We start from the raw sequence: 60,948 nt of genomic DNA on the forward strand, positions 1-60,948 counted from the left end.
TGTTGTTTACAATAATTTTGTCCACGCCAAAACGTTTTCTCAACAATAAGTTGGGGAATTTCCTTCAACTTGTTCCAGTGTTCCATGTTAGGCAACCCTTCACCTACTTGTTAGCCTAATTTATGGACACCTCGTTTTTTCCCAGTTTTTGTTTTCTGGGCTGAATATCACAATGTTATCATTGTTCACATGATTTTGCATAAGGTTTTAATAGTGTAACTGTACCAGTAAGCTACTTGGTGAATTTAAAGTTCATCAATGCTGATGTTTGGCAAGACTAATTGATGATATCTGGAGACAAGGTAAATGTGCGCAATTTTAGGGCATAATAGTAGCCATTTTGGATCGTTACTATGTCCTCATAATTATTCAGTCACTTATATGCTTTGGAAAATGTTATTTAAGTAAAGATATGTAAGTAGAATCCCAATAAGACACTTTTCAAAAAATAAAAAAAATTAAAATATACCCAAATATGGGAATAAATATATTACACGACAGGGATTAACGATTTATGCAAATTAGGCACCCTTCCCAAAGGAATTTCAGGTGTCACCCCTTCTAAATATCTTCTCTAGGTCTATAAGAATCTATCTGCCAAGTTTGGTGCTTTGGACCAGTCGGTCACGATCTTGACGAAAATTAGGTCTAAGCCACCTGACTATAAGTAACCTCATCGATTCTGTCAACATTGATTACAATGATGATTATTCTTTAATCTCGTTTGATTTTGAGAGTTTGTACACAAAGATCACACCCAAAGACATTGTTGACACCTTGTTCGAAATTTTCACTGCATGTGAAATTCCTTATGAACACTACCATTATTGGTTAAAATTATACAAATTCACATGTAAATATAGTAATTTTTCAGTTGGTAAATGGTTGTTTGTCCAAAACGACGGAGTTCCCATGGGCAGCTATCATTCTGCTCAAATTGCCAATCTTGTTTTAGTTTACAGAGAGCACCTGTTTTTCCAAAAACACCCAAATCAACACATGCTCCTTTTTGTCCGATACATTAATGATGGGCTCATCATTCACCACAGCGACAGCCAATCAGACCACACATTAATAATCAATCAATTAGCTTCCCTGTACCCGAAATCAATACCCATCAATTTCACAGTAAACACAAAAACAGTTTACTTCTTGGATTTGCAACTCTCAATCAACCATTACACACTACTTCACAGTAAAATTCACTTCAGAATCTGTCAAAAACCATTCCAAAAATTCACCTACATAAATTTCACATCAAACCACTATCGAGATTATTTTTCCAGTGTGATCAAGGGTGAATGCAACCGTTACCGAACCCATTCAGCAGATTTACAAGAATATAATCATATGATTAAGTTGTTCACCTCAAGACTAATTAAATGTCGGTTTTTCAAATCATTCATCAACAAACATAAAACCGAGTTTTCCTACACAAAGGCAACCAAATTACATGCCTTCCAAATTTCCCCTAATGATGTTTTCTGTAAAGTTAAGTTTAATAAAACTAGTAATAATGTAGTACTCTCCCGTAAGATTAGCCACAAGTACCAAGTTCTGATTAATCGCAAATTCAAGATTCACATTTCAATCACTAATCAAAAAAATCTCAAGCAACTGTTCTGTACAAGCCGTAAACTCCACCGCAAAATTTCTCACTTTGTTCCTTGAAATTATTTTGTACAGTAATAGTTACATTATTCCTATTGTTTTAAATCACTCACCCAAGCCAGTCTAAGTAATGTTATCCTTATTACCCAAGTCAGTCTAAGTAATGTTTTCCTAATCATAACTATATTTGTTTAAATCCAATTCCATGAATCCGATATGCTTAAGAGATTTATCCAAGTGAAAGCGACCCCAGTAAAAAGTCCTTCCACAGTAAAAAAAAAAAAAAAAAAATCCAGCCTTATGACCATATGCCAACAATAGATATCCAAAATCCAATCAGGGTTACGCCGCAATAGAAATCCTTTCAAAGAAGAAACTCCAACTTTTGATTCCTACAGTTCCTTTTATATTAAAAAAGGACTAGCAGTAAATCCGTACACTGCGACTCCGCGATTTTTTAAAGGATGTCCTTCCAAGAAAAAAAGTCACTTGCCCAAGTCTATTCCAAAAGTTGTCCGCTCTTCTAAAAAAAGTGACACTCCGTAATGGTCCGTGCTTGCACTTGATAGATCCTAGTTCGTACGTGATGTACACCGTCTAAAGGCTGTTCATGCCGGTACCAGATCCTCCCTCAGCATACATGGTCCGTGCTCAGTTAAACGTCATCTGTATAACGATACGGCTTTATGGAACATCACATCACAGAACACTGCAAGTGAAAAATGAATATAGATGATTACTTTGATTTTAATTAGGACCTGGGAGGCCTGTTTTGACTGAATTTACACCCTTGTAAATTGTAACAACGCCCATTATAGGAGGCCTGTTTTTAACTGTTTTTTCACTTTAGAAATTGTAACAATGCCCATTATATTTCCTGATAAGTAAGGAAGAATATTTATAGGACATTAAAAACCAGAAACAAAAAAGAAGAAACTTAAACAGCATTTTTGACCATTTTTCCCCCCCTGTTTTCCCTAGTAAATGTACCCTAAAATTCCAAGTGCTATTTTTCACTTGGACCGCTTTCTTTTCTAAATATAAACAAATTCTTGTCAAATTCTTGCCGAGGAAGACAAAGACTGAATCTCAAACCGGTCGCTTTCCTCATTTTGGCATGTCTTTCTTTTAACGGTTTAAATCTCTTTCATTCCACGTCAATAGATTGTAACGTTTGGCATATCGTGAGGTATGTCTTAGGCTGAGTAAGACCTTATGTCTACTCTTAAATAAACATATTGCACTGGAGTAAACAAACCAAACATGATTTAAAGTAGTACATGTACATGTATAAGTAGCATTTGGTCAACATCAAAACAAGGAAGCTATTAAATTGTTGAGAGTGTAGCTTCCATTTGAACGTTAAAGAATTGCTTGATTATCAGCTTATACCAGACACTCTTTTTCTCCAGCATGTTTCGAATTTGTATTGAGTCAATCTCCAAAGTTGTTTTCCAGCTTTATTACAGTCTAGGGTGTAATTTGTCAAAACAATGCCCATATACTTTAACCAGTTTGCCTATTTTGTTTTAGATGTGCAGGATCTCAAGGAAATGATGATGCTACACTAGCTCCCCTGGCCCAACAGGACAAATCCCAAATGCAGAAAGGTAGCTACAATTTCATGCTACGTATTAAAGTTGTTGTCTTTGCTCTGACTGAATATGTCAATTTAGTGGATTTTCTCCAATAAACAATTCATAGAATACTTGTCTGCAACAAACAAATCTTAACTACACATGCAGTACTTTCTGTTTATTGCTACCTGCTGTTGATTGGTGTTAGCTGCATAATGATACATGTATGACCACAATTGGTGAGAAAGGCTATTGGGACAGCAATAGCAGGCATAATTTGACGGTGACCAGCATCTACGCAATAGCAAATTACTCCGGGAAGTAAACATAAATGCTTTGGATAGAGGAATTTATTGAAGAATATGATGGTAGGTCAAAGTAGAATTTCAGTCAACCATGTACACATAATTTATGAGCTTTTATTCCAATGAATTTTAAGGTTTACACCCCCTCATTTAAAATTGTTTTCCCCATTTTGAAATAAAAAAAGTTCAATTATATTTAGAATATTTCCTGTAACTAACTTATTTCTTGTAACTCACATTAAATTGTATCTTTCTAAATAGAAGTTGATATGGCTGAAACAATGTTTTGCTGTCTGTAGTTTATGATTTGTTGATTTTTATTGACAAAAATCTTTTAAAAAGAGTTGGATTGTAAATATATGTTAATGTAACTGGAGAGTCAAGTGCATTTTCAAAGTATTCTCTCACAAAGTATGAAATGTTTCTCAGTCCTAGATTTATGCATGCATTGTCAACATTTTTAAATTAACCTTTGAGATATACCAAAGTCAGTTCTAGCGCTCCACCCGGTAAACAGCTAGCCTTAAGACTTAAAGACTACTCATGTAGACTTGTTAGTATACGGTCAATTCTGGAAAATATAGGAGTTCTTTTCTATCGTTATAAAGAGGGTGAGTGTGCTTCAACATGTTGTAAATCGTAAATAAACTACAAATAGGCATGGTCAAATAGGCCCCTGAAGTCTCAATGTGAATATCAACATTTGACAAAGTTAGGCTAGCTGTCACATGTTCTAAGTATGGCCCTTGAAGTGCAGTACATTTTGTAAATTGGTCATATCTTAGATATATGCATGGGCTATGAGTATGATTGTAATCGGGCATAAACCATGCAGGCCTAAACTTTTTTTTACACTTTAGTTCTCGTATTATAAATTCTCTCTTGGTAGTTTTTAATCTATGATTCTATATATCTTGTTGTAATGTTTATTGGGTTTTTTTCCAGCCAGTCAGGCAGTGCAGTGAAGAAGTGTAAAATAAAGTATTTAAATAAATAGAGGAAGAAAAAAAAACTATTTCAACTTTCATACTTAGCTTGTTTCTCGGACAGCAATAAAACCATGCATAGTGAAACAAATTACCCCGAACAATCGGACTAACATCAAATGTCGAACTCTCCATCGTAAAATGCTGATTAAAAGCAAGGTCTGACAATTGTGGAATTATCTCAACAAAACTTTCTACACGAAGATTGTTCGCCCCACACGGCCTCCCGCAGGTTTCACACTCCAAATCATCTTTTCCAGTAAGGCAAACTGCAAGCAAAGGCAACTTCTGAATAAGATTTCCATTAATCTGATATAGGCCTAAATGTATTCCTGAGGACGAATCAGAGGGTTCTGACAGAAATTCTTGTATTATTTGTGCAGCCGCAAAGCAAACGGTACCGCTGTCACTGGGTGCCGCCATTTCGACAACGGAATTTATGTGATTTCGCTCACAATCCGTTCCACTTCGACTGGCGCCAACGGAAATCGACACGTGAACGTTCGCGCGAGCGTTCGCGTGAGCGGAACGCAGCCGAGACATGACGAATAAGACACGCCGCGTCACACTATATATTGCAACTGCGACGAGACAACAACACGCATTTCTTCTTGTAAGTTCTAATAAAGGTGTTTCGCAAAAGGGCCGGGCTACACGCCAAAAAGATGCAACGGCAGAGAAGAGAGAGACAGGGTCGAAAGGAAAGCAAAGGCCGAATAAGGCAGAGGCGAGCAGAAAGCAAGAGAAAAGAGAGGCAGCGAGGAGCGTCAAGCAAGAGAAGAAAGATGTCGTCGCACTCGTCCCGAGCTCAAGGGGCTTTTGGTTTCGATGGATTCACCGAGGCCATTGTCGTCAACCTACGAGCCCCTAAGCCCCACCCCCTCTATGAGGAAATGGCTTGTAGATGATTTCGAGCAGGCGACTGCCGAAATATTGAATGGCATGAAGGAAGAAGACAAGACGTCAAATATCACACCAGCGGAGTGATGACTGCTTCCAATCCGCGGCCCTATTCAGTGCCTTTAAACCCAGATCCTCGCGCAGCGAGACGGAAAGAACCCAAGTCCACAGCTGGAGGTGAAGTGGCATGGATTAGGCAGCAGTCGTTGACGACAAGAACGACAAAGTCTCGGCATGACCAACTGCAAGAAATCGACTTCGGAGTCACAGTGAGGCAAGTGACAGAGACAGCCATTTTTCCAGATGGCCGGAGATACGAGGTAAAGTACACTGAATATAACCTGCCTTCACATACGAATAGAGGCCCACACGCGTGGACAACGTCATCCGGTAGTCTGTAAAGCTCCCTATAACTCAGGAGAGTTATACTTCTTAGGTGAAGGGGGTGTTATTAGTTTAACACCAGTGAGGGTTTAAGCTCCTGCTCCTGCCCCAGCCAGGTGTAGCGGGGGTGTACCTGCATCGCCGAACCCTTTGGGTTTCATCGACTGAGGAGCAATCTGAAGTCAGCCAGCACACCTTGTCGCTTAGGGTGTAAAATACAATTCCGGTTCTACCCAGTATACTAATGCAGCTGTGCAGATCGACACGTCGACACCATCATCATGAAGCTTGCCTCAACTATTTCAGTCAATCGAGTTACCCCGCACAATATCATCAAGTGTTCATCGATGGGGCTATCTAGCCCGGCTATCCAGTGTACCAGGGTCAGCCAACCTCAGCTTTAGAGTTCATCGATGGAGCTATCTTATTTAGCCGGCACCAGGGTCAGCCAACCTCAGAGGTTCCCGAGTGATTCCCGAGAAAATTTAGTAAGATACAAGTTGGTACAAAAACAAACACAGTGAAAAATGGGTCTTGAAATACAAATTAGGGGAATTTAAAAATAATAGAAGCGGCCCGCAGCTTTGGGACGCGATGCGTTTGAAGCGCATGTCTCTTTAACATTGTATGTAGCGCCCTCAAAGGTCTAGGCGCAAAAAGCGGTGCCCTATAGTTTGGCTTGTGTACCAGTTCAGTGTACACGGCTCGAGCTCTGTTGTAGTACTGCGGTAAGAAATTTTGCCGTTTTGTTTGAAGTTGAAAAAGTAACGTCAACGGAAACTGTGTCTATTCAGTATGGTAGACACAAGAACAGTTCGTTTTTGAAGAAGACATATATATTTGATGTATGTAGGACAAAGATTAATATTTGTGCGAAATTAGTAAATTGTTGTGGACGTTAATTATAAATGTACATAGTTCAATAATGACTGTCATGCTAGTTGTACAGACTGCAGAAATTAGACGATGTTTGAAAACTGTGCTGCCGAATTGAACGTCAATGTTTGTTTGTTTTCAAAATGAAGAGATTAAGTTATTTTGATTAAGTAAACGTTTTGTTGAGGATATTTAGAGTTACTGACCATTTCTAGTTTATTGTTGAGAATATTTGTTGCGGAACACATTGTTTTATTTTTTATTGTTGAGGATATTTAAAGTTGCTGACCATTTCTAGTTTTATTTATTAATGTTAAAGATATTTATTCCGGACCACATTGTTTAAAGGGAAAATACAACATTTACAAACATCAAAAAATAAAACTACCAAATCATTTTGAAATACCTTGCTGGACTGTTAGTGTAAAGCATCATGTAGAATCATGGCACTTGGTATACTGTCATTTTCAAGAAAAGTGGTATTTTTGTATTAATTTCCAACGCTGATCGGCCGATGAGCGTTGGAAAAAAAACTGGCTTTTTTCAAATACTGGCCCCAATTGACCATCGCACTTGTTTGCAATCGATTACAAACCTATGAACGGGTACGAGCCAGCTAGACTGGTTCCCTGACCCTACAATTCCCCAATGTATGTAAACTGCTGTTTCTTCTTATATGGAGTCAGGCAACCAGACTCAGGAAAACAATTGTTTTTCTTGGTTTTTATATCATTTTCGAACCCAAAACCTTAAAAAAGTCAGTGTAAGTATATTTGCTATGTATTTCAAACCCCCCAATTCCATCCATTTCTGAAAATTACAGCAAAAACAAATGATGTATATTCCCTTTAATTTTTTATTGATGAGGATATTTAGTGTTGCAGACTATTCTAATTTAAAGTGCCAAAACCTTTTAAGCCTTTAGTTTGACATAAGATACCAAACATGAGCCTTTTATTGAGGACATTGTATTGTCTGGTGCAGTCAAGTCATAGGTAGTTTAAATACACGTGCATTTTCGTTAAATGCGAGGAGGAGCTGTGGAGTGCTGTGGCCTCGTGGTTAAGGGCACTTATTCGTTGTCTGTGGATAAAGCTGCAGGTTGTGGGCTCGAGTCCTGGCATGATCATAGTGCGAGTGCCCTTTGGAAAGGCACTTTGTCACTCATTGCTTCTCTTCACCCAGGAGTAAATGAGTACCTGTGAGGGAAGAGATGGTTAATGTGTTTGAATTCGCTTCCTTGCGCCTAACAGGCTGCATTGAGCTGTATACTCTCCAGGGAGCTGAGATGGTATTTGGAATGCTTCATGTGCCCAATGAGCAGGGATAATAATGATGTAGCGCCTTGAGCACCAGTCCTGGTGGATACGTGCGCTTTATAAATATCCACTATTATTATTATTATTAACGTTTATTCGATTCATTCGTAGTTAAATGCGAGGGCGCATTCGTGTTTTTAGTTGGGGAGAATAAAGCGAAAATGCAAGACATGATTGATTTCCAGTAAGCACACTTTATTCTTGACTCTGATAAAATACAGGCTCCTTTCAAAAACTTAATTGATAGCACTTACAGAAGATAAGATGATAAGTTTAAGTTAACAACTTGTATTTCAATGAGAAGAATTAATGCCAATACAGTTGACTATGTATTTATAATTGGGCCTATGATAAACTAATGGTAGAATAACTGTGAAATGAATGACTTATACAAGTTTAATTCGTATAAGCTTTCTAGGTCAAGACGCTATGATTATTATGAATAAGATCAATATTTGGCGCGGTGGTTTATGACCGATAAGAGCATTGCACATAATGAAAAGTTGATATAGGCAAACGGACATAAGCTCAAATACGCAGGGTGCTGCATACACACACTGCAGAACACACGTTACACAATAGGCATGTGCATTTATATACAGTGTATACAATACGCACGCGCGCATGTGTGGGTGGCTAAACTGTTGGCTAGCCATGGGCTTGCTAATCAAAACACTGACGGGCTATATATTTTTTTCAAGCAAAAATGGTCGTCGGAATTTATTGTCCAATTAGCATGTTTTTTATATCAGCATTTAGAGAATTTTATCAACTTTAGGAATGTCGTCACCCCAAGGTTGTTGAGCTTTTTGTTTTGACGCTGTGGTAAAAAACACAAGGACATGCGTGCTAAAAAAATCTGGTTTACGCTTCGTGGATGTGCACTATTGAATAGGAGCACAAAGCGTGGATGTGTCTTTTCAAACTAAAATGGTCGTTATGTGCCAAGCATTGTCATTGACAAATTTCATCCCTATAGAAAGCTGAAGATGTCTTCCTTCATGTTCTGATCACCCCAGATTTGTACGATGCCCACTTTTAAAGATATGCCAGTTTTGGTGTCTCAACAAAGCACGCGCACACATACTGAGCGTGTACACGCAGTGTTGCGATGAGCAAATGTCCAAAACTTTTCATTATAGAGACATTTTGTTATGATGCGCTAGCTCCTCGCTTTATGTACGCGCCCAAACGCTATAAAAGACGCCCTAAGTCAGGGCTCGGTGTTCAGATCGTGACTGGTTCTGGCCCGGTGTAGTCCAGGCAAAAACAAAAAAAATCATTTTTTGAGGGAATCTCAAAACAAATTGCAACATAATTTTTCAACACAGTGCATTTCTATAAGGTCCCTAAAATGACATACTAAAAGTCCAGAAAAATCCAAGTGGTGGAAATATGCCTAATCTGCATAAATCAAAAATGGCCGAAAATGTTAGGACTTTCCCATTGATTTGGTCATATTTCTCATACTCAGTAGCTTTTTGAGGTACTTAAAACGACAATTTTAGTCCGTTTACATTGGTTTCATCATTATTATAGTCTAAGGTAACTTTCAAGATCCTCACGTTCCCAAATTGCCGTATGCCATATAATAACTTGCATGAATGCCTTATATTAATTTGCATAAATTAAATTTAAAATTATTGTTGCCATGTGTGGACATGTCAGAATTGAATATTTCCTGATAATCCAAGTTCAGTTATGAATACAAAAATATCACACCACTGTGCATTTCTATAAGGCCCCCCCCCAAAAAAAGTCCGGAAAAAATCCAAGTGGTGAAAATATACCTAATTTGCATAAATTCGAAATGGCCAATGGCCACTTAAAACATGATTTTCATTGATTTTGCCATAACTCTCTTCCTACATTGCTTTTTGGGGAACTTTAAACAAAAATTTGTCCTTTTACATTTATTTCAACATTAAGCTACTCCTGGGTGCCTTTCGAGATCCATACGTTTCCAAATTTGCCAAATGCTGTATAAATAATTTGCATAATTTCAAATAAAGTAAAAAAAAATTACAATTATGACAAAATTCCAACCAGGCCATGACAAATGGGTCATGGAGAGGACTTTTCCACAGGTTTTGCACATTTATTAAGTCTGATCTGTATATTGAAGAAGAGGCAAAAGATACATATTCAGTAATCTTCATCCAAGAACAGCATGACAAAGTTAAATACTATTTCTAAACAATTAAAAGAGGATCAAGTAGCAAGTTAATTACATAAAACACAATTATAGTTCAAGTTACAATTATTCAAGTGGTTCTCGCTAAATCACTTAACATCCGTTTTGAGTATGCAACTCAAAAATACACGCTACGGAATAGTAAATGAAATGAAACTGTAGCTTAACTTCTTTTATTATCATATATGAATACAAGTAAACTGTGAAGGGAGAAAACAATTGTATTTTTTCCTGAAAATCTAGGTTCAGTTAGGAACACAAAAATATCACACAGATCCAGATTGGCCACCTATTATCCATATTGGTTTGCATGCAGTGTTTGATTGTCTGATTGTTGTCATCTACATCACTGTAACACAGAATGAACACTTATGTGGCAGACTTATCTTCAGCAGCATTCAGATCAATGTCTGGTGGTGGCGAGTTGGCACAACTAGTACGTGCCACGGCTTTCAGTGCAAGCAGTCGAACAAGGGAGACCATACTTTCGGCAGGTGCAGTTTCTATTCGCACAGTCTTTCTTACACCAACATCTGATGACCTCAAGTAGTGATGGTGGTGCCGGCAGTTTTTCCGTTTGTATGGGAAGTTATATGCTATCAATGACCTGCCAACCCAAATCTTCTGAAGGCAAATTGCTTGCCAACCCTTTCCACTTTAATATTTGGTAGCAGACAAGCAAACTGTAGAACTTTGTAGCTGCTGAGGCTGCTGGCAATGTCTGAGCTTGTACATGTAAATGCGAAGTGCCAATTGATACTTTCATACAAAGTCTTCTGTACCTCTGAGAACCTCGACCCACCGTCATTACCATTGTACAGACAGACCAGTGCCTTCTCTCCAGCTCTGATTGAAAAAATCCTCTTACAGATCTGATCCTGTTTAACCAAAAGCTTTAGCTAGTTTACGGAAGCTGTCATTCCCTATGATTTTCTGGAGTGCTACACCCTTACCAAGTCCAGATACACGAGATGTGATGTCGCAGCCAAGAAAAGCATGGACAAAGAGAATGTTGTCACACACGATGCTTTCTAGAGTCATCTTCAACCAAATCGATGGGAAAAGTCATGCAGACCGATATAGGTAAGAAGATATTGGACCGTGGCTGGAAGGAAAGTAGAGGACTATTCATTCAAAAGAGCTGACCAAGCCGTGACACTTGGCTCATGAACTTGAATACAGATCAGAAACGAATCTGTACCGGTAGACCCACAACTACTTTTTCAACGACGGGTAGCTGTCAGCAGGGAACGCACCGATGATCTATCGTCAGTCTTCAGCTATGAGATGTGCAGTCACTTATCTTCACTGGTAAAGTCATCATGTCTTGCCCTACAAGCCAACAAATCAGCCCTAGCAGATGCACTATAGAAGGTATTAAAGCATGAGCAGCCACAGCCCAGCGGCAATGTGCACTATATTTTTGATAGTGGTGCACATCTTCACTGTCTATATGCCAGCTCTATGTTTGTTACATTACTCGCAGATTTTGGATATCCAACTGTAGGTTTTGATGGTTATAAAGATAGTTCACTACCAAAGATGCCACACATCTTAGGCGATCAGGAGCTTGTAATTGTCCAAGCCTGACAGCTAACTTTGCATAGGGTGACATGATTGTCAAATCCAGGAAAGAGGAATTCCTTGCAAACGAAGTTAACAAACAACGAGAACCATTATCTTAGTTGAGAAATTTTTCGCACATGGTGTTTCCGCAAACCATGGGGAATGACAGCTTCTGTAAACAAGCTAAGGTTTTTGGTTCAACAGGATCAGATCTGAAACAAGACATTATCAATCAGAGCTGGAGAGAAGGCACTGGTCTGTCTGTACAATGGTAATACAACGGAGGGTCTAGATTCTCTGAGGTACAGAAAATTTTGTGTGAAGCTATCAACTAGCGCTTCAGCATTTAGAGGCTCAAACATTGCCACCAACCTCAGCATCTACAAAGTTCTTAAGTTTGGCAAAGTGGATAGGGTTGGCAAACAAGTTGCCTCCAGCATTGATGGCAAAATCTTTCCATACAAACGGACAAACCGCCAGCACCGCCATCACTACTTGAGGTCATCAGATGTGGGTGCAAGAAAGACTTGTGCGAATAGAAACTGCACCTGCCGAAAGTATGGCCTCCCTTGTTCAACTGCTTTTCCTCAGTCTCAACACGGGTCCTAATTGTGTTGCAACTTCAACTTTACTTTACTTTTTTTGAATTTATGCAAATTACTATAAGGCATTTATGCAAATTATTTTACCGCATTTGGCAAATTTGGGAAGCAAAGGGATCTCAAAAGGTACCCAGGACTAGAATAATGATAAAATCAATGTAAAAGAACAAATTGTTGTTTAATGTACCCCAACATGTAATGTGGGACGAGAGTTATGGCCAAATCAGTATGAAAATCATATAATTAGTGGCCATTTTGAATTTATGCAAATTAGGAATATTTCCACCACTTTGATTTTTCCCCCTTTTTTGGGACCATAAAGAGATGCTCTGTGTTGTGATATTTATGTATACATAACTGAACTAGAAGTTATTAGGAAATATTCAATTGTGCCATGTCCACACATAACAGCCATAATTTTAACTTTAATTTATGCAAAATAATATACGGCATTTATGCAAAATAATATACGGTATTTGGCAATTTTGGGAAACATACAAATCTTAAAAGGTACCCAGGACTAGACTAATGATGAAATCAATGTTAAAAGGACAAATTAGTGTTTAAAGTACCCCAAAAAGCAATGTAGGACGAGAGTTATGGCAAAATCAATATGAAAATCATATAATTAGTGGCCATTTTGAATCTATGCAAATTAAGCATATTTCCTACACTTGGTTTCTTTTTTTTAACTTTTTTTGTGACCATATAAAGATTCTCTGTGGTGTGATATTTATGTATACATAACTGAACTTGAATAACGGAAAATTGTATTGTGATGTCCACAGATGACAGCCATAATTTTAACTTTAATATATGCAAATTAATATAGGCATTAATGCAAATTATTATACCGCATTTGGAAAATTTGGGAAACATAGGGATCTTGAAATTTAACCGAGGACTAGAATAATGATGAAATCAATGTAAAATGACTAACATTGTTGTTATAAGTTTCTCAAGAAGCTATCTAGTGTGAGAAATATGGCCAAATCACATGTGAAATTCTTAAAATATGCGGCCATTTTGGATTTATGCAAATTAGGCATATTTCCACCACTTGGATTTGTTTTACTTTTAATATGTCATTTTAGGGACCTTATAGAAAAGCACTGTGGTGAAAAAATTCTGTTGCAATTTGTGAGGTCAAACCATTGATCTCCATATACACAAACTGGATAGGACATCGCGCAGTGTTTATGCACGAATGCGCGGCCGAACAATGGCGGCGCGTTTACTGTCAGACGGGTAAACGCGCATTGTGCTTTCACTTTGTTTTCTTTGAAAACGGATTATCGAGTGAAAATTTTGCTTACAGGAGGGACTTCAAGTGCTTCTCTAAAACAAATCTTTAAAAAAAAACCGAACGATGAAGAGTTACCCTCAATCACTTCAGACAGCTTTTCCACACTTTCTTCATATACACTTTCTTATTATGCATTTTCGAAATTCAAGAACCCCCCAATCCCTCCTCCTCCCAAAAATGATTGTAAGTAAATTGCCAATTTATTTTTGGCACATTGATCATTAGAGCACACTGAATTACTCATTTAATGAAATGATTAGGTCTATTGTATTAATAATTTGCTGAAATGACATCATATTTTTTAACTGAACATTCACACGAGAAATTGTATAAAGATTCATTCAAATTATTGATATATTTATTGAAAACCCGAACATACACCAATTAGAATCTAAAAGGTAAGAAAAAAACCTTAATTTTACAAAGTAATCAGTTAAAACTTCTTCCCGTCCCTAGATTGATCAGGGAATGATATCGTTCACCTCTTGTGATATTTTGTGAAAGGAGATGAATCACAAAGCAAAATTCAATTTTTGTCAAAGAATAATTTAAGCTACGCACGGTCGTGTTTTATTATTAAATGTTTAGCTATACTTCTGAAAATAAATATAATTACTTGTAAGTGTAATGGGAATCGTTTTTGTGAGCGAATATGACGGTACATTAATGGCTATAGCTAATAATCTTATATAAAGGTGCATACAATATAATTTCAAACTGTAAAAGTACTCATTGCTTTCTTCACCATAAAAAACTGTCAATAATGTGTCGGTCATCTTGGGAGCTCACAAAAACACTTGCGTTGAACCCCACAGCTTCTTTCCAAAAAAAAAAATCAATCAATCTTAACAGGTCCACATAAAGAATTGATTAAGTCAAACTCTCAGATGCCTATCACATCGCATGTTCCATTCAGTGGATGATACAGTTGATTCCATCCCTCTGCGAAGTTCTCAATTTTCGTCCGTCTTGGATATCGTCCTGCAGCTGGTGGTTTTTGCTATGGCTTTGCTGAAGTTTTTTGTTTGATATGAAGGTCAATCGGCCGGTTGTACAGTAATTTAGCATAAACCATCTCCTCGGTTTCTCTTTATAAAGAAAAAGAATAGAAACATTTCGGTAGGCGTTTAAGGCAGACATAATTCAATCAGATTTTGCATATAAAAGTTATACAATTTATTCGAATAAACTATTTTAAACAAGTCAACTTTTGTTCATTGCCATTGCCGGGTCAGACATGCACGTTTAGGCCTATGTCTTTTAAAGAAAAATGATGCCGACAAGCACGGCAGGCCTAGATCGCATGGAATTTGAACATAATACCTCGCTACAGCCACCACACAGGCCTCCATCCCCTCAAACAGCGACATTAACGATATTATAATTTGCCTTGTCGTTCCCATGTTCATATTCGTCCATGCCATGTTGTATAGGCCTCGTTAAAAAAACAACTTACTTGCTAATAATTGTCCTATTCTTCAACGCTCCTCATTTTGTAATCCTCCGTTCGAAAGTTTACACAATTCGAATGCGAATTTGTGTTCTTTACCCTTTTCAAAAAACGCGCGCGCGGACGCACGTTCGTATGCGATGTCCTATCCAGTCTGTGTATATGGAGATGAATGGGTCAAACCTTATAGTGCCTGTACTAGTGAGGAAATTCACCCAGAATAAGGAGCGCGTCGTACTCAACGTTCAATTGCAATGCACATTGGCGCTCCGCCTCATCGTTATCCACATAGACATTAGGTTATACGCATCGGGCACGGTGTGTGCCAACAGTATTGGAAGACAATAAAACTGTTATTATTATTTGAAGAACAACACCATCCCTCTTGTCAGAATTCTTGTGCAGTCTTTATAGTCATTTAGTACTTAAACTGGTAATTTTGCGCCCGTTACAATAATGGGACTCCAGACCAATGGGAATTTGGACTACAAGGTTGTCCCTTTCTTATTTATACTCTCGAGGTGTACACGGTGGTGTGTTCCACTGAATCAAATGTTAGACTTAAGTCTTATCTCGTCTGGGGCCTCAGGTTTGAGATCAATAAAAAAAGGTAGCCGTAGGGAGGGGATTTGGCATCGCGGTAAGCTTCCATAATGTATTTGGCACGGGTAGGGTACACTTCACGAAAGGACGGGCATATCAACATTTACATTTTTTTCTATCGATTATCCTTTAAAAAAAATGGTACTTGAGCATTCTGACAAGTTTCAGTAAGCAAAACACCATTTATTCCTAATGACGTCAGGGGCAGGAATCGCGATAATTGCATTTTGCGATTTCACGAAGAGACGCGAACATGCCTGGCCCCGTTTATTGCCCAGAAAGGTGGTAAAAGTAGGTCAACGGAGATTTTTTTTTTCACGAAGGGATTTTCAACTGTGCGCGTGATCGAACACGCGCCCCCTTCCTATGGGAAAACCCACATTAAACAAAAAGGGCGGAAAGATGGATCAGTTACATTTTCGTTTTCACGAATGGATGGACATCTTTACTAATTAATTTTGGCTAATAAACCACCGTATTGATTGTAAATACTGGGTTTTAAATAAAAAAAAGTACCTGTCAAAGAATAATGTCATGTTTTCCTAATTCGTCACCGACACCACGAAGTAACACTCTACCAAAATCCAAAAAACTGAAAATCGAAAAAATATGGTTTAATACGGTAGTATTAAACCTTTTTTTTCGATTTTCAGTTTTTTTGATTTTTAAACATTATTCATCAAGGCCTACCATTGCACGAAGTTTCAAAGCCTCAAGAGCTTTACTTTAATAATGGCAACTTTTGCGCAAAAGTGACACTTTTCGTTTTCACTAAGTAACACTCGAGTTCCATTTTCCATTGCAATGCATGTCGCGCACTCTGATCATAAGCGAGCAAAAACGTTTTCACAAAGTAACACTCTTCTTGTAATAAGTTGATTGAGCGCGCGCGCGCTGACCTGAATATGCACTTTCCTCGTGTTGTATACATTGAAGAGCGTTACTTCGTGAATACGAAAATCTACAGTTCCGCATCTTTTTCGGTTTCACGAACTATTACACTCATTTTTTTCTCTTATCTCTTGTTTATTTAATACACAAACGGGTAAAAAAACAGCAGATTTGATCAATTCAATTCAGCAAGTGTCCACCACAAGAAACCCAACTGAAAATATTCTGTCGTTTTGACGCAAAGTTTTGTTTTAGAAGGCGTTCTACTTTAGTTGCCGTTTTCTCCGATTGCTCGTCTTTACTGGTATATAGATTGGTGTTACGTCGTGTTGTTGGTGACGAATTGCATAAAGTTGTTGCAAAGTTGTAGTTTTGCTCTTTTAAAAACGGAGAAACATCTCTAGCGATTATCTTGAAATCGGTTTTTCTTTCAAAAATCCACATGCCTGCCCCTTCGTGAAACCAATGACGATTTGTTTGCAAACGCAAGGGAAAGCTCGCAATTTCTTTTTTATTTTGATATATTATTTGGTTTTTTATTGTAATAGTAGCAAGCCAATATTCAGAGCCATTATGTTAAACCATTATAAACACAGCAATGTCAATTTCAGACAGAGGGAAATTGTTAATGAGATACACATCGAGTCACTATACACAGAAAGGAAAACTATGGAAAGTAGTAAAGCGTGACAATATTTGCATACTTTAATTGTGCGGAAATTTGAAGTGTTATCTATACCTGCAGATTACAACAAAAGCATTGGGTATGGGTGCTATGAGTAAATGTAAGAGCTTCTCTCGAAGAACATCTTGACCTGGCCATTGACAACATCTGGGGTTTGGCCAGTTTTAAGTCTGGCCAACGCATTAGGAAGCCGTAAAACCAGTGGTCGCTGAGTGGTTTGTCAATAATCTTTGCAGTGCAACACGAAACTGCAAACTGTCCTACAGTATACCGAATTTTGGCTTTTGTATAGCCATATCCAATGTACTTCACATGATCAACAAGTTCTTGTTCTTGTTTGGTCGGGAACATTCTGTTGGGACCCGGTTGCGCATCTTCAACGGCTACGTTTCCTCTTGTTCTATCCCGGAAGGTTGACTCGGGTATACCATACCGCCTACACGTTTTATACACTGACATTCCTCCTTGTGTTGCACAGAATGCACTGACCAAGCTGACTGGATTATACTGCTGTCTAGTAGAGTTTTGTAAGTTCGGCTGATTGCAGAATAGTTGCTGCATTGCTTTTGCAGATTTGAAATCCTAAATAAAAAGGAAAGATAAGAAAAGTCTAGTCCAATTTGAAATGGTAGGGCGATAGTAGAGTCTTAGATACGTACGTGGCCGTATATGGTTACCATTAACGTGTTTTGACCATTTTCACTCGTACCCCAATCAAAATCGTCAGATTTTACCACAAAACAGTCTTCAAACTGCATTATGAGCCCCTGTAGGCTTCATTGGGAATACGAAATACAAAAAGTGATGGTTAGGTTTACATACCTTCGAGAAGAAAAGAGAAATTTCACCTTCACTTCGGAAACCGAGCCTCACCAAGCTGTCGTGACGGTAAAACCCATCTGGAATGTTGTTGTTGTTGTTGTTGTAGAACATTGATGTTGATTCAAATTGTGAGGTCAAACTAATGACGCACGACGCGCCGGCCAAGCGCACGCCCGCATTCACAGTCAGGCATATCGTGTGTGCACGTGTACAACGTTGACTGTTTCCTGAACGGCGCAGCCTGCACATATCGCATAACCGTGTATGCGATATGTGCAGGCTGCGCATGTGTAGTTAGGGGCGATTGTGTAGTTAGGGGCCTCACTTTAACGTTGGTCCAATTCAAGTCAGTGGTGTTTTTTTACCATTTTAAAATGACTTTATCAATGTCTACTATTCAACTCTACGATACACGTTTTAGAACTTTTAAAAGCGTTATAGAAAATTGATTTGTCCACATGTTTTGGAAACTGTATATAGGAACAAGACCCAGCACCAGCAGCAGCCCAAGACAGACTCGGCAAACAAAGAGACCTACGTGTAGTGTCCATACAAAACATTCCAAGAAAAGTTTTCCAACGGATGATGAAAGTTTCGTAATGGTAATAATGCGTGGACATGGTGGACAGGAGAATGCATGAGAACGGAGCCAAGTGTTCCACCCACCTGTATGCATCTGGCAAGCGATCATTGTGCCAAACAACCATGTTCATCTGCCAAACAAAACAACAGATATGTCGTTCAGAAGAAAGTTAAAGAAGTTAAAGCTTAAAACCATGGCGGATAGGAACAAATCTGTAATGGTAACAACTGGGAAGAACAAGGTCATCCAATACATGGAACAAGGAAATGTAGCATTCAAGCTTCTTGTAAAGTCTCAGTCAGAGGGTATAGTATAGGCTGTTATGTACTTTTGCAATTTTTTGCTAAAGAAGGAATATTTGTCATACTTAGATAGAGTTTACCTTCCTAAGCCAAAAATCCACTGGTAACATTTTTTTCCATCTACCATGTGGCGGCCATCTTGGATTTTGAAATGGCCGCCATTTCGGACCTAATGTGTAGCTTAACTTCTGACCTGATTGTCACATGAAGTCCATTTTGGTGGCAACCCTATGTTTTTGATACCAAGGAACCCAAGTAAGGTGTTGTTGAAGGGGTACTCCCAATGGATGGCAGCCATCTTGGATATTTCAAAATGGCCGCCATTTAGTACCTAATTTGTATCATAACTTCGGACCTGATTGTCATATGAAGTCCATTTTGGTGGCAAACCCTATATTTTTGATACCAAGGAACTCAAGTGACATGCACTGTAACGTGCTCAATTGTCCGCCGCATTTTCCCGGAGAATCCAGCACGCCGGAGAAGTGAGAACGTGACAACGGGTGCTAGCCGCCCAGCATACTTCGCGCATGTACTCCGTCGTGGCGGTCACGTGAATGTTGGCATATATTTTTCATCGGGTAATGTTGACACATATTTTTGGACGAAATGTTGACACGTATTTTAGGTGAACTTTGTCGCAGGATGGGTTGACACATATATTTGTCAACAAGTAGTAGGTAGTTTTTGCAATGTTGACATGTAATTTCTAGTTATTTAATCAGAACAAATATTTTTTTTTAATGTTGACATTTGTAAAAAAAATGTTGACATATTTTTTAAATGTTGACATATTTTTTAAATGTTGACATTCCTTTTTTGAAATGTTGACATTTTTTTTAAATGTTGACGTACGTTTTTGAAATGTTGACATATTGTTAACAATGTTGACATTTTTTAAAATGTTGAATTTTTTTTTTAAATGTTGACATTTTTTAAATGTTGACATACGTTTTTGAATTGTTGACATTGTTTACAATGTTGACATATTTTTCAAATGTTGACATTCGTTTTTGAAATGTTGACATATTTACAATGTTGAAACATTTTTTTAAAATGTTGACATATATTTTTAATGTTGACATAAGTTTTTGAAATGTTGACATATTTTTTGAATGTTGACATACTTTTTGAAATGTTGACAAATTTTTAAAATGTTGACATACGTTTTTGAAATGTTGGCATATTTTTTAAATGTTGACATTATTTTTTACAATGTTGACAAACGTTTTTGAAATGTTGACATATTTACAATGTTGAAACATTTTTTTAAAAATGTTGACATATATTTTTTAATGTTGACATAAGTTTTTGAAATGTTGACATATTTTTTGAATGTTGACATACTTTTTGAAATGTTGACAAATTTTTAAATTGTTGACATACGTTTTTGAAATGTTGACATATTGTTTTTAATGTGGACATATTGTTTACAATGTTGACATTATTTTTTACAATGTTGACATATTCTTTAAAATGTTGACATATTTTTAAAATGTTGACATATTTTACAATGTTGACATGCTTTTCAAAAAAGTGCAGGGCTGAATAAATCTCGCTTTGGCGTGCCATAGTCAGTCATAGTGTTTGCAATATTACTGAGGATGGTCTTTTTCAACCCTGGTTGTTTACAAGAAGTTGCGACACTATCAATTGACGCATTGATTGATTCAACGTAGGACTCTGCATCACCACGTGCTATTTCTTTTATGCCCACATTGAATGTATCTGTTGCAGTAGCAATCTGTACTTCACTGAAGTGACGTAGTTTTTTTGCTGGTTTTTGATCTGATTCAAATCACTATGAAGATTGAGCCATTGTTGCAGTAGCCGGTTTGGTGTGTTGGCATTATTACCATTTTTACATCCTCGGGTTTGTTACCATAACATTACCAGCACATTTTAAAACAGTGCAACGTAAATGAGAGTCATTCTAGCACAGAATCAAATTATAAATCACTATTAAATCAATAGACATCGTCACACTGTGACACAGGCGATCCAAATGGTTGATGGGTTTCCGATCGTAGTCATGAGTACCCGGTCCGCAATAATTGTAACCCCACAGGTGAGCGGCAAAAGGGATAAAGGGTTTATTACACTTGGGCAGGTTCTGGAACAACGGTAGATTCCCCGGCGGATTGTCTTCGTGCCAAGGATTGGCCCAGAGAGTCCGAGAGCGTCCGACAGTACGTCAGCTCACACCGACGGAGAACAGCATACTGGTACCAGCAAGGGAGCAGCATTGCAAATAGAATCAAGCATGCGAGAATGAAGCACCACCAGAACCAACCCCAGAGGCAGATCGCACAGTCCTCGCAGCACGACGTTTTCTGGGCTGCCACAGCTTTCAGATGGCGTAGATCCTCCACCCACGAGGAGTACAACGTTGATCAAACACTGCAGACATATAAAATACACATTGGCCAGCCTCATAGAGTAAAAAATTCAATTGTAACAGAGCAACGACAACTAACACGTCTTTACAGTATGCAACCATAGTGGTAAATGCGTAAAGCCTCAGCGTCATGGACTGTTCAATGGCTAAACGCTATAGTCACTTTATTAACAAAAACAACACTTCATGTATACGGTCATTGGACATGACTGACCCTAGGACTCGCGTTCATTTATCCCTTTTTTCTAAACACTCTTAAACCTCAGGTTGAGCTACAGGTCAGGTTAATCTAATACATTACAGTTCAGAATGTTCGTAATTGTAGGGGGAGGCAACGTCCCCGGGGGCAGAGACCTGTTGAGACCTCTCACGTTCCGACACGGTGGTAGAGTGAGAACTAGCAAAGAAACTGTCGGAGTCCAAATCGGGGGTGGGGGCATCTTGTTGGCTCCGTCTTCTTCGCTGGATGACCAAAGATTAATAATGGAAGCACTGGATCTGCACTCATCGATGACTAGAGGCAGGACCAGTTTGATGTCCGGTAGAGACGATTGGGGGAGGAATCCGTGTTCGAACGTGGCAACTGGTAGTTTCAGCGGAGCTACCCGGGAACGTCTGTGGCTGACAGGTAGGCTCGACGACTTGCTCGTTGCCGATCGTTGCACGCTCAGGGGAGGGCTTGGACTCCTCGGCGGGACAACTTGCAGAGATGAAACGGTTGAGCATTGTCGTTCCTCGACGGTGCTACCTCGGGAGCTGCTTCTCTCGCTGTTTGCTTCGGTGTCAATGATTTGGCGCAAATGGCGCCAAACCAGAGGGTGGCACCTTCTTGAATAGTTTGCCAGGAGTAGAAAGGCCTTCAGATTTTCACAGATGATGCATCTATTGCAGATAGCATCCTTCTCAGATGGCGCGAACCTCCAGAGATCGTGGTTTGATGTGGCGAAGACCGGTGTCCTAAATAAGAAGGCTTCGGCTTGGTGTTTACAGGCACCATCGCTTTCTGCCCCTCGAGGATTATCTTGGCCTTTTCGATCACACAGGGATCGAAGTAGGGTTCATTCAGGACAATCATGCGTTTGTCGACGCATCCTTGCCACATAAATGAATACCCCCCGATCCCTGTGAGATCTCTCCCACATGAACGGCGAGGTCTGCAAGACTGTTGACCAGCCACGTCTTCCCTGCGTTGCTCTGTCCGACGAGGGCGAGGCAATTACGTTTCGCTTCCGATCTGTCAAAAGAGAACAAGGAAAAGAATGGGTAAGGTTTAGAAAAAGGAAAATAGACAGACATAGCATAATATAGCTAGGGCACTCACCTGTTCATGACCTTCTCCACATCGTCGACAAGGAAGCTTAGAAGAATCCCTTGAAACAAGCACCAATGGCTGATGATGTACGCACTCTCCTCAACCGTGTGATAACGAGCGTCGTCTACGTCATTTGCTTGTTCCCAAGTAGCCGTCAGGGTCTCGAGGTCATTGTCGAGGGAACTCCAATTTGCCGCGAAGTACATCTTTTCTATTCTCTGTAGAACAAAAGAAAGAAAATCAAAAACCTAAACAAAGTCCGCAATATTTAACACAAACACACGCGAAACAATACTTACCAATCAGCATGGAGAAAAAAACAAAGATCAATATTAAAAAAGACATGCAAGGAGACTTTTAAAAAATATGAAAGAGGAGTGTGAAGCCAGGTTGCGATTTCTTGAATTATGGGGGTTGAAGTCAGACATACATCTGTCAAAGATGCAAGAGGTGGACTGCAAAACATTTCTCTGATACAAGACATAAAAGAGGAATTGTGTGACATGCCCGAGTTGTTAAAGGATCAGTCTTGCCATTTTAGTGAAAGATGCCCATTGCATCTCTGATGAGACTTGAAACTCAATTGCTTGTAAAAGCGATCTCCCAAATCTCACACAGTTGAAAAGCCAAATGCCACAAAGTGAGACAGAAATCCCTTTGTCAAAGACAAAACAAATCTAAACCAGGAGTTCAAACCAAACCAACATTCACACCAGACTAGGAATGCAGTAGGAAAATATATATGTCCTCCTAGACCCCGAACCAGAGCAGGTAAAAAATATTTTCATTCTGTTGGGACACAGGTTTGGAACAACTTGGCACCTAATATAAATCGGGATTAATGTTTCATTTTAAATCTGTTCATCTATACATCGTCTGTTTTAATCTAGGGTTTTAATTTTGTGTGATTTTAATTGCTTGGGTAATTTTGTGTGGTTATAATTGCTTGGGTTATACATCGTCTGTTGTAATTTAGGGTTTTAATTTTGCGTGGTTTTAACTCCTTGGATTATTTTTTGTAATGTATTCATTATATCTTTTATTATGTTTTGGTAATTTTTGTCGTTATTATACTATGTTTTTATGTAATCCAGGGCCCCCAGGGAGAACAGTTCATTGACAACTGATGGGGCTACCCTGGTAAAATAACACGAAATAAATAAATAAATAAGAAAGAAACAGAGCATCTTGTGAGTAATTTCCTAGCTACATGTACAGTGTATGTCTTTGGTATTTGCTATTGGTTTTTGGTGGATTCAGGTTACCTTCTGGTAAAAGTACCTAAGGAGTTAGGGTTTTTATGAATGAGGAACAAGTTTTAACAACATTTTTTAGTAATGATTGGGATTTTGTGTTTTCTATGCAACAGAACAGAAATTCAGCAATGCAAACGTAGTCAATCTTACCTTTGAGGCCCTGCAAAATTGATCAAGTCGGAGTGGCTTTTTAGGCCAAGCCTGCTGGCCGTCACACCTAGGTGCCTATAATGCAGGTTCCCTGATGTTATGGCTACACTGATGCTCCCAAACTTCATCGTTTCATATTCACAGAAAGCTTCCAGGAGTGTTCCTGTGAAAGACAAAGGTCAGTGGTTCAAACAGTTTGTGATATAAAAGGCCAAGGCTCTGATCGTCAAGGTCCATGCTTAAACCTCGGGGCCGATGCTTTACCCTCAATTGAAGGCCAAGGCAAGACCCTGTTATATAAAATACAATTGGCCTACAAGCAATCAAGCATTTTCAATGTATATTGGCTGCCTACATGTATCAAAATGTATCAAAACAGTATCAAAATAGTATCAAAATACTGGCTCATGTCTTCAGGAATTCCACTTTCTTATTAAATATGATCTGTCTACTGTGAAAAAATAAGTCAACCTACGTTATATGTTCGGAGTTTGTTGATAGGAATGGAGTACATTCCATCAAAAAACTCTTTAAGAGTGCATATGGAGCCCTCAACAATGTATCTTGCTTAATAGCGCAACACGCGGAGTGCGGTATAGGCAGTGGTCGTGCTACATGGTTATATGTAGCACGGCTTGTTGCCATGGATCGACCTATCATGATCGAGGATTCAAGTTTACTTGAAGATGTAGTACGCTCTAGGCAGTTCAATCATAATGCTACCTCTGGTATCCTTACCAGCCAAATAATGAACAAACAGAATATTCTCTGCATACCAGTCGCTATATAGATTTATCTGCAAGCAAACATTAATCATCGATTCTGATTAGTAGATCCATGCCAACAACAGTGGATATTTTACTGTATCGCACGGTCCATAATTATAGCACCCTGCGTAAATGTGCTGTTCTAACTCTGTGCGTTGCACCATTCCAAAATGCGAGTGACAAACCACCTGCATGTGCCAAAAAGAAACCTGAAAGGTTCTTGTAAGCGTGCTAGTTCCAGCAACACTGTGCGTCAAATTTGCTTGAAGATATTTTTGTGGTATGTGGTACACAGGTGCACTACATATTTCTGTGTTCCACTTGTGCTTGCGAGTTCGGAAAACTAATTGTGCATTAACTAGCATTTACTCCTCGCTCGTGACTTTCGCAGATCGATAAGCAGTGGCTGAAGCACAGAGTCATTTATGATCGCCAATAATTCGTCAATGATGCGGTGACTACAGTAGTTAGTGTTGCTGTTAACCTTAAATAAATGTTTTTAAAAAAGTTAACAAAATAATAACAAGAAAAAAAATCAGTGTAAAGAGCCACCAAAAATGAGACATGACAGGAAGAACTAAACATGTTGCGTATTTACCCTATGAGCTTCGAAGTACTTGCATCCGCAATCCTCCTTCAATACAAGGAATCCTTTGTAGTTGGTACGATGTGGTACCTGTTGCCGCAACATCTGGTACATCAGCCGAAAACACCCCTCCCATGCCCGGTGTTCAATGTCGGCTCTTTCGCCAACTATCTTAGGTAGTGTTTTGCCTGATGTTTGAAATCATAAAGTGTTTGTAAGTGCACATAAATGATAATAAGGTAGATATTATTGTAGACTTTGTAAGGGAAGTCAGCAAAATTAGAAATTGATTTTAGGTACCTGTTCTTAGCGTCTACTCCTTTTAAATGCATGAGATGTGGCAGCTGCTCTTTTCATGTCGGGATACATTATCCAAACGGTAGTTGGTAGATGGTTCATATACAAATGGATGAGCTTGTGCTGCCCCAACAAGATGCTTCCTGCAAGCAGTGCATACCATGCCAGCAGAGGTACGCAGGAACCACTGGTAGGTCTCCATCCATTTAGGGTCAAACCCAGACGCTCTGTGCTTGCCTACGTCTTTTTTGAATAAAATTAAGAAGAAAAAAAAGGGCATGTATTTGTTCCACTACCAAGGAAAAAACTTTTGGTTAACACATAGGCAGGAGTATTCAGAAGGCCAAGAATTATTAAGTTTTTTGTGAATAAGTTTTGCATAGTTTTTTTTACTTGTTGTTCATTCTCTTTCCGGATTAAGTTTATAATTTTTGTAATTAGTATTTCATCATGCACTTTATTTATAAAGACAATGCAGATATAGAATACCTTCTTTTTGCTTGGTGATTCACTGCAACTACTATTCACGAGATCTTTCACAGTACTAGTACTCGTACTTGCATTGGACTCTGAGGAAGTACAATCATCTGGCTTCTCCTCATTATCAGCTGGCCTGCATTATTGGAATTGTTATGAAAAGTCTTAAAAATTGTTTAGATGTTAATTAATTGAAATAAATGAGTATATGACAGATATTTTAAAATTGTAGTTGATTATGCCGGATAAACTGGGAAAAACTGAATCCTAATTTTGAAAAGAAAAAAAAAGTTTAGGCCTAGATTTAAGGATTGCTTTCTGATTTTTTCCAAACATTCCCAATGAACTATGAATTGCGCTATGAAAATTAAAATGTTCTTGCTGCTACATTGCTAGGACTGGTAAGATTGTTTCATCATTCGTGGATATCCAATATATATATTTATAATTATATTATATAAAGCCCCTGCCTATTAACTATAAGTATTAATATCAATTACTGATAACAATTTTTTTTAATCCTACATATTTATTTGTGAAAATAAATCACCAGGTGTTTGCAAATTTGGCATCAGTATAAAATTACAAATTAGAATAATACATTAGTAAAAAAGAAGAAGAAACAAATCTATATATTAAATGTAGGTTAGGGATTTTTAAAAATTTTAAAAAGAAATTCTGCAGATTTATTTGTTGAAATCTACTAGTTTACCACAAGTAATATTTGGTTCTTACCGTTGAACACCTCTCTTAAAAAATGATGTCAAGTACTGTTGCGCCATATTTACTTTACGCAGTCATTTCATTGCTCGAAAGTTATTGTCAAGTGCAAGGTTCCATTCAGGCGAGCTTGGCAGGCTGAGCAGGGTACCAGGTCATGCATAATGTTGGCCTTTGTCAAAAGGCCAACATTATGCATGACCTGGTGGTTGTTATTAATCCCGGGGCCTAGTTGTTATTAATCCCGGGGCCGTAGCGCGGTAAACGATATCCTCGCTAGCTATGCATGCAGTGCTAAGTACAGCGCGAACAGCGACCTCACGCGGCCACCATTTCCATGCAAATCAGTTGGACCCAATCTAGTGCCTTGGTTCAATCATCGGCAAAAGCTTATGTTTTTCTTTATTTTGCGCTGGATTTCTAGCGCACGACCTTGTATGCAAATACAGATAAGTGTAGAATGGCTAATATGTGGAGTGTCCAATCACACCTTGGTAAATCCGATCGTCATCAAATTATTTGCAGCCATTCGCCTTTTGCGTACGTGACAGGAACCAATGTTTTTGTGCACTGGTGCCATGTGCAGAGACACACAACGTGTACGTGTATGGATCATGTACTGTGCCACGTTTCACTCTGCAAGTTTCCACGCAACGATCGACCAATAAGAAAACGACATTTAAGGTCAGCTAAGGCTATTGACATAATGAGCACCACCCCAAAAACCTCACATGGACGATTGATGGGGCCCAACTGATTTGCATAAAAATAGTGGACGCGTGAGGTTGCTGTTTGCGCTGTATTTTTAATGCACTGCATGCATATAGACATATTATGACTGCATGCATAGCGCTAGCGAAGATATCGTTACCGCGTTACGGCCGGATGAAGGTTGCAGGTTTGGCGGTTTACTTGTTGTCAGCTACTGCTGTCTTCTGTTTTGCTCTTTCCTCCATGAGGCAGTCTGTATGTGGTAGCACAGGCTGCTGTCCACTGGACTTTTCTGTATGTCTGGCCACCTGTACATTGACATTGTTGTGGTTCTCTTTGCTTTGAGATACTTAACAGTCTGGTAGGCACGATACACGGGAATATCCAAGCGATTTGTCTTTGCATTTATCAGATGATTCATGACGCTGAAAGATTGCTCGATTTTGGGTGCTGTGCAAATGCTGAGTATCACTTGATGATTTTACCAAGAAATGGATATTTCTTTTTTCCAAGTACCTCATTCCACCACCTGTCAAGCTTTACAATATGTCCACCGATTTCAGTTTGATGCAAGGTTCTCTCCAATTGAAGTCGAGATACCTCTTGTTCATATTTATCTATCTCATCATCATTCTGCAGTACAGTTGCAAAATGCCGAGGGTGTTTCTTCAGCACTGAGAAGGTGACGGCAAATCCCATAGCTTTGAGATCTGTTGCAGATACAGTCTATTGCAGTCTACGCAGCAGTTGATTACCAAGTGGCATCTTATTCAGTAGATAATCCCCTGTTGCTACATATGCGACTTTCAATTTAAGAATAAACTGATTTGCTTGGGACTTGTGCAGTTTACTCATGCATTTCCTTGCTCTACTATCAGTATACAAATCTGTTATTGGAAGGAGACACTCTGTTAGTTTGATTGTTTTCAGCGCATGATCTTCTGATTTCCTTCACTCTTGACACGCATGATTCGGGTAGATGTGAAACATGAATGTCGATGAGTTCCTTGTTTGCACGATAATTATCCTTGGAAATGTATGCAAAATACATGCAAAGAATAGCTGGTAGCATGAAAAGTATGTCACTGGAAACATCAAGGACAGAAAGCCAGCGATGTGGTATTCGCTCTTTTGGTGTGTGAAATGGGCAGCTGAAGATTTCACACAGTTCCTGTAGCCATGCCTTCAAATCTGCAGACCACTTGCTGTCATTGTGCAAATCATCACATAACTGTTCAACGGTGTGATCAAAGTGTGAACAAAATTGTCCCAATCTATGTCAAGCAGGTGAGGTGCTGTTCTCTGACGCAGAAGAGTTTGAAATCCAGACGCTTTGCCTCATGTATTTATGCAGCCGAGTCAGACAACACTGATACAAGGTTGGTGAACGAAATGTTGTGTTCTTCAAAAACATCACAAACTGCTTCATACACAATCTCTGCATTTACACTTTAAGTGAAACAGAAGCCAGGGGATATAAAACTGTGGACTTCTCTTCCTCTGAAAAGTACAACACAAGGATACTCCGGACTTTCACATTATTTTTTGCAGTGCACTCATCCAAGTTAATTGAGAATGGAACCTACTTTATATTATTAGTCAATCTTTCATGCCGGACTTCTGCTATGGGAAGCCGGCGTCAGTGTTGTTGGACTTACCGGTACGTCAGTCTTGAAAGTATTGACGAAATTTTTCACCAATTATTTTTTCTAGTATTATATATGAAGGAAATTATCGTCTTGCGTTTTTGGTTATTTCCATTTTTAATTTTTTCCAGGTGATGGCCTAAATGCTAACATTACTCTAGTCAAACTTCTTGGCGTTGAACTGGATATACCTCGCCAAATGAAAACTATGTTCCCACATCCCTGCACCTGCAGCCCAACTACCAATGTGTTTGGATGCCTGCCACATGGTGAAGCTGATGAGAAATCTCTTGGCTTCAAGGAAAGTTCTGCAGGACGGAGAAATCGACTCGTCCAGTAGGTCGGATTTTATGATCAAAGGATATTAATAATGATGATAGGTATTGAGGATTCTGCATCAATAATTGTTCAGATTATGAAAATGTTGTATCTTATACATTTCTTTCTATGTAATTTCCATTTCAAGTAGACCCTGCCAAAAGTAAAGGTCAAAAGCTTCTCCATTACTAGGTAAGAAGGTGCCATCAGCAGGACGAGCCTCAAAAGTGAAGAGAAGAGACAGTCGCTACTACCAAAAGTCACCGGAACAACTAGAGGCTGTTAGAAGAGTAGTGAAGGAAACCGTTGAAGATGCAATTGACATCAAAAAAAACTGCAGCGAAATATGTCCTTCAGTACCACTATTTGTAGAGGAGAGTTAAATGAACCAGGGAAGTAGGAATGGCCTGGATCATGTCCTTAGCGCAGACGAGGAGAATATCCTTGTCCATTTTGTTTCTGAAATGGCCCTCAGAGGTATGGGAATAAATCCTTCAGATGTCATGGACCTTTTGCAGAATTCCTCAAGCAGGAAAAGAGGAAAACCGTGTTTCACAACAACCGACCAGGGTATACATGGTTTTATTCCTTCAGTGCTAGACATGGCCTTGCACTTCGAAAGGGATCTTCCTTGGAAGCCAGCAGGGCAAAGGTCAATCCAGCCAGATACAAAAGGTTCATGTCCGACAGGAATCTTTTGGACCAACCACACCAAGTTTGGAATGCAGATTAGACTGGCTTCACCATCGGCAGCAAGACCGCTAATATCAAGGCACCAGAGATGTCAGGTCATCCTGTTTCCCAGCTGTTAGGTAGGTCCCTTAAGAATAGATTCACAGTGATGTATTGTGCACATGCAGAAGGTGTGATAATTCTTCCATTCATCTGATTTTCAAACTAAAACCCACGGGATATGATCCACTTGATGGAGCCACAAGAGGGGCTTGTTCTGAATATACCGACAAGGGATTGATAGACGCTCGTACGTTTGCTTAATTCATCGATCATTTTGACAAACCATATCAACACATTCAGGAAAGCTGTCTTTGGACCTCTTAAAAAGCAATGGTATAATGTGGTCAACCGGAACACGAGACGTCAACCAGGGAAGCCAATCTGTAAAAGGAACTTTGCAGCCTAGCTTGCGGAAGCGCAAGTAGAGTTCTACAAGCCCAGCATCGTCATCAATAGTGTCAAGCATCAGGTATTTTCCCTGTAGACAAAAGTGTCATCTGTTATGATTTGCTTAAGCCTTCAATGACATTCAAGGGATTGGTAGACTCACACCAAAGACCAACTCCGAAAGGGTCCAGCAAAGATCACAGCAGGGCTACACACGCTACAGAAGCATTTCATTTTAACAAGTTGTGTATATTTCTATATAACATGATGATTGCTCCATCTTTGATTTGTTATCTTTAAAGTTTTCCATTTTTCGTGTACAGTGCACCTCATTTTTGTTTTCAAAGGTCTTATCTCGATATACTTTGTGTAGATTGCATTAGTTTCTTTAATTCAAAAAGTATCATAGTTTTCTTTGCAGTGTAAAAAATCATTCGTATTTCATGCCTTATTGCTTCACCTCAATTAATTTTATTAACTCTTAACGTTTTTTGGGGTTACATTTTACATCATTTTTCTTTATTTTTTTTGACCTCCCCCAAATTTTTAAAGTTAATTCATTTCCTCCATTTTTCTTTAATTTAATATGTTCGGGATGAGTTTTTGTCTCGTTGGTTAACATGCATGTACAAGAATGCTGCATACTTTTGGCAAAAACCCATGAAGTTGGGGAACCCGTACCACTATAAATTAAAGAGGCTATAAATTAAAGAGGCTATAAAGACAAATGGGTGTAGTTGTAACTCAGTACAATATGACGTAGAAGACACAGCAGCAATTAAAACGGTGGCTGGGTGAGGATCAATTGCTACATTCAAGGAAAGCATTAAAAGTGTACTATAATCATGTCCACCTTTTCTTAAATAGATGACTGAGGTCAGTGAGACCATCAGCGAAGCCGTTGGGTTTGCGCTGCTCCATATGGACAGCGCATACCCAGCGCTCCGCCTTGAGTCTCGGCGCAGACTAACAATATTAAGGGAGGGGTCCCCAAAAACCCTCAACAAAATGTCAGCTGACCTCCGGCGCACCTCAGGTTAGTTCCGGGGGTTAGTTGTATATATTTCATGTATTTTTCTGCTACCGTGATTCATTGATTCGGTGTTTGGTTGATTTTGACTTTCCCTGTCGTGTTAAAGACATACTGTATCATTACACTATTTTCCTTAGGCCCATCAACGCTAATACGGTGATCAGCAAGAGGTGATATTTCTACAGCAAAGTGAAAAAAATAATCGCTTGCGATCAATATATTTCATTGTTCTAGAGAGGCCCAGGCCATATCATGTGCCCCATCCTGCCACCGCCCCTAACCGATCTTCCCCAGGGGCTGGTGCCGGTGCCAGGGGCCGGTGCTCATTGTTTTGTGGCATCAATAATAGAGGTTAGAATTGTTTAATTGAACTCATTTAAAATTGATGTTGTTTAGTATAATTATTGCTTGCCTAATATCACATATACATATCCGATGATACGATCGCAATCATTTCAGTCTTGATCTAAAAGAAAAGAGAGAAATGAGAGCGTTGCAAAAATGTTAGAGTATAGACAAAGGAAAGGGAAGAGAAACAATAGAAAGTCCTCGATTTACGCCATAATAGTGCTCATCTTGATTTGTTCAATAACATCACACTCTGAAACTTTCCTAACAGCACAAGAAAAGGATATTGGCTTAATCATGGCAGCCGGCTACAACCCATCAGAATTAGCAGGTCAGTCAAATCATTGTTAAATCAACGTCTTTTGTGTGTTGCAGGGCGTTATCTGTGAGCCAACTAGATTCGCACGATGAATACAAATTGATGCAACAATAATCACGCCGTCTTTTCCAAAGTTAGTTATCACAGATTATTAAATGCGAATGTTCTTGTGCATGTTTTGGTAAATTACCTAATTTTTTCGAAATTGACGGAAGGCTGTATGGGTAAGAAAAAAAAAACAATTCCGCTTTGCATTAAATCACATAGAGTGTTGGTGTGATTGTTTGCGTTGCCCTTTTGCCTCCATCTTGTTTTTATAATACTGCATTTTGTGAGAGCTGTGATAGTTTTGATAAAAAAGTGTCGCACAAATTAAGGTAAGCAAGAACAAAAGAAGAAACACACGAGGCGCCTCAAAAATTACTTTTGCTCATCCTACCAATAACTATTGTTTTACTTTCTATTTCCATTAACACAGAATTGCTAGGATACTCTACAATCGGACCAAATCAGACAGAGGAAGAGATGGAAGTTGAAGAGGAAAAGAAAAAGGAGGAGGGGATGGGGAGTGCCACATCAAAATAGAAGCAGACGAGGACAGGGAAAGGAGGGACGGGAAAATAGTAGACAAATACTATCAGAGTAATATGGGTGGAATATTAATTATCGCAAGGCAAAAGCTGGACCTTTCCAACAGGAAATATCAAGATTTTGCCGAGCAATGATATTCCTACCATTTCGCAATTCAAAGATATAGTCAATCATTTGTAATTTGTGCATTTTATTCGTTTAAACAAACTTTCCCATAATCTAAAGAAGGGTGCTGAACAACTAACCTAATAACGTTTCAGCTCAGCTTCAACGGTATATTCCGAGAAAAACAACATTCTTGGATCTCGATTTCAAATAAAAAATGGCTCAGTTGTGTTTTCAATTGGGCCTAAATTCAGCCGTCCGAAATACGTTCTCACTGGGCCACTTGCAGCTACGCGATGTCGATGTCGCGCACTGATCCGACGACGTGGCCACTCCTTGAGATTTGGACTAGACCTTGGGAACTTGGGAATGTTTATTAAAATGTCACCAAACTCTTCAGATTTTTTTGTGTAAACCACGATTACTTTTGATTACTTTGGCTTAATAATGTAAACCACAAACAATCTGGCGTTTGGATCTGCGGATTCTGCGCTACGATGCATGCATGCCACGGGCGCAGTCGCGCCCGTTGAGGATGGTGCGCAGCTCCTTTGTAAACGTCATTACTGGTGGAGCATTTTTTTGTAATAATTGTTTTTGTTGCCACTACTTGGGATTTCACCCAAGAACCTCGGATTTTTGGTGGAAAATGTAGCAAATTCTATATGATTTTAGGCTACCGCGTGCTCTGTTGAAATACATTTTGCATTTTGTACACTGTGTTTCTTTATCTTGGAATTTCTTGGGATCTTACTGAATGAATCTTGGGATTTTCAATTTTGATAAGTGGACACGTAGCAACCGCGCGCGAATGTGTGTCGTGCTTGCGCCGTTTCTAATTCTCGCCGGAAATAAAAACCCGAATTACTTACAAAAATGTTGCCTTCTATTTTATATTTCTTCAAAATGACAGCGTGCCAGAAAGAACAATTTCACAGGGAATTTTAGTTCCTTTACTATCTTTCATCAAAGTATGTTTTTCCCACGATACTTACGTCAGTTACTTTCTGGATAACCGCAAATGAAGGACTGTAGCTTTAAAAACCACTTCTCCTTCTCTTATTTGAACTAAATACAAAGTTGGTGGAATATATATTTCTCTCTTCAGTCAGTGGCCGTGTAACGCACAGAGCCCTGTTTGACCTGAATCCGACAAACTGACGAAAAGCATTCGTTTGTACTCTGAACACACACCTTATATAAGCTGGTTACCAGCGAAACATTTGTACGTTATTCGTCAGTCTGTCGGATCGCCTGTGCATGCGTGCGCAATCGGACAACCTGACGAATGACATTCGTTGGTATTTTGAACGCACACCTTACATAAGCTGATTACCAGCGAAATTCCGCCTTCTTCACTATGTCAAATTACGGGTTTGTTTTTGTGACTAATTCACCACAAAGGGGGGGGGGGGCTCCGAATCTCAAAATTCAGACAAGAATTAAGAATTTTGGCATAAAACAGTTTTGTTATTAATGCTACCCTAGCCTGAAGGAGTTGACTTGCATAGATCAGGTGAACGTTTCCACTTTTCCAAAGGTTTTTGTGTGTTTTTTGTATCTGGCAGTCAACACAGCAATGTAAGGAAGCGTTAAAGAAACGTAAGACAATCTACAAAATAGTCATGAGTATGATTTATAATTTAGTCATAATTATGACTTATATCTTATAATAATGACTTAGTATGAAGTCATAATTATGAAATTTATCTCATAATAACGACTTAGTAATTGTTAAATCATAATTATGACATATCGTCACCGTTTTCACGAAGAGCCACATATCTCCAAAATTACAATTTTTTCGATTTTGATTTTTTTCGATATTTCGCATTAAAACAATGTACTTAACCATTTTGACATGTTTCTGTAAGCAAAACATCATTAATTTCTAAGTTACATTAATGTTGCAAGGGGCAGAAATCTCGATAACTGCATTTTGCGTTTTCACGAAGAGCCACATACATTTTGGCCCTTTGAACACGTACAAAACCCATTGCACGGAAATACGTAAAAGTAGGTCAAATGAGATTTGCGGTTTCACGAAGAGCCACATATCTTTGTTACATTTTCAGGCGCGCGCGCGTACTCACGCGCGCCTATGGAAATACACGTTGAACAGAAGGGGCCAATATGTCGGAAACGTGAATTTGCGTTTTCACAAAGAGCCACATATCTTTACTAATTAATTTCCACTAATTAACTGCTTTATTAAGTCTTGTTACCGGGTTTATGTAAAACTTCAGCTCACGTAGAATCGTGTAATGGTTTTCTTGCTGCACAAAGTTGTTGCAAAGTAGTATTTCTTGCAGTTTTAAAATATGAGAAACTTCTTTTGTGATTATCTCGAAAACACTTTACTTCAAAATCAACATAATATATATAGTATGTGGCTGTTCGTGAAAACGGTGACGATATCTTATAAAAACGACGTAGTATTAAAGGGAATATACAACATTTGCAAACATCGAAAAATAAAACTACCAAGTTTTTGCGAAATACCTTAATAGGATGTTGGTAAATGACAGTCTAAAGCATCCTGTAAAATTATGGCACCTGGTATACTTTCATTTTCAAGAAAAGTGGTATTTTTGTATCAATTTCCAACGCTGATCGGCCGATCAGCGTTGGAAACAACTGGCTTTTTTTTTCAAATACTGGCCCCACTTGACCATTGCGCTTGTTTGCAATCGATTACAAACCTATGAACGGGTACGAGCCAGCTAGACTGGTTCCCTGACCTTACAATTCCCCAATGTATGTAAACTGCTCAATTTCTTCTTATATGGAGTCAGGGAACCAGACTACAGGAAAATGATCGTTTTTCTTGGTTTTTATAGCATTTTCGAACCCAAAACCTCCAAAAAGTCAGTGTAACTATATTTGCTTTATATTTCCAACCCCCCAATTCCATCCATTTCTGAAAATTACAGCAAAAGCAAATGATGTATATTCCCTTTAAGTCATAATTATGACTGGGTATTAGGTCATTATTATGAAATATCCTAAGTCATTATTAAAACAAAATAAGTCAAAACTATGAGATGACTTTATTGGGTTTTTTAGTTTGTTTTATGTCCCTTTAATGCTTCCGTAGCAATGGGATAACAATTTTATATCAAATTAACGTTGTACGAATAAACAACAGCCTATCTTTAAAGAATAGTATACAAATATTGAGTGGATCAGCGTGGAATGGGGGTAATATTATCGCAAGGTAAAATCTGGACTTTTCCATTTCACGAGGCGAAGCCGAGTGAACTAGAAAAGTCAAGATTTTACCGAGCGCTAATATTCCTCACATTTCACAATTTTAAGCCACTCAATATTTGTCTTATATAACTGACATATAGATCCTTGACATTTGATATATTCAAACTTTTTATTCAATACAAAACTGGAGGAAAATGTATTTGTCTCTTCCAAACCACCCTTTGACGAAAATGTTTGAACCCAACGCTGTAACGCTGGCTCTTTGGAACAATACATGCTACGCACAATGCTGAACGCGCACACCAGCATGCATTTGCAAACAAATACCGCGTCATGATTGTAACTGTTGAATAGTATTTCCCATTCCCCATGGGCGGATAGTACTTTTTGAGCCGCGGCGTGAATGGGAGCAAAAACAAATGTCACGTGATGTGAGTTCCACCAATCAAATGACTAGGATCTGTGTGTAAGTTATATAATAATAACTGATATATTGTGGTTTAACACTGTAAAACAAAATGATTGCAATGACGAAACGTATCTGAATATCGAATTTCTTACTCAATATTATGACAAATGGAAAGGCTCTTACAAATTAACGATACATCTGTTTAGTATGCTTACATTAAGTATGTATAAAGTTAAAAAAAAAAAAAGAACAATGGTAACTAAAAATGAGCTAACATGCACGGTTGCTGCTGCACGCAGAAAACAAGAAACCAACGATTTAATTGTTTTTGTGTGTGTAGAATGGTGAAGAAATGATAATAGACGCAGACGAGGAGGGGGAAGGGAGGGATATAAGAATAGAAGCAGACAGAGAAACTGGGGCGGGGGGGGGGGGGGGGCAAGGACATCCCAGGGGAACAACTTGGGGGGGGGGGGGAGGGCCTGCAACTTATTATTTTTTTTTATATATATGGATGTAAATACATGTTAAAACTGAAACACAAACCACAAGGAGTCACAATCAAGTTATTACTGAATCTTACCCCTCCCCCCAAAAAACCAACTGTTTTGTTGTGCTTTCCGGAAAAAAAAGCATACGTGACTACAGTGACTGCACAGGCATATTCATTTTGCAGTCGCCTGAGCAACCACCTGCACCACTGTAGCCGGCCAATGGAGCTGAGGGCGATCACATTGTCCAGTAGGGGTGAATATCATTTTTTTGAAAACCAGTCCGCCGAAACTTCAAACTTGGCACAAAATTTGACGTGAGTGTGCGTTCATCCAGTGAAAACAACATCATTGAATCGCGTGCGTAGTTTGCAAGAGCAGTTCTTAAAAACTCTGCAAGCATGCAACTAATACCAGCGGCAAAGCAATGTGCGCTTCCCTAATTTTTCATGAATAAAAAGAGTAAAATTGAGTTGAAAATTCCTCAGCCACACTGAGTTTCTCCAAATCGTCACCGACACCATGAAGTAACACTCTTCCGTAATAAACCATATTTTTTTCGATTTTCATTTTTTTAATATTTTTAAACAATATTCATCAAGGCCTACCATTGCAAGAAGTTTCAAAGTTTCAAGAGCTTTACTTTAATAATTGCGCTTTAGTATCTATGGCAACTTTTGCACAAAAGTGTCAATTGTCGTTTTCACGAAGTAACACTTAAGTGTCATTTACCATTGTAATGCATGACGCACACTCTGCTAATAAGTGAGCAAAAACGTTTTCACGAAGTAACACTCTTCTTGTAATAAGTTGTATGAGCGCGCGCGTGCTGACCTGAAGTTGCACTTTCCTCGTGTTGTATACATTGAAGTGTTACTTCGTGAAAACGAAAATTTCCAGTTTCGCAGCCTTTTCGGTTTCATGAACTAACACTCATCTTTTTCTCTTATTTCTTGTTTATACACAAACGGGTGAAAAAACAGCAGATTTAATCAATTCATCAGGTGTCCACAACGAGAAACCCAATTGCAAATACTCTGTCGTTTTGACGCAAAGTGTTGTTTTAGAAGGCGTTCAACTTTAGTTGCCGCTTTCTCCGATTGCTGGTTTTTACTGGTATGTAGGTGAGTGTTACTTTGAAGTTACTACAAGAATTGTAGATTTGTTGCCCTTTTTTCGGATGGCTCTACTGACAGCTCAGTCAAAGAAGAAGAAATTGTGTACCTTCGCACAGCAAGCCAGGGGGTCATAAGCAATGATTTTGTTGGTCTCGCTGGTTTAGAGAAGGCTGATGCACAGAACATCTGCAGTGGGGTTCTGAAATGCTGCCAAGACCATCTAAGCTTAGGTGAACATGAGTTGATGTCCAAGATGGTTGGATTTGAAAGTGACGGTGCCAGTGTCATGCTTGGATGTAACAGTGGTGTGTCAACCCTTCTAAAACAAAAGCAAAGGGCCATACTAGAGTATGACTCTGACATTCTTCAGTCAGTACACTGCTTCAACCATCGTCTGGAGTTGGGCTACAAGGACACACTCAAGAAGGTAGCGTACCAGGAGAAAGTACAGAGCTTGCTCGAAAACCTGTATAAGGCTGCATCCGAATCAGCTGTCTAGAGCTAGATCTAGGTCTGCCCCCATTGAAAATACGCGGGGATGCGCTGACAATAGACGTAGCCGTAGCTCTGGAAGCCCGTTTCGGACACGGCCTAAGGTCTACCACTACAGTCATTTGAACCGGAGTATGTTGAAGAGAAGCTGTGATTCCTTGGGTGTTAAATTCCTGGCTCCTTCAAAAGCTGGTAGCACACGCTGGTTGCCACACATGCAACGGGCACTTGACAACCTGTGGGTGACATACCCAGCCATTGTCCAGCACTGTCAGCAGCTTCAAAATGCAAGTGATGTTGGTGACAAGGTGAAAGAAGAAACAAAGGCCAAGGCAAAGGGCTTCTTGGATTTGATGTTGACAAAGCGTTTTGTGTTGTTTTGTCACTTCTTGACAGATGTTGTTTTAACACTGAGCAAACTGTCGCTTAAATTTCAGAGTTCTGAAATGTACTCAGCAGCTTCCATGAAGGACGAAGTGGAACTAGTTATCAGCTATCTTGATGCATATAGACCCAATCCTGGGCCATAGGTTTCTGACCTTGAAGTACATGGAGTCAACACATTCCTTCAATCCTCTGGCAGGCTGAGAGATACAGACCATTCTACTGAAGCCTTTCATAAGGATAAGTTAGCTTTGATTGATGGATTGCAGAGTTCACTGCAGAACCGGTTTGCTGACTGCAACTCAGGAATCATACAATCTCTGGCATTCATCAATCTGAAAGGATGGCCTGAGATGGATGATTGGAAATGATGCCATTGCCCTACAACTTGATCATTATCGGCCCATACTTCAAAATTCCATAAATGTTGAGGAAGCTGAGGAGGAATGGCATTCTCTGAAAATAAAATATACCAGACAACGCCAAGACCCCGAGAAGAGACCGAGCTGGGAGGAACTGCACATCGCATTCAAGGAAGAATGTGCAAACATACTTCCTTTGGTGGATTTGGCCCTAACTTTGCCAGCGTCAAATACACGATGCGAACGTGGATTCTCACATATGAAAATTGTTAAATCAGACTGGCGCAGCAGCCTAACAGTCTCTGCCTTAATTGACATACTGCGCATTGTGCTCCAGACCAATGATATTGGGGACTATGACCCTACTGATGCAGTTGTAATGTGGCTGGAAGGGGGCAAAAAGTCAAAACGGCCATACATCCGTCCATACGGTAGACGCCATCCAAGGGAAGCCTCATCATCTCAGAACGATGACAACTTAAGTTCATGTTCTAGCGAAAGTGATGATGACTAATTCAAATTGAATTGAACATACAGCTTTTTTCTGACAATTTATTTGCCACTTGTATTGCAAAGAGTGCAGTTTTAGCATAAATGCAAATATTCCAAAGGAATAACATTCACGTATTTATTTTAATAAATTTTTCGCATTTTGATTTTATTTATATATGGCGTCTACCGTATAGACGGATGTATCACCTTTACTTAAAGGGAAATACAACATTTGCGAACATCGAAAAATAACTATCAAGTTTTTACGAAATACCTTACTAGGATGTTGGTAAATGACAGTCTAAAGCATCCAGTAAAATTATGGCAACTGGTTAGAAAAACGTAACTATATTTCATACACTGCTCCAAATTTTGTTTGCTATTGGTTACTTGTCCATGAACGGGTGTAGGCCAGCTACACTGGTTCCATTACCTTACAATTTTTCCGGCATCTATAAATTGATCAATTTTATCAGGGAATCAGACCATTTGAATATTTTTGTTTTTCTTGGTTTTTCCAGCATTTTCGAACACAAAACTTCAAAAATGTCAGTGTAACAATATTTGATCTACATGTAATATACCAACCTCATGGCATATGGTTCATTTCTGAAAATTACAGCCATACCCAAAGATGTACATTCCCTTTAACTGTTATTTATAACTACAGAAAAAGATTGATTCGAAACAGCATTCAATTTATTTATTATTTTACAATTTTATGGTTATACAATTTATAATCTTCATTTCATTGAGGCACTTGGAATCTTTATATAGCTTTATATGTGTCTGTTATTTTCACAAGAAGTTTATTATTTAATACACAACTGTGTATCACAATTAAGACAATAAAAGGATCAGGTTGAATCATTGATTTGCATATGTACATGTTCAACTTTAATATTCATTTATGCACATTGTACCTTTTTGTTTTGCCCTTCTGACATTTTATAAGCATGTTCTTTCTGCTTCTTCTCAATCTAAGAAGCACAGAGTACACCCGGCTAATGCAATGTAGGGTGGGTCGAAACACTTTTAATTTATTGTTGTTTTAGTATTGTTGCCAAAAAGGTACATGACTTCATTTGAAATAATATTCATTTGCCATTTAGAAATTCTAAACTTCATTTGACCTCAACCTATACAAAATAAATAGCATTTTGCTGTATTCATGTCACATAGTGCAAAATGTTGTTTTTTATTATTTATGACACAGGTCTTGTAAAAATAGTTCAGGTCCAGTAAGATTCTTCAGCTGCTAGACCTGCTGTCTAGTGCGTTTTTTTTCATGAAATTTGAGCCCTGTTACTCTGACGTCATTATCACGTCATTGGGTGTCAAATTACAAGCAATGAACAAAGGATCAATTGAGTTCCAACCTTGTAATCAGACCATTAATTGACAAACATTTCATGTTATGTACTTTAACTCCCTTGACCTTGTCCTCTGGTTCTACCGGAAAGTCAAAGTTAGGTGAATATAAATGTAGACATCAGCCTGAAATCAAAACAAAGCACACTTTCTTCCGAACGGTTTACGGTATGATCATAAAACCTAGTGCGAACTTGTACCATGCTACGAAAATGTTATATATTTTGTTACGTAATCATGACGTCATCAGGTATCAAATTAAAAGCAATTTGATGGCACGATTTGACAAAATAGTTTGACCTATATCTCTTGAACTAAATATCTTGTTAATTTTTTTCGTGAGGTTGTAGACTATGCCGTGAGCAACATTTGTTCCCGGGAACAAAACTGCTTGACCTTCAATTTCGGTGTTACCAGAAGAGCAATAGAAATTGAATCCAACTCTAAAACGGACACATTTTACTACAGACAAATTCATTATGGAACTTGGAAGTGTTAAGTGAGGAATGCCAAACACAAAAACATAATTTTGACATCATCCCCAAAATGGCACCTTCTAACGGCACATCAAAAACAGTTTAATCTTTTGAAATCTTAAAACCCTCGATAAGTTTTTTGTATGAAATTGCCCCCTTGTGTCCCGCGAGCAACAACAAATGAATTTCCAATGTTTTATAATCATAACGTCTTCAGACCGGAAGTAATTGCAGGGCGAATTCAACAATAATCATTTTATTTTCATTTAAATCCATCATTGATCCCTCTCTCATGACTTTGGTTTTTTTTGGCCCCAAAATGACATCTGTTACTCTTAATATTGACCTTTGCTTCCAAATACCGTGACGTCATCAAACCGGAAGTTGGGTGTTATTATCACATACACTTAATTTCCATATTTCCATGCGTTAATTTTACTTAATGATAAACACGTGACTTCCCTTCCCTTTATTGACTGATGACGTCATCAAACCGGAAATATCTTGAACGTGTACCTAAATGTTTAATGAATTTGTTCATACGCACAGAATGTGCCTGGAAATATCTTGTAATCATACTGCGTGTTTTCTCCTAACTCGACATCCGCGTTGTCAAAACATTCCGTTCGTGCGGTGATACACATAACCAACCCTTGCGCCTATCACTATTCCAAAATACATTGCGATCGGTCAATGTTAACCACCGGCATTTGGGCAATAACTTTTTGTTGACTAATCAGAACTTCTCTATAAAACGTACAACTTCCTATATTCTTCTTCTTATCGAGTCCACGTCACAAAGCTAAATTCGGTTTAGCCAACGCCGAACACATTTCTCTGCATCTTCATTGTACAATGCAAGGTCGGCAGCTGTGCAAGGGTATTGTAGAAGAGGGCATCTCAAAAGGTGCTTCATAGTTTGTGGCTCTACGCCACAATCACACATGGTATCATTGGAGGAACTATATCCCCACTTGTTGAGTGTCACCTTGGCTCTGCCAACTTCAGTTCTCAGTCTGTTGAGGCATTTCCACTTTGCCCAGCTTACGTCTGCACCAGGTGGTAGTTGCTCTCTAGCCATCAGCCCCATGGTTGCCGAGGGTGGCAAACTGTTGTTTCTGTTTGCCCACATGGTGACTCGTGCCTCGCTTGTTGTGTCATCCTCAAGAGGAACTACACATTTCAGAAAGCTCTTCCTTGCCTATATTGATCACACACGTTTGTGGCCGTGTGTGAAGGGTGCGCGCGCGCGCATAGGAGCATGCATGGGATGTATACATTTCTGTGTGCATATGTTCTATGAGAAATTTAGTCATATAATTACAGTACGAAAATGGGCAGGTCTGCTAAAACGAGAAAAAATAATCCCCTAAATCTTAATTGTACTCTTTAACAGTAAAAAAAAACCCTACTTATTTGCTTGACATTGATCATTTTGAATTAACCTCAATATCTAGCACTAACCAGCAATTTGAATACTAACGTCTGAAACTGTGGGTCTAGGCTGTTGCGGTACAGAATTGACGAACTTTTCGCATTGTGCTGATGCTGTCTGCTGTTCAAAAATCAAATCTCCCGAACAAGAGAGAATCCTCTTCTTGTGAGGCAAACTGTTGGTATCTGCCGACAATACCATGGTGAAATTACAGCAAAACAAAAAATAAAAAGTAAAGGGAAAGTAGGAATTGGAATAATATTCTCACGCAAAACTGTGCCATAGCCGCATGACTCATTAGGTAGACAAGTTTTCTTTCCCTAAAATCACACGTTTTATCTGGTTTAACTTTCATATTAAAACATAATATTTAACCCTGTATAGTTCAAGGCTCAAGGACAGGTTGGCTACGTACTGACTGGTAAAAATTGGCAGATATTAAATTATTATTTTTTTGTTGGTTTTCGTTGGCTGGCGTTCTTTCTTCGCATTTCATGCCGTCTAGAACAAAACTGATAGAGGTCCTCCATTTTGTCCATCTCTTCTGCTCCTTCCTGTCTTCCCTTCTCAACCTCCGTTACTCATCTTCATCATCCACTTCCTCCTCACGATATTTTCATAAACTGAAGTTTTGACTTATGTAAATGTTTCATTATTATAAATTTTTGTTTTTATGTGCACATTTGGAAGAAGAATTTAACTTTTAAAGTCTTTTAATTGTGATGAAATAAAGTATTGTATTGTATCCCTCCATATCCTCCACTTTATCCTCTTCCTTTTCATCCTCCTTTCCGACCTCCTCTTCATACTTGGCCTCCTCCTCCTCTTCGTAGCACTTCTGTGCCACTCGTTTTCCCTTAACAAAGATAAATTGAATAATTTCTAAACTCAAGTAAACTCCGGCCAAATTGACGTTGCATAATCGCCATATCGCCTAAATCAGCCGTCTGACGAAAGTCTTGATTTTTTTTTTAAAGCATTTCCATTGAAATTTCATTTTTAAGTCGGCCTTTGTAAGTCGTCATTTCACCCAAGTCGGTGTATTCTTTCGTTCCCATTTCCTCAAAACCACAAAATGTCCTCCTTGTAAGTCGGCATCCCAAAAAATACACCACCGTAGTGCGCGTGTGCACAATCAAAAAGAGATTTCCCCGCTACGATGAGCACATGCGCTCTGTCCATTTTGGGGTACACAAGTACCCCCTCTATATAGGCTGTAGTCCTGCACGCATGCACTTTTGTACATTTTGGGGGTCCCCTTATAACTTTACCAGTTCAGGTATATACATGTACCATGCACGCACGCATTCTTTCGTATTACACGTACATAGTACATGTACGATAGTGCTCGCGTTTAGCCGGAGTTTAGACACATGTACCATGCACGCACGCATTCTTCGCATTACACGTACATAGTACATGTACGATAGCGCTGGCGTTTGGCCGGAGTTTACTGTATATGTAGACAGTGCATGTGTGACACTTAACAATCTGCATTTGCATGCAAAGCAATTTTTGGTCATAAAGTTGTGTCAATGCACAATCTGGTTTAACTTTCATATTAAATCATAATATTTAACCCTGTAGGGTTCAACGCTCAAGGACAGGTTGGATACGTACCGACTGTTAAAAAAAAGGCAAATAAATAGAACTATACTGTCCTCCATTTCGTCCATTTCTTCTGCTCCTTCCCCTCTCCCTTTCTCATCCTCTCCAACCTCCTCTTCATCCTCCACTTCCCAGGCGCGGTTTTAGAGCCAATATTGAATTTGGTTTTTTTTGGGGGGGGGGGGGGAGCTAGCAAGGTGGATCCAGAATGTTTTTCAGGGAGGCGTGCTGAAATGTAGACCCGTTATTTTTTTCCCAGACACTTAGTCCTCTGAAAATCAATACGTGAAGGGGAAGGGGGCTCGTGCCATATTTTCAATAGGGAGCGCTGATAAAATACTACAATCAGGCTTACCATATTAACTAAATGTGTACAAATGAACCCTTCGCATTTAGGGGGAGACCGTTCCGATGCACGGCGAATTCTTACTTTTTGTGCTAGTGCATTTTTTTAATGGAATTTGTTTTGGTTGGGGGGGGGCTAGACAATGTTCGGGTTTTTTTTTTTTGGGGGGGGGGGAATCGATTCAGGCCATCGGTATATCTTCTTTTTTGATGCGTGGGCTGATTAGACTAGCGAGGCGGTGGAAGCTTGTGGCATCCATTCGAAGCCACAACCTATACAATAAAGCACACAAAGCATTAACACAGATCACTGATTTGGTTAGAGGCGTACGTTTGTCAGTGAAATATCAAATTCAGTGACTCCGACATTAATAAACCAAAATTGCAAACTCTGGACTTTATACATCCGTCAAAAATTAATGAATCAATTTAAAAAAAATCATTTAAAATTTTTAACAATATGCCTCTGATGTGATCATTACATCGTACATTTTGGTACCAAACACATTTATTTTGATGCTGATTTTCAAACGTGGGAAAGCCGGATCTAGTTTCATTACTTAATTTCTTCGGAACTTTACTTAGGCCTAACCTAAGTCATTTTATAAATGGGTATGGTATTTTTGTTGGTAGCTTTTAAACAAATTCAAGTAAAAAAATGAGCTTATACAAATATTTCTTTAAAAACAATATATTATCAGTGGAGGGGACCAACTCGCAACCCCCGGCAGATTTTGTGACTTTTTTTTCAAGAACTATTGCAATGGCCTTAATGGTTAGAGATTTCTAACATCAATCTCATATTAAAAAGAAAGCCCGCTCAAATTAAAAACATAAATTACAATACGCCGTAAAAATGGGCTTGTAATGTGCAGCATATAGGCATAATAATAGTCAGTTTTAAAGAACACCCCCGTTAGGAAGATGGGTACCCCCCCGCCCAACAACCCTGATCTTTTCTGCAAAGAAGCCAATTTCTTGCACACAATCTCTTTTGAACGGGCTGATTTTCATCCTCCAACAAGAGACAAGAAACGCAGCAACCATGACAACCTTTTTTCTTCTTTAAGACATTGCGCGACATTGGTGAAACATTTTTAAAATCTTCGACGACGATTTCAGTGCAGCGGACACACCCATGACAAGGAATAGGTGGTTTAGTGAGTGCGCGTGCACTGAAAAAATCTGGGTTACGGAGTTTGGGTTATATTTTGGGTCAAATCCAACACGATTAAACCCGTTTTAGTTTAATCAGCACATTTTCTGGGTTAAAATTAGTTAAAATGTTCAGTAGCAGAACTTGGTTTGTATTTTGGGGTTACAATGACGGTGCATAACCCAAATTTGGTTAAATTGGAATATTGTTCTGGGTTAAACTTCTGGGTTAATATTTACTTAGTTTGAATTCAGGGTATCGGAATTTGGGTTACATAATTGGGTTAAAATGATCGTGAATAACCAAGGTTTTTGTTGAATGGGCATTTTTATGGGTTTAAAATGAACTTATTTAAAATTGTCCAGAATATATACATGTATAATGTGAAATTGATAATTCAGATTATATATTACGTTGTTGAAATGATCTCAAATGAACCAGAATGGGGTTGAATTTGCGGTTATAACGTTAGATAATATTGAATCCATAGATGGCGGAAGGAACCCAGAAGCTCCTGGAAGAATGGGGCATGGGGGAGCTTTTTCCAGTATTTGAAGGTATGGTTTCAGTATGCAGATGATCACCTTAATTAAGAACTAGCATCGGCCTAATAAGTACTAGTATTAATGGTTGGAAGACTGCGACTGCCGTGTTGAATAATATAATGAGCTAGCTTTTTTACCGGTGCGCCCGGCAGTCATGTAGTGGCAGTGGAAATAATTCCCCAAATTTATATTTAGGCGCGTGTTACAATACTGAACTGGAATGTGAATGGATGGCTTGGCCTAAGCCCTAGCTAGGCTAGACCTTTACTGTTCTTTTGACCGTTTCCACATGTGATAACTGTCTGTAGGCTAGGGCCTAGGAAGTACTGTTGTGTTACCGTACCTCACATCGGGCACCATGTAAATACTTTTTACAATATATACCACCATCCATTCATCTGATGCATGAACATGAATTTTCTTTCCATTTTATAAGTGATTAAACTCTCAAATTTTCTGATTTGGTTAAATCTTCATCTGAAAATAGTAATTAGTATAATTTTTGTCAGGTTTAAGAGCAAGTAGCCTTTAGCCTAGTCTGTAGGCGCCCTCCCCAGGGCCAGTTGTAAAAATGTTGGCGGCCGCAATCTTTTTGTTTTAGTGGATAAGCAACGGATCTCATGAGCGGGAAGATCTGGGTTCGATCCCTGCTTGCAGAAAACTACATTTACTAAAGGTTTGCCCTCACTCCGGCTGATTCTGTGTTTTTAATTCTGACAAGAAGGGGATGTGGAACTCCGAATTTATCAATAGCTCATGCACTATTTATATTATTAAATTTCTATTATGTTTTTCCACTCTGTTGAAATCCATGGTTTTCATCTGAATTGATTGAACAATCATGGGACATGGGCGGGGGGGGGGGGGGGTGGAAATAAAACCAACAAGGACGTTTAATGCCAGTATTTTATTGTTTCAAACAGCGATTCTTGTCATGCAACTTTACTATTCTTTTTAATAAGGAATATGTAAGAAATGTTGGTATTTCATTTTAAAGAAATAATAAAATACACAATATTTGTGACCGACACTAGCGACAGGAAGATTTCAGAATCTATGAATGATTAAAAAGTGCTAATTTGCATACAAATCATTAATTAAGAAAACCACTTCATTCAATTTTGGGACCTATGTTCAGCTAACCCAATTTAAAACAATGTCTTGCCAAAATTACACATTATTATAGGAACAGGATGAGAACTATTTTCTTAAAATTATATTTAAAAAAAGACATTTTAAATTTCCAAAAAAGTTCAGTTTATCAGTTTTTCATGCAAATTCTATCTTATTGACCTGATAAAATGCGACATTTGCCGTGACGTGTTGATGCAGCCGTTTTTTAACACCAAAAATAATGCAAGTACTTAAAATATGACAAAAATTGGCTCTGGTTCAGTAGCAGGTTTATTAATACACAATTTTGACTGAATGAACAAATGCTTTAATTTCTCTTACAAAATGCAAAGATCTAGCATGTGGAAACACAACACTTGTTATGTGTACAACATAAACAAACAATTTGCCTTCAAGTAAGACTAGTCATTACTAACCCTGCCTTATGGTCGAAAAAGGCCTTTCGCAAAAATCGTTAAGGAAAAGTCAACATCTTTTGTTTTAAAAATGATACGTAGTCATTTAAGTATTAAAATGAAATGCGTGGGATGAAAAAATAACTGAATTAATATGCTACACAAAATATATCACCAATTCAGAAGAAATCCTGCCACTGCTGAGTCTGGCTATGGCTGGTGTGCGATCACATAATAGCCGGTGTGTGATCAGTAACCAGCTATTCCAATGCACACTCAGAATAGCCGGTGTGTGATCAGTAACCGGCTATTCCAGTGGACACTCAGAAAAGCCGGTGTGTGATCAGCTATTCCAATGCACAGTAAGAATAGCCAGTGTGTGATCAGTGACCGGCTATTCCAATGCACAATCAGAATAGCCGGTGTGTGATCAGTGACCGGCTATTCCAATGCACACTCAGAATAGCCGGTGTGTGATCAGTGACCGGCTATTCCAATGCACAATCAGAATAGCCGGTGTGTGATCAGTGACCGGCTATTCCAATGCACACTCAGAATCGCTGGTATGTTCCCGTGCCTTATCTGCTCCACACCACTTGCAAGCAAACGCTGACACTCTCTGAAATGCCATAATGACACCCCAAAGACTTAACGCCAAGCAGAATTGCAAACACGGTGTCCCCGAATCATCATGGAAGTGAACGGACAATGTTGGGTATGTTCTGTTGGTGACTTTGTGAAGACCCTCAACTGTGAAATGATGAAGGATTTTTGCTCGGTTTCATTTTTCTCTTTCATAGATTCCTGGCAAATCTTTACATCCTTTATTGAAAGAAGCTGCAGACAGTTACCAGAACAACACGTGCAGTTTAAAATGTCCAGAGGGGTAACACCGACATTCATGTGATGTCTCGGCCTCTTTGCAGGTGTCGATGACGCACATGGATATGCAGGTCCTCGTTTAAGCGTGTCTTCAAAATCTGTAATGATACGAAATAGAAGATCGTCACCGTTTTCACCGTATGCTAATGTAACGTTTGGAATCTTTGAATTATGCATTAAAGAACATTTCTTCCTTGTCTGCGTAGGCCTAACTTTTTATTCGGTGTGATTTTCCGAATTTGTTTCGAAGTGCAGAGTGAACCCTTCGAAATTGTCCCCAAACACTATAGAAAATAATTTTCTGACAAACTTCTAGTTGGGTATGACATGTATGAGTAGAGGTAGGCCCTAATGATTGTTTAACAGAATATATCAACTTTACAGAGATGTATTCAAGTGTCCAACATAAAGGAACGCTCCGCCGATTTTGTGCCCAATTTCTGGACGACATCGTTTTTGAAGTTCGGATTAAATTTCATGTCACCGAAATTGTTCACAGAGGTTAAATAACAAGCATTAATAAAAGTACGACTATACTCCAACATGGAGGGATGCACTCACTGGAAGAAGTACCAGTACTGGCAACACTACCATGACTACATAAGGAATGTCGGGGCAAACATTGAAGTGCACCACGTTAGGGAACACAACATTGTAAATGTTTGTTTATATCTGCAGCAAAATAATACAGTATCAATAAATGAAATGCAGTGGAATGCATTTAAATTTGTCTTACCCAGAAAAGATGATGCATCTGAATAGGGGGTCTCATCTTCATCACAGTCTTGCTGAAGGGTTGACCACTCGAACGACTCGTCAATGTGACTGTCAAAGAAGTCTTTGTCATTCGTTGTCTCTCTTGAAATCGAAAGCACGTCGTTGTTCAAATCACAAGTTGTCGTAATCTAAGTCACACGTCGTGCCGTTACTATTAAGACTGCAATTCGCATCCATCTCGACAGGTGGTAGACCAGTGCAGCTCACAACATGCCGTCCACAAGTGTTCGTGTAACGTTTAGGTACGTACGTGTACGTGTGCTGCGCGTGCTGCGCGCGCTGCGCTTCGTTATGAACTTTTTTTAAGTAGACTTTCGTCTGTAGTCGAAAGTCGAACCGACTATAAAACGCGGTAGCTGTTTTGTGTACACGTCCCGAATGTATACATTTTGGGGCAACTGTAAACATTTCATGAGGCTGAAGAAGTGTGGGGCGCATATAATAACAACATTATTATGGAGCGCCTCGATGATTTTCGCTGATTCCCCACATATTAATTATTTCATTTTCAACCATTATCCTTTTTCACATACAGGTGCTGCAACGATGGCTGCTATAACAAAGGAACGTTCTGCGATTACCGTGGACTGTGATCAGGACCAAATCGCACATGTCAGGGCATCATGCATGATGTTGTTTGGGGATTCAGAATATATATGGGCAAACGCCTGGTGTTGCTATCCCGTCACGGTACTGTTAGCGCAATGCAAGGAGTCGACGGTGTAAACTAGTTTCAAATACCGTACATTTAAGTGGATCAGTCAGTTCAATAGCTAGTAGGTGATTCTTGAAGTTTTCTAACTTTGGGGCACAACGGGCCACCTCGGGTAGCAAATTCCAAGCAGGATGTGTTTTGGGGTACAACGACTTCTGTGATAACAGTTCTTATTTGCTGAAAATGCGATTGTAGATGAATTTCCCAGTACTCTGACGTGTTTTTGGCCTAAATATAGTTGGTTGTGGTAAATGAAACGATAAGTGATGTTGCTGGGGGCGAGGCCGTGGGCTTCTTTGTAGATCGACGGTGTAAATTAGGTCTTGTACGTCTGTGTTCAAGGGTGTCCCACTTTAGCTGACTGAGCATTTCGGTAATTATAACACTGAAAAATGCCTTAAAGGTACCATATCATGATCAATAATGCCACTTTCCACACGTACAGCGTCGACAAAATGCTGGACTTTTGGTGAAACACAGATCCACGATGTTGGAATCCCGATGCATGCAGGTTATATCATGGTGTCAACCATATCTGTTTGCTTAAACTAGGGTAGCTGACCACCAGGCATAAAGGAAACTGTATTCCTTTGTGTGCAAAATGAAAAAAAAAATATTTGTCCCGAGAATATCATAGCCAGAGAATATCATAGCTAAACACTTGGATGATGGTGAATTACGTTTTTTTGTATCTTGCGATAAATATATAATCATTTTCGTCATGTTTATTGCTCCTCATGGGACACATGCAATTAATGTGTATATGGCACATACATATTGTAATTGGTGTTAGTACATTGAGACTACTCAAGCTATTGTGAGTGTACATTGGAGTGACCATGCAGGTCAATTTGTAATTGCTGTTTGTTATAGGAGTACATCACGAGCTTTTATGTTGCACCGTTTTTAAAGATATGTTACGTTACCTCTCATGTTTGTGTTAAAACCCATTTGGTTTTCTCTTGCATCCCCCTTGACACTGTACGTATACATTTTTCTCATGCCTGGTTTTCAAAGATTGGTGGTCAAACTTGAATTTTTAAGGTTTTGTTTTTCAGTACAGGCCTTCTGGTCTCGTTGGTCTGGTTTTCAAAGGTTTGTGGACAAACTCATCCACAACTTAACCTTGATGAAGAGTTTAGATTTAGTTTATATATTTCTGTCTCCTTTGGTCAAAGTCTTGATTGTCATAGTTTATATATACATAATATTAGGGGGGGGGGATTCGTACATGGTTGTGTTTTTCAAAGTTACCTTTTTGATAAATCTTTCTTGAAATAAACTTCTTTTTTTTTCTTTCTGTTGTTGAATTTTAACACTGTCTTTGCTGTCTCTAATCTTCACACACCTGCCAAATATCCTGTCACCCATCACACACTTGGGATAGATACATGTATACCGGCTATTCTGAGTGTCAACTGGAATAGCCGGTCACTGATCACACACCGGCTATTCTGAGTGTGCATTGGAATAGCCGGTCAACGATCACACACCGGCTATTCTGAGTGTCCGCTGGAATAGCCGGTTACTGATCACACACCGGCTATTCTGAGTGTGCATTGTATAGCCGGTCACTGATCACACACCGGCTATTCTGAGTGTGCATTGTATAGCCGGTCACTGATCACACACCGGCTATTCTGAGTGTCCGCTGGAATAGCCGGTCACTGATCACACACCGGCCATGTTCTCGTTTGAAAATGGAACAGTCTTTTAGAAGTGACACAATAGCCATTCTTTACGCAATAAAAACGGTACAACATAAAATAAAACAAAAAGAAAAGTTTTTACTGATGAAAAATAAGGAAATAAAATGGCCTACTACCTTTTTTTAAAGAAATGCGAAAATTCGGATTTTCTGTCTTCATTTCTTGGTATTTCGGAAATGTACTGAAAACTCCCGTTTGTGTTACACAATGAATTGCATTTCAAACGAATCTAAATATGAGAAAATACATCTCACTGTGTTTAGGATGGAATTTTGCGTCGGGGCGATATAAATCAAATTAGGTTTTGCCTTTTACCGACGTTTTTTAAACACTGTATACTCAGTGTGTTACCTCCCGAGTGAAAGTTGGAAAAAAATAACACACTGAGTATAGTGTTTTAAAAAAAAGGGTAGGTGAAGGGCAAAAACCTAATTTGAAAATAACACATGTACTTGATTTTATTTGTAAAAAAATAATAGAATACAAAATTATGACCGACACATGCAACAGGAGATTCTAGAATCTGTGAATATTGAGTAAATGGTTATTTGCATACGAACCATTAAAATGAAAACATTTACTGATACATCAGCCATATGGTTGCGAATGGCGATTTGTAAAGGTTACGTAACACTTAATTTTGAATGAAACTACATGGACACAGACATGGTCACGTTGGCGGGTGAAATAATTGAAAATCAATTTCTCCAGTTTGAAAGACTGTCTCTTCATGCAACCTTCAGGATGTATTTCCCCTTTAATGATCCAAGTAGGTGCTAATTAAGAGTCGTTGTGATATATGTTCATTGCTTTTCGTTGAAATCGGAAAAATAGGCCTCGCTACGTGCAATTTTGACAATATTGTAACACTAGCGTGCGCAATATTTATCAATTTTTTTCAAGCCTCGGGAATATTAATGAGGTTCCTATGTCCAATACGGTGTGCAGTAAACAACTACATAAAAATTGGGATGGGCGCTCTTAAAGTTTTTAAGTTATGATTTTATTTTAAAGATATCTAGAATGTCTAGAAAACCCCTAATTTGCATATATTTACACACGTACTTGTACATACAGCAAGTGCATGTTGACCTGTAAATACTTGTCCTTGATAGCCCTAATGTTATGTTTCAAATGTTTATATACAGCATCCTGCTAGCTCTAGATAAGGGTGTAACTGGTGGAGGGGTTGTCATTGGTGGGGGCACGTTAATTGGAAGCAGATATTTTTGTTTTTCACCTAAGCCACCAAACTGCAAAGCAAGATTATTCGTTGTTAATAGCAACTTTGTTCAGTTTATATCAGTCCACTTCGTGATTCAACAATGTAAATGACTATACGGCAAGGCAAATTAAATAATACATCAGTTTCAGCAGTACCAACCACTTCCTTTTCATTCCTTTTTTTTTGGGGGGGGGGGGGTTGGTGGTTATGCTTTTCTTAATAACCCAAATCGTAAAAGCAACATTTGACAGGAGATGAATTGCCTCCAACGTATGTTATGTTTTAAATAGATGCCAGTCTTGAAAGAGGCCAGTCTCAGTCCAAGCCATGTTTAAACAAGAGGGTAAGCCTCGTCTATCTTTGCAAAGTGACGCTTGGGAGGATCAGCGTTTTTCAAAAAAAAACAAAAACATAGGCTTCATCATGCTCATAAAAGAATGCAAAAGCTTACATACATGCATGCAGTCATCTTTCTTCAATAGAATGATAGCCAAAATAGAATGTGTCACATTGACATGGGTCTGGGTACATTACTTCACTGAAACAAAAAATAAATCTAATAGCTGTTACACCTGCACAAAACACAATTAAAAACAACCAAGGGGTTAACAAACCTCAGATACTCAATAGACGACCATCCGGCAGGTGAAAAGCCCGTTGAAACAGCGAGGTTATTTCTTCAGTCACCTTATTTGGAGACTGATCTCTGGACAGCATTATTTTCCCTGTCATCCCAGAAACCGCCAAACGTTCACGACTTATGTTCATAGGGCAGACAAGAAATGTCCTTGGAAAGTAATTTCGCCTTGGTTTTCGTAGTCTTGCTTCATTCAGGTCTTCTCATCGCAGATGGCATTGGCCATTGATATATCTGCAAAGTGCAAAATGCAATTTGTCACAGGATGTTTGGATAATGTACACAGATTGTAATCATACAGGTTTCTGCTCAGGATGTAAAATTTGCAAACTGTTGAGGGCGCTGCACTGTTAGGTATGGAGCCCTTGAATTGTCATCCCTCTTGTAGAGATTCTGACATAACTGCGACCAAGTGAAAGAAACAGGTTCTTCTTGTCCGAAAAGTTAAAAATGTCGGTGATGAGGCATTGTTTTATTCTCTGATTTCTTTTATTATGTAACTGAAAAGACAAATTTGATGAAAACTATCAAAAACACACGAAGCTTGGCTACAGTACTGAAGCATTTATTCGGCACGGCATGTACTTATAACAGAACAGCAATGCCATTCTAGAAACAGCCAACCTGTAAGTACATCGGCCCCTTGGTATAGGAATTAAACTCTTTCTCTTGTACATTCACAAATCCCTTGATACAGCACTAGTTACGTTACAAATTGGAGGAGGTAGAGATGGAAACATCGATATGATGTGAGGTAAAGCTTGGTGAGAAGGGGAATCTGCTAGGGGTTAGTGTACAGAAGCGCAGCCCAAAACAGTACCAGCCTAACAATTAACCTTTGAGGAAACAGCTAAAGATTATGGAATCCATCTCTGATATTACTCACAAGTTTGTCCTTGGAGACTTTAACTATCACGGAATACACTGACCATAACAATCAATGCCGGTATCACCTCTGCAGTCTGAACCGCAGGTATTCATGGTCACAACACAAGATCTGCTGCTGGTTCAACATGAGGAATGTCACAAGAAATAGAGGGGTAAACAAAAGATCATTACTACTTGACCTACCGTTGGTATTCAGCAACGATAACTTCACCGACACTGTCACGCATGCAGCAGCGGTGGTCAGAAGTGACCATGGCAGCTTACTTCAATCAACAGATATTTGCTATTTTCAAACAATTTGCTCAAACCGAGAAAGACTGAACTGAGCCACAGCACAGGTGATTAAGCAGCAATTAAAACATACTTTTTAATGTACCCTGGGATTTCAAGCTAGACACATCAGATTGTGAACGAGCACGGTATTTTGTAAAGAGTAGCATCATAACACAGTCAAGAATTTGTTCCATCAAGAAATCTTTAAGAACAGATTTACATGTAAGCCACTATGGATGAAAGCAATGTGTAGAAATTGGTAAAGAAAAAAACACAGGCTACAGGCCTATGAAGTATATAGGAAGACTCAACGTTTAATACAAACTGCTACTTTAAGAAACAAAGAAGATAGTGGGGAAAAAAGCTTGGATCGGCTGCCTACGAAGCAAAGTTAATAAAAGATTCAAGGAAAGGCCTAAGCAACTGTTCATCTATGCAAGAGCTCAACAAACACTAATAATTTGAAAATCCTGACTGGAAGGAGTGGACAAAGAGTTAACAGAGACAGAGGAGTTGGCTGCAAAAGTCTTAAATAGGTTCTTTGAATCTGTATAATATTTACCAAATAACCAGATGGAGATGCTCCAGATCTATAGAACCAAGGAATGGGAAAGTAGATCTACTCGACCTTGAGTTGGCCATCGATGATGTCAAGGAACAGATGAAAAGTATGAAGCTTGACAAATCACCTGGTCTAGACGTCATCAATCCCTGCTTCTTGAATCTGGGTGCCGAAGAAATGGCCGAACCCCAGTTCATAATCTACTGAAATTCCCTAGATGACGGAAAATTGACTTAAATAACGATCAAATGGAAGACAGTCAGGGTAGTTTCCATCTTTATGAAAGGATCTAAAAGTCAATGGGGAACAACAGGTCAATTAGCCAGACGTCTATCCCATGCAATATTATGAAAGCAATTATCCAAAAGCAATCTGAAGAGCTTGATCTGCAGTTCAACAACCGTGTCCAACATAATCATGTGTGAACGGTCAGGACTACGCACGCATGCTAAAATATACGCGCACATGCTCAAGTAATACAAATTGGAAAAATGACCGGTGCGCTGCCCCCATGCACCAGCGTCTACGTCTCAAAAGTCTCCCATGGTCATTGCGCCGTTTAAATAATTAGGATCTCATTGGATCCATAGCAATGTGTTAAAAGACCTGAGACTCAATGGCTTGGTTTAGATAAAGTGGGGAACGTCTACAGAACTAGCCTACTTAATATGAAAGCGCTCATGTAAACAAATCATGACGTGTCACGCTTATTCCCCTCTAATGTCTTTGGTAAGTCACATGGTGGCGCTATATTCAAGATGGCTGCGAAGTGCATAAGGGTGCAGACCAGTAAATCGGTCCGAAATTGCCTACGCCGGCCAAATCACGATTTGCATGCCCTCAAAATCTTCAGTATTTGAGTATGCTCTCGGCCATGAACTTGAGGGTTTGTAAAAAATATGGGTGGAAGCCGTGCACAGGACTAGGAGCTTGCAGTTCTGTGTAATTTGGATGTTATTTGGACCCTAATAGCGCTCTATTTTGCAATGGAGGCATCGTTTTTCAAAATGGCAATGGGCTTCAGGACTATTTTCAGGGGTGATCATCTTCAGATGGAAATTTCTCCTAAAATTCAAGACCCCCCAAACATTGAAAAGAAAATGAAAGATGATGAAATAAGCTTTCATTTGATGTGTGTCTCGAACACCTTGGAGAGTTGTTAGTATTTTTCCCGAATTTTCCCTTCCTTCCGTCTATAACATGTGTAAAGTGCACGGACTTCTGTGATAAGAAGAGCAATGACCCTGCAATGACCTATGCCTTCAAAAAGCGATTAAACATCCTACACTGGGAAAATACACATCACTCTATCATTGTCTATCCTAAGCATGGAAAATATTGAAGCATTTACTGCGAAATCAGACTAGTCTGATACTTTGAGTGTGTGTACAGTGACAAGTTCTTTCCCTATTAATATTCTTTCCCCATTATTTCTAACCTCTCTCACTAGTTTACTTATTACTAGCTTACACTCGGCCTTGCCGTACTTGCTGTAGTACTTCCAATGGCAGTAGCACCTGCACTCCTGAGCATGCTGGGGGCGTGCAAGTGGGACCTGAGACAGAGTCTTGCCTTACCGTCGATGATGTAAAATTCAGGCCTTGATTGATGGGCAATTTCGCTTGAAATCTGAGCGACAGCTGCTGATATGATTTTCTGCAGCCTATTGATGCCAGTGTTTGAGCCAATTCAAAAATTAGTGAGACATATTCTCTCCAAACTTGTGAAAACCATACTCAAGCAAGATAGCGGGTAATTTTCCCGGCAAAACGACATCACGCCTCATACAAAAAGCACATGAATAATGCATTTCAGTATACGTACGCATACACCTTGTTATATGTATGTTTGAAACTAGGCGTGTCTTAGTATAGGTAATATGCATGCAAGTTTCATTATTTAGCTCATGGGGCGGATTGCAATAACGCGGTCTGAGTCGGCTGGCTAAACCAGTCCGATTTTAGCCTGCTATTGCTCTTAGACGGTCTTGGTTAAGACACCAAACTTAGCCCATTGCCATAAGCTGGTCTTTACTAAGCCCGCTTAGAGTAATGATTCACAAACAAACATTCCATGGTTACGGGCGAATACTGGAGAGACTGCACATTTTTTTTTGTTAGGTTTGTGTGATTCATATCATGCGAAATCAAATGTCAATTCCGAAATTTTATGTTTGCAGTACAACTCAGTGTCATTACATTTTTCCAGAAGATCCCTTCTATCCCAGAGAATTTTCCCTCCAAGCAGTGTTCTGCTTTTTTAAGATTTAATCATCAAACACTCATCAACTGGGAAAAAATATTTTGGGAATGAATAATTCATTACACCAGTCAATTCCAAAAATCCAAACAATAGACCGTTTTAAGCCAGCCCAACCCAGGCTAACTATTTTAAGACTGTCTTAATACTTAGACCGTGTCATTGCAATGGTCTTACTTATAGACTGACTGACAGCCAGAGCTTTTAGTGCGTCTAATGCGCATAGACAGCTTTAAGACCGGTTATTGCAATCCGCCCATGGTTTGCTGCAGTCTGGTTCCCTGGTTTGCTGAAAACCATTATTTATAAATCATAGCCTCGTTCGCTTCGCAGCGAACCAATTATTTATAATTAATAAATACCTTGGAGAGTTGATGGTTTCTGATAGGTCGAGACTCGATCACGTGGCCGGTCATTAATGGTGATAATGAACCGGCTTTAAAGAACCAGCGAAAAAATGGCCCCTGAACCAGCATTGTCCAGCCCGGTTCGGCCCATGCAAGCCAATGATTGGTCAATTATAGTTACAGTCCTGCGGTAGCTTGTAATAATACAACAGTACGCATGCGCGCGCCGTACGCTAACGTAGTGCAGCTTGTTTTTACATCGGAATTTTAAACTTTCCCCTTTCTAAGGTGCTTTAATATTTATTTGGGAGAATAGGTTTGAAAAAAAAAAATCATTATGGATTGGACAAGCATTCTTTTTTTTGGTAAAAATTTTGTAAAATGATTTGGTACTAGTCATAATCTTTGCGAACAACTATGTAAAAAAAAAAGTGGAAAAAGTAAACCTGGAAGTTCGTCTGCTAATTTATTGTATGTTTTACTATCTCAGACTCTGCATGCACCTTGATTAAATTGGGCAGTCATCATGTCTGACTACATTCCAGAACCGAATTTTGACCTTAATTTCAAGCTAGATAAAATGGATGAAGAATTGATGGCTGTGAGGATGGTAGAAGTAGAAAATGATGAAGTTATGGATAAAAACGAAAAATTTAAGCACATTGAGGAGCAAAATCATGTCGACCACAAGATGGGAGATGAACCAGCAAACAGGTTTCAGAACCTAACTGATGAAGATTTGTCTGCACTAGAGCAAAGTAAAATGAAAAATCTACAACATATCGTCACCGACACCACGAAGTAACACCCATCTACATACCATTTAAAACTAGCAATCGGAGAAAACGGCAATTTAAGTTGAACGCCTTCTAAAACAACATTTTGCGTCAAAACGACATAGTATTTTCAGTTGGGTTTCTCGTTGTGGACACTTGATGAATTGAATTGATTAAATCTGATGTTTTTCACCCTTTTGTGTATTAAATAAACAAGAAATAAGAGGGGAAAAATGAGTCCTAGTTCGTGAAACCGAAAAGACTGCGAAACTGTAAATTTTCGTTTTCACGAAGTAACACTCTTCAATGTATTTAACACGAGGAAAGTGCAACTTCGGGTCAGCGACTGGCCAGTCTCCTGACGATGACTAGAGCAGGCTAGTCGAAACGTTGAGACCAAAGACAAGATCGTTTAGAACTTACAGCAGGACTGTTCTTAACAGAACACAAACTACTTAGCAAAGTTAATAATAAGCAGGACAAGTTCTTCTCAGAACTAATATCTTCTAAGCAGTAGTTATTACCACATGGTGTTACCGCAAACCGAAACGATACCGATACCCCACCATGCAAAGCCTCAAATCTTATAATGTCTTCCTTGCTGTCATCAAACGCACAAAGAGAGAAGGAAATGACAGAAGCTGCCACAAGCACTCGATAAAGGCTGGTGATATTTCTAAGATGTTTGCCAGCGTAACCCTGTCAACTAAACATCCAGCAAGCCTGCAGCGTCTGGTCTGGTTCTGCATTGAGTTCTTCTTTTGTAGAAGAGGCAGAGAGGGCTTACGTGACTTGACGAAAGATTCTTTCATCATTAAGAAAGATGCTGAGGGGAAAGAGTTGCCACAATGATTTACCACGAAGCAACAAAGAACCATCCGGGAAATGAAGCACCAGATTTTGAAGGCGAAAAGAGAGTATATGCTCATTCTGGGGGTGATCTGTGTCCGGTGCAAGTTCTTGAACTTTATCTTGGTAAGCTAAATACCCAAAATAAACCTTTCTTCCAGCAACCCTACTCTTCAATAAATGATGAGCCTGTCCCGTGGTACAAGAACGTCCCCCTTGGTAAGAACAAACTTGGACAGATGATGAAGGAGATTTCGAAATTAGCCGGCCTCTGTGAAATCTACACGAATCACTGCATCAGAGCAACCACCATCACAACGCTCAACGAGGCTGGGCTCGACACAAGAACCATCATGACACTCTCCGGTCATCTTAATGAGGCGTCAATTAAACACTATTGCCGAGATTCATCTGAGCAACAAAAGCGGAAAATGACGAATGCCCTACACAACATCATTGATCCAGCAGCAGCATCATGTAAGCCAAGGGCAACACCTGATGACAG

At 39.0% G+C, this 60,948-nt stretch overlaps 2 protein-coding genes and 1 long non-coding RNA gene across 3 annotated transcripts; 1 reads left to right on the forward strand and 2 right to left on the reverse strand.

Annotated features, from left to right (window-relative positions):
- Positions 1–22,405: 22,405 nt before the first annotated feature.
- Positions 22,406–22,880, reverse strand: LOC119734044. The gene is made up of 2 exons (XM_038207420.1): positions 22,682–22,880; positions 22,406–22,594 (listed from the first exon to the last, which is right to left on the reverse strand). Exons 1-2 carry the CDS (start codon positions 22,876–22,878, stop codon positions 22,432–22,434), a joined length of 360 nt encoding a protein of 119 aa, XP_038063348.1. The 5' UTR covers positions 22,879–22,880; the 3' UTR covers positions 22,406–22,431.
- Positions 22,881–25,836: 2,956 nt separating this feature from the next.
- LOC119733895 (zinc finger protein 862-like) lies at positions 25,837–39,371 on the forward strand. The gene is made up of 4 exons (XM_038207259.1): positions 25,837–25,918; positions 29,414–29,618; positions 38,428–38,794; positions 38,946–39,371. Exons 1-4 carry the CDS (start codon positions 25,837–25,839, stop codon positions 39,369–39,371), a joined length of 1,080 nt encoding a protein of 359 aa, XP_038063187.1.
- A 1,698-nt stretch (positions 39,372–41,069) lies between these two features.
- On the reverse strand, positions 41,070–53,083 carry LOC119733758. Its single transcript, XR_005271968.1, has 3 exons — positions 53,072–53,083; positions 52,202–52,203; positions 41,070–41,334 (listed from the first exon to the last, which is right to left on the reverse strand). It is a non-coding gene; the product is annotated as an uncharacterized LOC119733758 (long non-coding RNA).
- Positions 53,084–60,948: the final 7,865 nt, after the last annotated feature.

This window comes from Patiria miniata, unplaced genomic scaffold, assembly GCF_015706575.1.
Source record: "Patiria miniata isolate m_02_andy unplaced genomic scaffold, ASM1570657v1 HiC_scaffold_26, whole genome shotgun sequence".
NCBI lineage: Eukaryota > Metazoa > Echinodermata > Asteroidea > Valvatida > Asterinidae > Patiria > Patiria miniata.

Coding starts and splice junctions, on each gene's coding strand:
- LOC119733895 (XM_038207259.1), top strand. CDS start 25,837: ATGGATGAGCTTGTGCTGCCCCAACAAGATGCTTCCTGCAAGCAGTGC. Junction 25,919..29,413: donor GAGGTACGCAGGAACCACTG/GTAGGTCTCCAT, acceptor AATTTTTTCCAG/GTGATGGCCTAAATGCTAAC. Junction 29,619..38,427: donor CGGAGAAATCGACTCGTCCA/GTAGGTCGGATT, acceptor CTCTACTGACAG/CTCAGTCAAAGAAGAAGAAA.
- LOC119734044 (XM_038207420.1), bottom strand. CDS start 22,878: ATGTACTTCGCGGCAAATTGGAGTTCCCTCGACAATGACCTCGAGACC. Junction 22,595..22,681: donor GTGGAGAAGGTCATGAACAG/GTGAGTGCCCTA, acceptor CTCTTTTGACAG/ATCGGAAGCGAAACGTAATT.